The following is a 72,089-nucleotide window of genomic DNA, read 5'->3' as shown; positions in this document are numbered from 1 at the left end:
ATGATATGATATGATATGATATGATATGATATGATATGAATCCTGTACAGTAATCAGTCGATAGCCGGGGCTAGTTTAGCACGCTCGTAGCGCGGGCTAGCGAAATGTCTATGAATAGCACCCTAAGAGTCAAACTAATTGGTTTCTGAACGAGCTAATTGTAGTCTTCCTTCATTCAATCTAGGTAGGGGCTCTCAACCTTTGGCTAGAATTAGAATTAGAATTGAAGGTCTCCCTGCAAAAACGAAGAGCTCCACTTTTATAAAGTTGCATTCTAAAAATTTCAAATGTTAACTGAGCTTCTTTTCTTTTTCAGAGTATGTCCTAGGTAGGCTACTTAGAAGTTTAATTTTATCAATCAATCATTTATTATAATGAGCAATTTAGGGAAGGTAAAATGTAAACAAATAATGGAGCTACCCCCTTTTTGAATAAAATTGGATATAATTAGCCACTATTTGTACTGAACACACAATTACTGTGTCAATATCATAAACTACAACACAAGACATAGCACACACACACACACATATATATACATATATACATACATACATACATACATACATACATACATACATACATACATACATACATACATACATATATATGAGCCATTCAGAGCAAAATTGGCGTAAGTCAAAAATGGGTAATGAGAGCTAAAGTAGGCCTAAACATTCTGTAAAATACAGCGCAAAGTAACAATTAATATTCAGTTTATTTTAACTGTTAGTAGTCAGTGGATAGCACGAAGGACTTATTAACTCCACACCCAAATATATTTGCAATTGCAGATGCTCTGAAGGAGGTTCAGTGCGATACTTACATTAAGCTTACGAGTAAAAGTAAATGTAGGCCTAAGATAATGCAACAAAAGGAAACTTTTGTGAAAGATTGGATGGAAAAGCTTTCTGATGGCAGTGTAAGTAGATATGCATTCCTGCGACACGTTTGTTTCAAATTTTTATCAGTACAGACATAAAATTGTGAAGTTATTCGACGCAGCGTGTCCGCCAAGCACAAAACATTTTTAACCTACCTACTACTGTAGACAGTAGTTGACAGTCCTAAGTCTGTATAAAATGGGAAGGGATATGTTTTCTGTCTTGATCTAGCGCGGGAACCAATTGCAGTACACAGAAGAAATCAACCTGGAACCAACTCGAGTATAGCTCTGGGACGAACTGGGAACTAATTCACAGATTTGGGAACCAATTCCAGTACAGCCGTAAAATAATAATAATCCGTGGCGCTACAGCCCGTGAAGGGCCAAGACCGACCAGCCGGCTGCTCGCCTCACGTCCACATGCCGAAGCAGAGGTGTACGATCATCCAACCGGAATGGAGGTGTCGTGTGGTTAGCACGATGATCCCCCCAGCCGTTATAGCTGGCATTCGCAACCGGATTTCGCTACCTATCGTAGCTCCCCAAGTGCATCACGATGCTGGGTGGGCACCGGTCCCATACACTGGCCAAAATTTCATGAGAAAATTTCTTCCTCCATGAGGACTCGAACCAGCATGCATTCCGTAACGCGAGTCCTAGGCAGGATGCCTTAGACCACGATGCCACGGCGCGGGACAAACAAAAGGAAAGTGTATTGTCTTATTTATTTTTGCATTAGTAATCAGATACTATAATAATTCCAGTAATTATATGTATTAGAACCTTATTATGTTTCCATCATTATCATCAACTTCATTAGCAAATGGATTATTAGGCACTAATGCATTCGTTATTGTCCCCAGCTATCGTTTCACCAGTCGTCTCAAGTTCTTGCGATCTTGTGCAGCATAATATGAGAGAATCTGTTCAGATATTTTGGTGGAGGGCAACCTTTCAACGTATGATTTCGTATTTTGACAATAGTGTTGAATATAGGCGACAATAACTAAACCAATGCGAAAGTATTCATGATATCAAAATTTCGAGGATGTTCAAGAAGCGAACAACCGCAATTATCCTCATTTTGTTTTTATAACGTGAAATAACAAATAAGTATAATTATTGTTTACGTTCTCTATAACATTTAATTGAAATTGGAGAGTGGAAATACGTCTTAATCTTTTTAATTTAGTTTCAAATAAAAGTAGGTTATCTTAATATCTACGTTTTCTGAACATTTAATTAAAATTAAGTTGTAGAGTTTATTTTAAACATTCCAAAATATTATTTAACCTGAAACGGGCAGTGTTCATTCTCCGCTTTCTAATACAGAGTAAACAAAAATGAAAATAGGCCTATATCATCTGCATTTTCTCTTACTAGTTTAAAAACAATGTACGTGACAATGACCTTCAACTTCCCTATTCATAACAATCCAGGTAAAGGGGTTGTTCAGAGCAACACAGCCTTATGATATAATCTCTGCTGATTACACTGCGTTGCACTATCTCGTAATTAATGTATTTTAAAACGCACATTTTCTGGAAAACTATTAAAAATACAAACAAAAAATGGTATTTGACTTTTTTTGTTTCTCTTTACTGAAGGAATCATCCACCAGAATTAATTACATTACTTACGGTTGACTATATATGTACATGTATGTATGTATATATATATATATATGTATATGTGTGTAATAATATAGTTTTCAGTTATAAACATCAGGTACATTGCCTTCGTTAAAATGCCTATAATTTTACATCTATTTACTTTATCAAAAGCCTTTATGAAATCTATGAAGAGTAGGTGTGTCTCAATGTTAAATTCTATGTCCGTCTCAACGAGAAGCTTCACAGTAAAATAGCGATTGCCTTATCGTGAGTTTCAAAATGTTCTATTTTCTACATCTCGCGAACTTCTTTCAATGCCTAGATTGCCATTAAATGCGACGACATTGTCAGAAATAATTTTGAAGTCAATGAAAGTTAATTCTCTATATGGATGCACGGTGGCGTTACGTGCTCAGGAAGGAGGGTAACACGTCTTCATAGAAGTCGAGCACACCTCACATTACTTGGCTGTTCACCAAAATTACTTGACCTACTAGCAATGTGTTAAGTTAGACGTGGAATTCCTAGAGAAGTGTCGATAATAAGTATTGTTTACTGGCATTATCCGGTGAAAAGATAATATGAATATTGCCTGAAATTCTGAGTGTTCATGTTTTGTTTCACTGATATTATAGAAAGATAGTAGTAGTATGTAGTAGTTTTTTTAGTTGGTTATTTAACGACGCTGCATCAACTACGAGGTTATTTAGCGTCGATGAGATTAGTGATAGCGAGATGAGAGTTGGCGAGATGAGGCCTAGGATTCGCCATAGATTACGTAGCATTCACCTTACCGTTTGGAAAACCAGGTAATCAGCCCAAACGGGGATCGAACCCGCTCCCGAGCGAAACTTCAGATCGGCAGGTAAGCGCCTTAACCGACTGAGCCACGCCGGTGACTAGGTAACAGTAGTAGTAGTAGTAGTAGTAGTAGTAACAATAATAAAAATATTATCTTCTTTTATATAGTAGGCTGACATCCTGTTACAACTTCACAGATTCATCCATCTTTTCCTTGATCATTTTTAATTAGTATGAAATCAATATTATTTCTTAAAATAAACAATTCATTCTACAGTACATTAGTATGTTCTTCAAATGGGACAACTCATGTAAAGTTTCATTAAAACATCTCAAGTACTTTTTGAGTTAGTGTCAACTAAACGCTGCCCAGCTGAACAAAATACTTCACAAATGTTCCTAATTAAAATAAAATAACTATTAGGTTTCCAAAAACATAAAAATGTCTTAGTGATTTGCAGATAGTGTATATTAATCATGTGACACAGTGCATGAGAGTTGGCCACTAAAGGGAAACTAAGAGGTGGAACTTAAACTGAGAGGATTCAATCCGGCATCGGAACTGGAATCCGGTGTGGCTTAGTGGATAAAGCGTCAGCACGTAATGTTGAAAACCCGGGTTCGAATCCCGGTGCCGGAGAGAATTTTTCTGCGCTCCACCCATCCTTCATCATATGGCACCGCAGAATTCCTGCACTGAAATATCATACGTACTTCTGTACGTCACAATAATGCAAATTTTTGTTTCTAAAGGATCTATAGAGTCTGAAAAAAGTGAAATACCAGTAAAATAATTATAACTAGCGAAATGTGTACTTCCCCTCTCAATATTTATCAATATTCTCAATTTCATTTCAACGTGATGTCGAAAATTCAACATACCGAATTTAATTTTATTTCATTTTTTTAACCGAATATTGTACGGGAATAAACTTAACGTTGATCTTACAACCATTAATTTCTTCATTTTTGGATGTGACAAAAATTTTTTACTCGGAGAAAACTGTAACCTTCATCACCTGAAAAATAAAATAACCAACGCGATAGCAACCATCACAAATAACAAGATACAATGTAATTGGAGGAAAATCGATTATTGCCGTGATGTCTGTAAGGCTACTACGTACGATGTCTATAATTCAAACTTACTGAAAATGGAAACGAAAATTGGTGAATTTCTACATGTTGTAAAAGTAAGATAACATTATTTCACTCCATCATTTTTAAAGTTATTTGAGGATGAAATCTCGGACAACTTATTCCATGATCCTATTGTCATAAATGTGTGTTAAATATTTAAGACCATGAAATTATATACACTAATAATGATGATGATGATAATGATGATAATAATAATAATAATAATAATAATAATAATAATAATAATAACAATAATAATAATAATAATAATAATAATAATAATAATAGTAACTAGATAATTAGATTCATTTACTCATGATTACAATATTTCCGTGAAATCTCATTCTAGAAAGTAGTCGTGGGCAGCTGATAAGGGATGGTCTTCCAGCTTGGGGCTTGGGCGAAGGGCTAACAACCCATCATTGTAAAAAACAGCTTGTTACGGATCCATAAAATAAGCCTCGGAGTGGGCAGGATAGGGACCGATGGTGGGCTTTTGTGAGGGCGGCAATGAACCTGCGGGTTCCTTAAAAGTAATTTGTAAGTAAGTAAGTAATCTCATTCTAGAGGTGTCTGAAGATTATCATGTTAACCATGTGTGAAATGTTAACAAACCGTTATAATTTCGGAGGTGGTAAAGTTCAGGTCAACGAAGTCAAGCTGAACAGACCTTCATGACGACACATGACTACAACGCACTAACTTCAACATATATTTACCTCTATTAATGGGCACATCATTTACTGACCACTGACCTCTGACCCAAACATATCCTCCACATCTGTCACGGCTATATCAGCAGGAGCTTTTCTTGTGCATTCGTACCCCATATTATGCGTACTGTGACACACATTCACACTGCCATTCATTATGACTATAATGCGATTTCATGTTGTTCTTTAATTCGTTGTACCTATGTTCTGTAAATGGATAACTTTTGAAGTATAATTTTGAAAGAAAAATTTTTGTGTAATAGCTACATTTACAGTAACATGTAGCATAATAATAATAATAATAATAATAATAATAATAATAATAATAATAATTCTTTTTTTAGACTGGCAGAGTTGAGGCCATAGGGCCTTCTCTTACACTCTACCAGGTCACAAAGTATACAAGCAGTTAAAATTTAAGAAAAAGTTAAAGAAGAGAATACTAATATATTACAAAAAAAAAAAAAAAGAAAAAGAAAGTAATAATAATAATAATTCTTTACTTAGAATGGCAGAGTTGAGGCCATAGGGCCTTCTCTTACACTCTACCAGGTCACAAATTATACAAGCAGTTAAAATTTAACAAAAAGTTAAAGAACAGAATACTAACATATTACAAAAAAAAAGAAAAAAGGAAAAGAAAGTAATAATAATAATAATAATAATAGTAATAATAATAATAATAATAATAATAATAATAATTCTTTATTTAGACTGGCAGAGTTAAGGTCATAGGGCCTTCTCTTACACTCTACCAAGTCACAAAGTATACAAGCAGTTAAAATTTAAGAAAAAGTTAAAGAACAGAATACTAACATATTACAAAAAAAAGAAAAAAGAAAGTAATAATAATAATAATAATAATAATAGTAACAATAATAATAATAATAATTCTTTATTTAGACTGGCAGAGTTAAGGCCATAAGGCCTTCTCTTACACTCTACCAGGTCACAAAGTATACAAGCAGTTAAAATTTAACAAAAAGTAGAACAGAATACTAACATATTACAAAAAAAAGAAAAAGAAAGTAATAATAATAATAATAATAATAATAATAATAATAATAATAGTAATAATAATAATAATAATAATAATAATAGTAATAATAATAGCATAAATAAAATCGACACTAAACAATATGAAAATAATACCATAATAGAAAAAAAAAGAAAAGAAAGTAAAATACATTCAAATATAGTAAAAGCAAATCATTTAGTACAAATGGTTAATATGGAAAAAACGTAAGGAAGAATATATCAAAATGGAATGTAATAAAATAATAATAGAAAAGAAAATAAATACGAAAATTAAATAAAATTCACGATAAAAAGGCTATGATAATAAATTCATCGGCTGATAAAGAGAACAAAAAGGGGAAAGGAAAGAAAAAGAAATATATAGCCTATATTTTTACAAACTAGTGCAGAGAAGGGGCTTATAACTGAACGGAATCTAATTAAAAAAGCGCAATTTTAATTTATTTTTGAAACTAGACAACTAGCCTATACGCCAATATTAATTCGCCCGCGGTAGCGTAGTTGGTATAGCGCTGGCCTTCTGTGCTCGAGGTTGCGAGTTCGATCCCGGCTCAGGTCGATGGCATTTAAGTGTGTTTAAATGTGACAGGCTCATGTCAGTAGATTTACTGACATGTAGAAGAACACCTGCGGGAAAAATTTACGGCACACCGGCGATGCTGATATAACCTCTGCAGTTGCTAGCGTCGTTAAATAAACCATAATTTAATTTAATTTAATTTCAATTTGCTCAATTTGCGAGCCTCCCTGAATCGTCAGCAAGACGTAGGGTCACAGTGAAGACGTCACAGAACAAGTACGAGAGAAGAGGCAAATATTGAACTTATTGAAATTAAAACATACAAATAAATATTTAAATATACATTTTGCATCTTAAAAAGTAATCGCTCGTGTTTGGGGTAATTCCAGTTACATAATATAATAATAGAAGTCAGGTGATATAATTAAAATTTTAAGCAGAAATTTGGAAAATTAAACAGTAGTTGAAAAAAATAAAAGAAAGAAAAATCTACATATATGAAAAAGTTCAATAATGTACAGTTTCAACTGAAACAAATATTATATTTAGTCCTCTTACTGAAAAACCTTATTAAAGGTTACTCAATTCTGGATTTGTTTTAATAAAATGATTGTATAAAACTTCGTCCATAATATGAAGAACGAATTTGTCCAGATTTTGTATTGTGTTTAGGTTCAAGTGAAATATATAATACTTTTTATCTTTTACATTACTGATTTTACAGTAAGTTATACAACACTACTGGAATTATATTGAGTTTCAAAGACCATGTAGATTATAGATGCATATCTTAAGTCGGAGTTCTATGTAGACTGTTGAATGTAGACGGTAGATTGTTCGGAATTCCATATTATCGTTTTCATTATTTTATTTACTGCATTCATTGGAGAGATTGTGGATGGCGAGTGCTGTGTGACAGGTATTGCATGTTAGTTACGATTATTTCTCCTCTTCCATCTTCTCTTCCTCTTCGACTATCTTCTCCTCTTCCTTCCTCCTTTACCACCTCCTTCTATCCCCTCTTCTCTTCCTCCTCGACCATCTTCGCCTCCCCTTCTCTTCTTCCTCGACCATCTTCACCTCTCCTTCTCTTCCTCTTCGACCATCTTCTCTCGTTTCTCTTCCTCCTCGACTATCTCCTCCTCTCCCTTCTCGAATATCTTCTCTTTCTCCTCGACCATCTTCTCCTCTCCCTTCTTCTCTTCCCTCTGTAATATCTTCTCCTGACAGTTCTTCTCTTTCTCCTCGATCATCTTCTCCTTCCATTCCTCCTCTACCATCTTCTCTTCTCCCTTCTTCTCTTCCCTCTGTAATATATTCTCTTTCTCCTCTACTATCTTCTCCTCTCCCTTCTTCTCTTCCCTCTGTAATGTCTTCTCCTGACAGTTCTTCTCTTCCTTCTCGACCATTTTTTCCTTTCGCTTCTTCTCTCGACTATATTCTCCACTCCCTTTTTCTCTTCCTCCTCGATTATATTCTCCTCTCACTTCTTCTCTTTCTCCTCTCAATTCTCTTCTTCCTTCTGGACCACATTCTCCTATTCTTGCTCTCTTTTTCCTCGAGCATGTTCTCCTCTTCCTTCTTCTGTTCCTCCTAGATCAACATCTCCTCTCTCTCCTCGACCATTTTCTTCTGTCATTTTTCCTACTGTTCCTCCACCATCTCCTCCTGTTCCTTCTTCTCTTCTTTATCGATGACCTTATCTTTCAATTCGCCTGATTCTCTCCCCCTTTTCTTCTTTCTCGAACCAACTCTTCTTTCTTCTTTTCTCTCTCATCTTCTAACAATTGTCTATATTCTTTCTCTATCCACTTATTTTCTACGTCGCCATTCCTTGTTATCTTTCGGGCTGTATCTAGCTATTCTACTAAAAAATCTCATATCCTCTATTTGTAGGCATATTGTTTGCGTTCTTCTCTTAGAACCAAGCTTCCACTCACAGAGTATCAATAGAGGAGTCGTCGTTTAGAATCCTTCGTATTAGTTTTTAAGGCACTTTAGTTAATGTTTTACACTTTTAATCCACTACAAGATATAGGATAATAAAGAGTGTTATTCTTATTACCTAGTTTTCCCAAGACATTTACGGAAACTATGTGCCTAAATGTTCTTAATACAAGGAACGGTAGTAATTAATAAGACTGTTATATTTTTAATTTATAAGGGAATATTAAAGAGAAGCTTAAAAATAGGGTCGAATAAACTGAACTCACGCAACGACAGTTACGTACGTGGGGCACTGGGTCGAACACTTCAAACACATCCGTCTGTACGCGTACACACACACACACACGATGTCGACAAGCATCGCCACCTGGTGTCCGTCCGTTTTCATGAGCAAACACAGACGGCTGAGTTTGTTGAAGCTAGGACAAAGCCGCTTATTGTGAATAAAATATCTTCCCGTACATCGAAGACCATACGATTTGGTTTCGTTCTCACGTTACATCATATACTGACTGCACTGGACGCCAGTGATGTCAAAGCAAGCGCATTTTTCTGACCTTCACGTCGTGTGCTGGCATTAAGCGCTAGGTATGCTAGGAGGAATAAGCAGCCTGTTGGATTAAGAAAACAGTGGTGCACAAACTTCAAACTCAACGTGAAATTTTATGTCGTTATTTTTATATGGCTCCTTTCTGTTTATTATTTTCTATATTGTCTGTAAAACAAAAGTACTAACACCTATTTCTTAGCCTAATATTGCAGTTGTGTTTTAAATGTTAATAACATAATAAAGAGTGAAGAAGGAATATTCATACAAATTCCATAATAACTACAACTATACTGTAGTAAGTGAATTAAACACATCATTCATAAAGAAAGTGTTATCCCAAAGAAAGGCACTGAATATGACATGATAAGTTCAAATTGATATTGATGGTATCTTTAGCCTTATAAAAGTAATCAAAACAATATTATAGTACAAAGCAAAGTTGTCTAGTTATATGTTTTAACTGCAACTAACATTAAGTTACATAATAAAACTATTATCGCATTATGCTTTTAGGTGATATTGGTGCGCAACTTTCTGTTATCAGAATATTAAATTATCTCTAAATCTGCTGAAGCTATAGAGCTGACGTTTTACCAACACATAGGCACATATCTTTTGTTTGTGATGTAACAGTATTTGCTTTGTTAATTCATTTGCTTGCAAACATTTTCCATGCGAATATTTTCAAACATTTTAATACACTATCTTCAGTAATACGTATTTACGATATATCAGATTTACCAAAACATTGTTTCAATATCTGTAAGGGTACTAAACAAACATATCTGAAAATGTCACTTTTCTGTAAAAAAGTTGAGAAAATATTCATTTTGAATTAAAAAGCAAACTTGTGAAAAATGAGCATTAAAATTAAAACTTACATTCTTATAATGCACTTATACTTCTCAGACAAATCTAAAAATTAACATGGATACAGTTTTAAAAAGTTCTTTTCCCTTTATCCATTGAATCAGTTCCGGCCATTCCTGAATATAGCAAGACCAAGCGGCATATACCACCTCTTTCGTCTGTCTCTTTCCTTTCCGCTGTAAAGCGCTCAGGTTCTCCTGTGCTTTAAAGTGCGCGCTTGCTCCTACGGGCGTCAGTTGACATCACTGCTGTACTCGATAGTAAAGGTGGACAAATAACGCAAAACAGAGGAGAGGGGCTGACGTCTTGTTTGAATCTTATGTCTGAAATTGATGTTACTTACTTTTTCAATGTTTCATTAACCGAAGGCCCGTACTACGTCACATAATGAGAAATCTACCATGTGTCTGTCTTATGCGGTTCGTACTCAGTACTGTATTGGTTGCCATGATAGTTGTTCGCGGATTCAGACCGACGAAAGACGATGGATTTTAAAGGGCGGTCAAAACCTTAGTATGGCTCTCCCCAGAAGGCAATTAAAATGTGTGTCCCGTGACGTAGATTTATAGCAAGTAGAAAACCCTGTTATAAGGTACAGGTCTCCAGGAAGAATGTGTAGGTCATGATGAGGAACATGTACTCACTGAGTACTTTCCCCTCTTTTTCTTCTTCAACCCAGTCCAATGTTAAGCGCGTGGTCTTGACTCCCCTCTGCAGTAATCACTGGCGTTGACCCATTACTCTCTACGAATCTTGAGTTTTCTTATCGAGTGAATAAAGAAGATGGCTTCGAAACGAAGGTTTAATTTCTACGATCAATTGGAAGAAAAGTATTTTTTCTCCCTTCAAGATGGAAAAGCGAAAGGTTTACTTAGAATCATACATAAGAAACTTCCGTCATATTCAATGCTAAGTACACGCCATTGCAATATTGACGTTGAGTCAATGTTCCGCGACGCTGCTTCAATAAACAAACGGTGTTAAACCTTGGAAGGGGTTGAAATGGACTTTTTTTACCCATGATTCTCACTTCCCTATCGCTGGTGTAGGTCGTTCTCACTTTCATTGAATTTCCACGTTGACTAATATTTGCCGTAAAAATCGTCGATAAATAAACTACTATTATTACTACTACTAATACCTATTACTCTACTTCACTGAATGAATTAAGATTTACGTGAAAGGAGGCAAATCCCAATAAAAATTAATTTACTTTACGTGGAATCATCCCATGCCTTTTAAAATTTATTTTCAGGGTTTAATGGGAAGGGCATGTAGCACGTATGGGCGAATCCAGAAATGCATATAGAGAGTTAGTTGGGAGACCGGAGGGAAAAATACCTTTGGGGAGGCCGAGACGTAGATGGGAGGATAATATTAAAATGGATTTGAGGGAGGTGGGATATGATAATAGAGACTGGATTAATCTTGCACAGGATAGGGACCGATGGCGGGCTTATGTGAGGGCGGCAATGAACCTTCGGGTTCCTTAAAAGCCATTTGTAAGTAAGTAAGTGCACAAATGTTTTAAAGTAATGCCCAATTTAAAATTTGATCTAAAGTACTTCCGAAAAATGTTGAAGACAGTGAATCTCAAGACGTTTATTTTTTTAATTGGTTATTTAACGACGCTGTATCAACTACGAGGTTATTTAGCGTCGATGAGATTGGTGATAGTGAGATAGTATTGTCGAGATGAAGCCAAGGATTCGCCATAGATTACCAGGCATATACCTTACGTTTGGGGAAAACTTCGGAAAAAACCAAACCAGGTAATCAGCCCAAGCGGGGATCGAACCCGCGCCCGGGCGCAACTTCAGACCGACAGACAAGCGCCTTAACCGACTGAGACATTTATAATTCAAAATTATTTTAATAAAAACGTAAACATTGTAAGAAAATGAAACGCCTAATGGCGATGTGCATCAACCTCGGTTAAAAACATAGTAACTAAGAGTTACGAAAACGTGGTTAAAAGTAACTTTGATTAAAATGTAATGTCTATACACCATTCATAATCACCAGTGCCTTACATACGGCTAGCTCATGCCTTATTTAATCAGATTAAAGTCTGCGATGGTACATTGTTTCTATGTACAAGTGACAAAGGGAAAGCATCCATACCTCTGCAAAGATGATAATGAATGTCTGGAAACGATTGCACTTACTCTGTTTTACATCAAACGAGCGTATTCTTTATTTTCGTGTTATATTTGTTTGCCTTTGGGGGCTGTTATGCTTCCGGGTTGCATTAGTTTGTTCTTCAGTGATTTTTGTTAAAATCTTACAAAATGGAAAATAATAAACTTAAATAATTCCTGGGTGCGCGGGCTAAAGGGGATAAGTCACCTTAACAACCAAAACTGAAAATCTTCATCCTATAGTGGAGAAATAAAAATAATGTGTTAATCATCAAGTTCAAACGATTTTGAGTCATGAGTCACTATCTATTGTGGAAAGACATGGACGAATGGCAGCAGTTGACCACAGCACGTCTCTTCATGGTCTGCTGACATTTAAGAAGATTTGTTAAGTACAATGGATGAGTCTCTCCATAATAGCTGAAAAAGTGTCGGTTTTGCTAAATTCAAAGGCGCATTGGAATGAATAGCGAGAAACAGTTCTAACATAACTTACAAAAAATGTATTACTTCCAGCAATATTAAAGTCGAAATTGTCGTTGTAGCTGTCGTTGTCTTTCCTCTCCTTCTGTCTCCTGTCTTGTTCTCTTAATCACCGGTCATCGACGTAACTGTTATCATCATTGAAGACATTGCCACCCCTTTCATCTTCTGCTCTTTATTATTTCCTTCAATGCTCATAATAAAATGACATCGCTATAGTAGATGTAATTGTTACAGTGGCCATTAAAATCAATTTCAATTATCATTTTTTGCCATGGTCACTGTAGTCGACATTAAAGTCATCGCAGTCGTCGTATTTGTGATTGAAAATATCAAGAGAATTTTAATTAAGATTTTAATCGTCATGTCTTTGTAATTTTATTGTAATTTAAATTGTTATGGTACTGTGATTTACATCGTGGCAGTAGTTGTAATTGTCATTTAAATCATCATGATCGTTGTAATAGGCCTAGATATTTGAACCATAGTCGTCATTGTAACTGTCATTTAAATGGTTGTTGCAATTGTCATTTAAATCTTCATGACTGTTGTAATAGGCCTAGAAATTTGAACCATAGTCGTCATTGTAACTGTCACTTAAATGGTCGTTGTAATTGTCATTTAAATCGTCATGACTGTTGTAATATACCTAGAAATTTGAACCATAAGTGTCATTGTAACTGTCACTTAAATGGTTGTTGCAATTGTCATTTAAATCTTCATGACTATTGTAATAGGCCTAGAAATTTGAACCATAGTCGTCATTGTAACTGTCACTTAAATGGTTGTTGCAATTGTCATTTAAATCTTCATGACTGTTGTAATAGGCCTAGAAATTTGAACCATAGTCGTCATTGTAACTGTCACTTAAATGGTTGTTGCAATTGTAATTTAAATCTTCATGACTGTTGTAATAGGCCTAGAAATTTGAACCATAGTCGTCATTGTAACTGTCACTTAAATGGTTGTTGCAATTGTCATTTAAATCTTCATTACTCTTGTAATAGGCCTAGGTATTTGAACCATAATCGTCTTGTAACTGCCACTTAAATGGTTGTTGCAATTGTCATTTAAATCTTCATTACTCTTGTAATAGGCCTAGGTATTTGAACCATAATCGTCTTGTAACTGTCACTTAAATGGTTGTTGCAATTGTCATTTAAATCTTCATTACTCTTGTAATAGGCCTAGGTATTTGAACCATAATCGTCTTGTAACTGTCACTTAAATGGTTGTTGCAATTGTCATTTAAATCTTCATGACTGTTGTAATAGGCCTAGAAATTTGAACCATAGTCGTCATTGTAACTGTCACTTAAATGGTTGTTGCAATTGTCATTTAAATCTTCATGACTGTTGTAATAGGCCTAGAAATTTGAACCATAGTCGTCATTGTAATTGCCACTTATATAGTTATTGCAATTGCCATTTAAATCTTCATGACTGTTGTAATGGGCCTAAAAATTTGAACCATAGTCATCATTGTAACTGTTACAATGTTACTTTAACCATCGTTGTAATTGTCATTTAAATCATGATCGTTATAAGAGACATTTGCATCATAGTTGCAAATGTCACTTAAATAGTCATGTTCGTCATAAATGTCATTTAAATCACCGCACTCGTAATTGTCATTTAAATTAACATAGGAATTGTAGCTGCCATTTAAATTGCAATAGTTGTTGTAATTCTCATTCAAGATGTCGTAGACATTCCAATTGTCATTTAATTATCTTTGTAATAGTTACTTAAATTGACATGATAGTTGTAATTGTCATTTAAGTTGTTGTGGTTATAATTGTTATTTAAGTTGGCGTGGTGTTTGTAATTGTCATTTAAACAGACATGTTCATTGTAATTGTCATTTAAACCTGAATGGTCGTTGTAATTGACATTTAAATTGTGGTCGTTTAAATGGCATTTACAACTATCACTTAAATTACTATGGTCGCTCGTCATTTTAATTGTCATTTAAATCTTAAAGATAATTTCAATTGTCATTTAAGTTGTAGTGTCGTTATAATTGTTATTTAAATTGTCACAGCCGTTGTAACTGTCATTTAAATCGATACGTTCGTTATAATTGCCATTTAGATCTGAAAGATCTTTGTAATTTTCATCTACGTTGTCATCGTTGTAACTTCCATTGAAATTGATATAGTCGTTGAATTTGTCATTTTAATCGCCATGTCGTTGTAATTGTCAATGTCAAGACCTTCATAGTATGACCAGTCATTAATCGCTGATTGTGAACTGTTAAAAATAGTGGTACATTTTTATTTAAATGAATATAAGTAAAAGAAATAGCCAGCTTGTAATTTACTTAGTTGTAAATTAACTGGTTATTGAGATAGGTTGTCAACTAATTACAGCAACTGACATTTTCTGTGAAATGACACCAAATTTAATACTATAAAATACAATACATAAAACATGATTAACTGGATTAAAAGTATTTTAGAAAAAAAAACTGAATGTCGAATTCTATACGTATTTTTTGTACATGATTTTGAACGTTTAAGTCGTTATACTGTACACAAATTCTTGGCTATTAATAAAAATTGGTACATTCAGCCTTTTCAGTATGATTAATAAATTCATAGATTTCTGCCCAATGACACGTCTTTCACTGCAAACCCAGCATTCTCCAATCTTTCCAATTTTCTGCCTTCCTCTTTGTCTCTGCATATGAACCATATTATATCTTAATGTCATCCGATATCTTCTTCTGCTACGAACTCTTCTTCCGTTCACCATTCCTTTCAGTTCATCCTTCAGTAAGCAGTTTCTTCTCCGCCAGTGACGCAACCAATTCTTTTTTCTCTTCTTGATCAGTTTCAGCATCATTCTTTCTTCATCCATTCTTTTCAACACAGATTCATTTCCTATTCTGTCTGTTCATTTCACATGCTCTATTCTTCTCTTCATATCCACATTTCAAATGCTTGAATTCGCTTCTCTTCACCTCGCCGTAATATCCATGTTTCTGATCCATGCAATGCCACACTTCACACAAAGTAATTCACTAATCTCTTCCTTAGTTCTTTTTTCAGAGGTCCGCAGAAGATGCTCCTTTTTCTATTAAAAACTTTCTTTGCTATGGTTTGCTCCTTTTTTACTTCCTGGCAGCAGCTCATGTTACTGCTTAAAATCACATTATTATTATTTGTAATTACAAAAGAAACATAGTCATAATAAAGTATATTAATTAAGCCTAAGTGTTATGTAATGAAGTTCATTCATAAGTAAAGAAATAAATACCTTTATGTACTATTTAATTTTTTGACCTTATTTACAATTGTTAGGTAGATCTGGGTCTTTTTAACTTGTAGTTGATATAGAAAAATCTAACGTTTTTTTATATGCTACATGTATGATACACTGTAAAGACCAAAACTTCGTACAATAATGTATTTAAAACTAGTTTACTTACTTACAAATGGCTTTTAAGGAACCCAAAGGTTCATTGCCACCCTCACATAAGCCCGCCATCGGTCCCTATCCTGTGCAAGAGTAATCCAGTCTCCATCATCATATCCCACCTCCCTCAAATCCATTTTAATATTATCCTCCCATCTACGTCTCGGCCTCCCCAAAGGTCTTTTCCCTCCGGTCTCCCAACTAACACTTAACAACTAGTTAACGTTAATAAATTATCAAAGCATAATAATTACCATCGTAATAAATACTTTGGGAATTATAACAATTAAAGACAACGTTTCATACTTAATGAAATAAAAATGTGCATGCACATGCACGCATAAATACACAAACACGGATCTAATTTCTTCAAGTTACTTTCTTTCAAAATGAAAAATAAAATTAGCCACTTTCTTCAAAAGTAATTAAAATCTTTTCTAACTCTACAATTCTGCTACTTTTTTCTGTAGCCTATGCTTTTGCCATTAAAGTTCTCCTAATACAGTTCAAGACAACATAGCCTGAAATTCCGTTAGAAACGCATATCCTCTCGTATACATCTTCACTGTTTTAATACCGTGCATAATTTTACAGTGAAAGGCGCAGACAATGGAAGGTTATACAACAGGATATAAAAGAAAACGCCTAACACAGAAGAACAGCAGTGTGCTAGAAGCGAAGAGCGGATGATTATAGATTTCTGTACCTTGTACGAAGCTTATTCGCAGGAAAGACATTAAAGTAACTTTCTCTTGATTTAAACTAATTGCCTTCTCATTGAGAGTTGTCCTCAATGTCGGAATATATTCTCGAATGATTACTGAACCTAGAAGCATTCGTAAATGATAATTTTTTATGAATGCAAGAATATGTGTTGAGAGATTCTGCTTTCGCCTATAAAATTATTGTACAGTAACAGCGAAAATGATTATGTGAAGACTTAAATAATTCCAGTAAGTGAGGAAAGGAAGATATTACGTGGACATGAAGAACATCAAACACTTTCCTACGTTGGGAATAAATTCTTATGAAAATAAGGCTCTTGCTATTTCGGTAGGAGTTGGTGTTTAATTAAGTTTAGAAAAAACCACAAATATAAACAAACCACGAGAAAGTGAAAAATATTTAAAATGAGAATGGAAACACTACAGTCATTTACGAGTATTATTATAAATTTAAATGGTGGATAAGCTATATATCTATAACTTACGTAGGTTTGTATTCACAAAAAATCAAGAAACGAAAACCATCAAGAAATATTAAATAAATAACGCCATGTAATAATAAGAAAAACTTAGTATTATGTTTCGATTTCTGGAGCAAATGGTAGCACTGACTATGACGAGCTTTGACTCGCTGAGTGAGTGGTAGCGGTAATAGTGAAAATACTGCTATAGTAGTGGTAATAGCAGTAGATTTTAAACGAAACTTTCTACTGTAGAAGTTATTCAGCGTCGAAATTCAACGTCTTCGGCGAGAAATAATCGACAAATTTTCTGAGTCTTCTATCAAAAACAGACTTCTTTCACCTGGCGAAAATCAGTGAAATGGAACCTATATCTTTACTTGTCTTCTGAAGAAAGTCATTCCAAGAATTTTAATCTCTAACGGTCTTATTAATAAACCGTGTATAATTTTTATACCAGACATAAATAGAGTTCGGACAGAAAAAGTTACTAATAAACCATGCATAATCAATGGAAGTACAAACAGTAGGTAACTACACATGGGAATTGCTTTGCAGTAGTTATAAACACAAAACTCCTTGATCGACTCTCTAACAGCTGTTCGTGTCGATTGTCATTTTATGATTATGGCTGTCTTGTAACCACAAAACAATAAATCAAAGAGCACAGAATAATTGAGGACCGTTTTTGCAAAACTTCCTAACTTGCAAAATTTGCAAAATTAAGATTTTGATGGATTCGTTAACATAAGGCAGGCCTCTACATGATGTTTAAAGCTTCTTAGTAAAATTGGGTTATTTCTCTTCATTATAGTGTGTCAAAGTGTGATCGTTTTTTCAAAACTTGCTTTCTGCTATAAGTGAGAGATACAGCAAAACTTGCTTACTATAGTGTTTTGTCTCTCTCGTAAAATTGAGTTTTTTCAGTTAGCAAGTTTTGCAAACACAGTCCTTAATTATAATAATATTGCTGTATCAGTACTCTTTGATCAAAATATAACATGGTAATCGATCAGGCCCTGTTGTACTATCGATACTTAGCACGGTACACTAGCGCACACTATCGGCTGCAATAAAATATCAGTTATTCTGTTATCTTTCGTAATAAAATAATGTCGAATTTATGATGTAGATATATAATATTCTTATACATGACGTATACAGTGATTAGTAAGGAATTTACAAATGACTTATAAAACGAGCTATTTACTGTATAAGTATGAAATAGTTAAGTGTCTGTAGAAGAGCTTTTATTAGTAACACAATAATTCTTGAAAGCAATATATTTACATGTTTACGTGGCGAAATTAAAAAAAAAATAGGACTGAAGCCACTCCTGCTTATTAGTTAGGGGTTGTGTTTATTAAGGGTTGAAAGGAAAAACTGGTTTTGTCCTTAAATAAACTTTAACGTAGCGGTAATAGCTCTTCGATACGCTTACTGCTAGTTTAAACTGTCTGTACCTCACTTACTTCAGGTGCGTTACGTCATGCTATGTCCGTATCGCTGTTAACATCAATCTCGGTGATAAGCAACCGCTACAGAAAGAGTACTTACAGTAAAACCCCGATTATCCGTCACCCTATTAACCGATTGGTGGATTATCCGTCTGTCTTTCTGGCTCGCAGAAAAAAATATGAAGTACTGTACATTATATTAGTACGAATTTTTTCTACAGAGTGTTTTTTATAAACCTTTACCCTTACGCATTATGGCCTACTCTTCGAGTGGCCGTACTGTTTATCTTCTAGGCAAAATGTCTTCTATAAGTGTCAAAAGAAAATATGTTGTACTACAGAAAAGAAGTGCAAGTAATTGAGTGGTTTGGGAAAAGAAAAGATGTGGTTCATCTCACATCACAATATGAGATATGAATTACAACTCTAAGCGATTTAGGCTAATGAAAATTAAAATATAAACTGTATAAAATTTGTAAATCTACAACATGAGACTTCTACTACTCCTATCTTTCCACAGACAGTCGTCATAAGTTTTCTTGGCCATCTTGGCCGTTGAAAACTAGACATAAGTACAATAAATAATGTTTTAATAAGTGACTTATCGGAAAATCAAACATGAATTGTAAAAAAAAACAGACTTAAATTAGTGAACTTCTGATCCGCTACCTAGCGTATTAAAAGAAAATACCATGGAGGAAATTACGAAAATATTATGTACTTAGTTTCTGAAAACTTTTTATCGTATGGATTATCCGATTTTTCGATTAACCGTTCACTCCACCCCATTCATTACGACGGATAATAGAGGTTCTAGTGTATCAATTTATCATGTACTCATCTGAGAATGGGACCTGGCTCTGTCAGGGCTGAGGCAGGATGGTCCACCTGTTAGCGTCGGATTCACGAATGCCACCAGGCCACCTATCTGACTTATAGAATAATCAATTATACATGTAGGACGAACAATGGGCCAAAGCAAACAGAAGTGTAATAATCCGGTTCTCGGGTCCAGCAGTCAATAATGAAGAAAGGAGATAACTTGAATTAAATACTGCTGTGTCACAATGTGCATCCCTTTGCAGGCGTTCGCTTCCGATTACGAGAAATATTTTGTTCACCTTCGCTATTAGAACAAGCAAGCTAACCTACCCCGCAAGATCTACAGACTAGCGAACCTGCAAATTTTCTGGAAATCGCTAACTACCATAATTCAGACACAACTGTCAGGCAGGAGCTGTATTAAAATTCCATTTCTAGCGATTAACTCCTGGAGGCCGAATGTATATTAATGAGTCCAGTCATATGTATTTTATGGTCGTTGAGAATTCTGAAGAAGGTCGATTCAGCAAATGCCTTCGAGGGGAAAGGAGAAAAGGAGTTAACACGAAGACACGTTAATTTTAATAAGAAAAAATACTGATCTACTTCTGGAATCTCGTTTTGCGAAGCTGCTTTAAGCATGCAAGACACGAATCGGCTAAGAGGACTCCTGGAATCGAATACTGTACACTTCACTAATTTCCACATTTCAACATTATCTATTACCTTTTTACTCCTGTAGGCCTACCTACTACTCTTTCTCCTCCATATTTATTTTTAAATTTAATCATTTATTAATGTACATAGAATCTGAGAATCACTACTGAAGTTATGCTAAAAAAACAGAATGGAAAAACTATTAAATACATTAAACAATACTGAACACATTAACAGTCTTACTAATAAACAGTGTATAGTTCTTATACGAGACTTATGCAGAGCTGAGACAGAAAACTTGACTAATAAACCATGCATAAGCGTTGGATGTATAAACAGGCTACAGGCCTACTATAAATGGGAATTGCTTTGCAGTAGTTATATACACGAAACCCCTTGTTTAAGCGTTGTATATAGAGAAAAAATGGCCGCCCCTCTAACAGCTGTTCGTATCGATTGTCATTTTATGATGATGTTTGCCTTGTAACCACAGAAGAACAAGCCAAAGAGCACAGAATAATAAGAGAACCGTTTTTGCAAAACTTGCTAACTGCAAAATTTGCAAAATTGAGATTTTGATGGATTCGTTAATATAAGGCAGGCCTCTACATGATGTTCAAGGCATCTTAGTAAAATTGGGTTATTTCTCTTCATTGTAATGTGTCACAGTGTGATCTTTTTTTCAAAACTTGCTTTCTGCTAGAGGTGAGAGTTACAGCAAAATTTTCTTACTATAGTGTTTTGTCTCTCCTGCAAAATTTAATTTTTTTCAGTTAGCAAGTTTTGCAAAAACGGTCCTCAATTAGAATAATATTGCTGTAGCTTGTACTCTTCGACCAAAATATAGTGTGGTAATCGATTAGAGCCAGTTGCACTATCGATACTTAACACGCCAAACTAGAGAGCTCTACCGGATGCAATAGAGAACCTCAGATATTCTATTACCTTTCGTAACGAAGTAATTTATATGTATGTATCAAAACTAGGAACTTATAACCCTCAGTACTACGCAAGACATCATACACCTTTGTTCCTCTTCTCATAGTTATCTGTCAAATTTGTTTTCACGCTGTTCATCCTGGTTATGACGGGAGTGCAGCATCATAAATGAACTACCTCTCAGCAATAAGTAAAAGTAATTAGGAACAGTCGGGAGATCACCCAAGATTTCGATACTGTATCCAAAAGTTGACGAATTAAAAAAAAAAAAAGTAATGATGAAGCTATGACCCTAGATCATTCAACGCTATGTTAAAATCGGCAGCACTTTGAAAAGAACAACCGCCAGGATCGCCACCCGTTCGCCGTAAACGAACACGAGATGGCAGCACAGTCGCTAATGCAATTCAAATGGGAATTATGACGTGACTCCTTATGTAACGGCTAGATGGAAGCGTAGTAAACATGACAAAAGTTGTTAACGCCAAAGCCTATAAGGCCGACCTATCTGTTACATATATGATCTAGGCTATGACGTAGCTGTGTAACAGTTATACTGTTTTATACTGTTATACACAACGTATGTAGTGACTATTAGTAAGCAATTTACACACGACGTATAAACGGGCTACTCGTTGTGTAAGTACAGGGCCTAAGACAGTCAAAGGTCTGTATATAGAGTTTTTATTAGTAAGACCGTAAATATTTAAACATAAAATTAAGTTAAATGAAATCACCGCCATATGAGCAATTCTAGTGTTCTGGGGTTCAATATAGCGCTATAGATAGGCAGAAAGAAGAAAAATAAACAAATTTAAGTAAAAGAAAGAAAATAATGTTGATTACAAATAATATAATATGATAAAATACGTAGTTACAATTGAGTTTTTTAAATAAAATTAATATTTAGCAATTTTATGTACCCATATGTTAATTTTTCACTACAATTTCCCTAATTTTAAGTTTAAATTTCACTGTACTTATATTTTCAAAGTCAATGTACTGGGAAAGGAAATTATATAAAGTCATAGTTATAGCCATGTTTCATATTAGCAGGCATTAACATTAGTCCAACAGTAGTCTGCCAGAATATTTGGTCTCCATTTTTCCTCGCAGCGCCTTTCCATTTCAGAAAAATCCTGATAAAAACGCTCCCCATGTTCGTCGCTCACTATTCGAAGGTTTTGAGGAAAGAAAAAATATATGACAATCCAAGAAGTTATTTTGATAGAATATTATACCCCATCACGTTGTTGTGAATATACTCGCTGACAAGTTCTCTGTAATCTTCTGATCTGTGGTTCATAGAAAGTAACAGTCTACTGAATGATCCTTAGGTTCTCGGAATATCATTGAATCTGGAAAACGCATTTGACGGGATTACAGATTTTATTAGGGTCTGAATATTTGAACACCGGAGAAAATTGTACTATTAATATTTTTGTTCATTTGCATCGAACTCTGGAACTTTGGATAGCAAACTGTGTAGATAAATGAATTTAATACTTTCTGAAAGAATTAGTAGAATCGGATCCTTTTAGTCAACTAGTTAATAAAATTACATGAACTACAACAAATTCCAGAGGCTCAATTCCTGTCATCTATTTTGCAATCAAAACACTCGTAAACTCTTTTAACTAGTGTAGTAAAAATTCGTCTGTATGCTTTCAAAGTTAACTAACCACAACTTACTTACTTAATTACAAATGGCTTTTAAGGAACCCGTAGGTTCATTGCCGCCCTAACACAAGCCCGCCATCGGTCTCTATCCTGTGCAAGATTAATCCAGTCTCTATCATCATATCCTACCTCCCTTAAAATCCATTTTAATATTATCTTCCCATCTAACTCTCGGCCTTCCCAAAGGTCTTCTTCCCTCCGGTCTCCCAACTAAGACTCTATATGCATTTCTGGATTTGCCCATACGTGCTACACGTCCTGCCCATCTCAAACGTCTGGATTTAATGTTCCTAATTATATCAAGTGAAGAAAACAATGCGTTGAGTTCTGCGTTTTGTAACTTTCTCCATTCTCCTGTAACTTCATCCCTCTTAGCTCCAAATATTTTCCTAAGAACCTTATTCTCAAATACCCTTAATCTCTGTTCCTCTCTCAAAGTGAGAGTCCAAGTTTCACAACCATACAGAACAACCGGTAATATAACTGTTTTATAAATTTTAACTTTCAGATTTTTTGACAGCAGACTAGATGACAAAAGCTTATCAACTGAATAATAACAGGTATTTCCCATATTTATTCTGCGTTTAATTTTCTCCCGAGTGTCATTTATATTTGTTACTGTTGCTCCAAAATATTTGAATTTTTCAGTAACAAAATTTGTTTATATGATGTAAACAATATTTCGAAGTATGTTTCACTTTATAAGATATTTTTACCACACTTAAAATTATGACAAAGAAAACACAGGTTATGAAACTTGTTTCATGAATGTAAGTTTCAACTCAACTGAGAATTAATGTTAACTCTTATGAAGAATAAAATGTATTTGTGCGAGATCGTGCGTATTTGCTTGTTTCCGCACAAAACCAATCCGCGAAAAGTCTAAAATTCCACATTCAGTATTCCCAACCTAACACACATAACAATTTCCACATATTGATTTTACTGCTTTAGGCTAAAAGCATATTATTTTTAGAGACGTTCAATATAGTAATAATTATAAATTGGAAACTTACCACTGCAATTTCACCTAAATTGCACTGTTAATTATTGTTTTTAAATATTCGCAAAAATTAAGTAAACTCTACAACTCCACTAAAGTTACTGCATTCGTGATGCAAGTAACATTAAGGAAGCCGTGAAAAAATCAACAAGATTCCAGACTCATCATAGGCTGGGCGGAAAAAAAAGACAGACTTATATTTTAAAGCAACAATGTTGAAGATAGATATTTTTGTTTTGCAAATTTGCCGTCATTGAACAGAAACCAAGATGGAGATTTCATTGCAACTAATTAGAAATTCCTCTTTCAGGTACGTATGTAATAAACGCTCTTCGCACAAAATAATGTACGATACACGAGCGGTATGTTTTCTTTCAATTCTCGGAAATTAAATAAGCTCAACTACGTTTCGCTTTTTCAAACTTTTCCTGGAACATGAAAACTTCAACATACCGCTCTTGTATCGCATATTACTATTTTATACATTTTGACTTCACATGCAAGAATGATCTAAAGCTATGGGTCAACTGTTAGAGCAATAAAATGAAATATATGAAATATTTTCTTTCCATTAGCATGTAAAGAACTGTATATAGCAATAAAAATAAATCAATTTTTCTAAATTTACAAAAAATGATGGGGGTAAAAAAATTCTGACTTCATTTTTTAAATCAGTAGATGAAATTACATAAAACACAGCAGAAATTATTCATTTATCAAAATCATTCTTGACCAGTATAATTAATAAGAGGAAAGCCTCTCTTTCGTTATTCTTTACAATAGGCCTACATAACTGTTGGAAATGTATTCAACCCTACATAAATTAGTCCGAGGCTACGTCGGGCAGCTGTTCCATCAGTACAAACACATTCCTGTTCGTAATTACTTTGACACAAAAGCTCGTACCTCCACACTTTCGAAAGAAACAACGGTACTTTCTTTATCGGAAAATAATAATAGACGTTGTAGTTAAAATTCTTATGGTACTGAATAAAGTCTCGGGAGTAATAAAATATTTATGAAAGATGTTTACCATACCATCAAAGCGCTAGAGAAGAAAAGGCTTCTTCAGGCAACGATGTTTCCTTTCATTAGGCTAAAGTCTAAGCACAAAAGAGGCAAGGTGGTTTACATGCATAGACTTGTCGGAGACAGTTCATCACTCTCAAGACTGAATTCACTGCTGTACACAGCAACAAAAAAAAAGGAACAGAAATATGCCATTTCTGGTGAGTGTCAAATGATGCACAAGGCTAGATATGTTAGAGGTACTTACATGGACATAGAGTCGCGGGCGGGCAGTGACCTTCCAAGTTAGTTTTGGTATTTCTTTAATCGAATCGTGAATTGCAGAAATTTCACATGTCCAACATAACAAATATAAGACTTCTTAATTGAGGTTTGTTTTATACTATTGTAGTGTGGGAAAAATATGTTTTTGAAGTAGAAAATCAATCAACGATAACTTTTTTCCTTGAAAATATAAGTGGTAGTTGCAGTGTATGAAATCGTCCAAATACATTATACTTTATGTTGAAAAAAACCAATGTACGACTTCTTAACTATGGTTTGTTTTATACTATTGTAGTGTGGGAAAAATATGTTTTTGAAGTAGAAAATCAATCAATGATAACTTTTTCCCTTGAAAATATAAGTGGATAGTTACAGTGTATGAAATCGTCCAAAAAGAAACCAATGTACGACTTCTTAATTGAGGTTTATTTTATACATTGTAGTGTGGGAAAAAATATGTTTTTGAAGTATAAAATCAATCAACGATATCTTTTTTCATTGAAAATATAAGTGGGTAGTTGCACTGTATAAAATCGTCTAAATGCATTATATTTTATGTTGAAAAAACCCATGTCAATAGAATGAGTCAACAAGATATTATCACTTGTTAAAGGTTTATGTCTGACTGCTCGCGGTCCGTCACGTAGCGCGCGCGTACTTAAACATTATTTATCTTCAAAAGCCAACAGTGCTTTAAAAATAAACATTTATTGTTTCGATTGGTTTAATTTACTTAAATGGCAGACTAAAATGTTTAATCAGTTGTCTCCAGTCTTTTCAATTGGATTTATGTAACAAAAATCCCACTTAACGTAAAGGAACGATTCTGTCGCCGCCTTTTCGCAGAATATGGAAAATACAAGTGGAACAAATGTGTTGATCACGTTAAAAATAACTAAGAACAATATTTTTGTAGTGCTTATATATTAGACAGTAAAACTGACAGAATAATTTCATTAGAAGTTTAAGTGATAGCAGTGATGCATCAGATGACTTATCAATCAGTGCGACAATGGTTCAGATTAATGGAAGAAAACTCCGCCTCCCCAGCGCAGCGGTAAAGTTTAGTAACCTCCTACAGTGGAGTTTTGGCAGTTGTTAACCTATAGTATTTTATTTTATTGTAACTGTTACATCAGAAGAAAGAGGAATTAATAGTTTCTTGTCAGGAAATCTCAAATATGTCATAGCGTATATACTTTTTGGACGAAAGAAATGAAGAAATTGATTCTATATTAGCATTCAATCTTCACACCGATTATATTGCTCAAGGGCAGTGAGACTATTGGAATGGAATATAATGGGGTTTTCGAAAGCGGGGCATTAGGACCCAGCACTGTGACCTTTTAGGTCTATTGTGCTAACCTTTAACCTAGTCACATTTCCAAACCCACACCGGCTGACTACACTAAGGTTCGCTGCGTACCCAGGTTTCGTTTTTAGGCCAGCCTCCTCCGTGCGTCGCCAGCCGGCAATCGGGGGAATGCATTGGAATGATGACGGAATGATGTAGATGCCTAATATGGGAAAACGGGAGAATTTCGAGAAAAACCCCAACTGCGACCTTGTCCGTGCAATGAAAAATCCCAGGGCTGATCGGGACTCGAACTCGGACCGCCTGCGTGACAGACGGAAGGTCTGACCACCCATCCACCTCAGAGGAACTTAAAACTGTTGCTTGCGCGCTGTCTGCGTTCTTGACGTTGGCATACGACCACATATTTGAGTATTAAGGGTACTTATTAAGTAGAGAGATGAAATTTACGGGTCTGGGTGGGACTGGTATCAATTCAGATGGGGCTGACTGGCGCCAGGGCGGAACCAAGCGCGAACAGGGTTTATTAATACATGAATAATAATTAAATAATGAAGTCAGGTTACTCCTTACACGTTCATGTAATAAACTTCAGACAGTGAGGATCCGTTCAAAACATCTTCAGAATCAGTCAATGTATGTATGTATTTATTCACACTGCAATGGGTATATACCCGGTGGCAGTGGTAACTAATTACACTCAATAATGGCAATAATAAACTTATTAATTAAACATACAATTAATAATAAAACTAATAATTAATACTAATAATAATAATAATAATAATAATAATAACAACAACAGGGAATATACTAAATTAAATGAAACGATCACTTAAAATAACATTTGAATATTCTAATTTGTATCTTAAAACTAAGATCTAACTAAAACCCACGAGTATATGTTCATATCTGCACAAGTACCTTTCAACATTACACTCATTTCGCTGTCAACTCACTCACTGCACTGGAAGTACGACACATTTCACTGATTCTATCCTGATTTCACTAACACTTGAAAAACTTTTCACTGTTCAAATTCTTTGCACTGCCACTATAAACTATAAAGGTTCACTGACAGGAACACGTTTCACTTACACAGCACACTTCACTGACACGACATACTTCTTCACTGATACAACACACTTCACTGACACAACATAATTCTTCACTGATACAACACTTCAATAACAACATATCATTTACACCCTTTAAATACTGTGTATAATTACCGTCTATTAGTAAGGTCCTTAAGCCTATTTTTAAATGCATTTTTGGTTGTTGGTAAAGCCTTTAGTAAGTCTGCAGGTAAAGCATTCCAGTCCCTGATAATACGATTGAGAAAAGAAAACTTTCCAGTGTCCGTCCTCTGCCTTCTTTCCCTCAATTTATATGAGTGGTCGTTCCTTGAAGAGTAATTTGGCGGTTGCAACCTATTTTTTATTTCTCTCCAGGCAGGCTCACCTCTGTATGTTTTGAACAGTGCGCATAATCGAATTCGCGTTCTCCTGTCCGTGAGTGTGTCCCATTTTAATGGTGAATTTTTCCGAGAGCACTTAAGAGCCCGTAGACTCTTGCCATCAGAAATAATTGACTATTTTTTATAATTGGCTAAAAGATGAACAGTACAGCACACAAGATGTGAATTGCTGCACAGTAGAGTTGGGTAAAGGTGTTCTTCACAATCTACAGAATTATTATGGTACACAAAGCATGTCGCTTCACTGGAAATAATTGGATGGAGTTACGCAATAATATTCTAACTGACAATTTGAAAAAATGAGATATTCGCACAAATCTGTTGATGGCAGACTAATTTAACTCGGAAAAAAATCAAGAATGCGATATCTGAATTTTGCTGCTATTTATAAGCAAAAATTTGTTTATAGCATAAAATTCATTTATTTATTTTGCTTTTAGCCCCTTCAGGCCTGGTGTACATTATAGCTAATGTACATTGCTTTTTTTTTTCTTTTTTGGAATGTCTTCATTCATATTTTGAAAAATTCAATGTGATAGAAATGGAGAATATTATTTTTGAAACATTTCTATATCTGAATTAAAAATAAAATTTAAAATTTTGGGGCCCTAGAGGTCAAAATTGTCCTCAAATATTGATTTTCTGTGAATAATTTTTAAAATATAAATTCAAAATTGAAGAGGTTAAATATTAATTCAACTGTTGGTCTCTTATAAAAAATTGGTTAGCCATTTTTGGTATTATTTGTGCTATTTTTTGAAATAGTATGAATGTTATACTATACTATTGCATACAATTAAAAAAAAAAAAGGATTTATTTCAATGGCCAATATCTTGAAACAGGTTTTTTGGCGCTTGGTCTCTTATTGCGTAACTCCATCCAATTAAATAATTAAAAAGGCTATTTGAGGATCATTTAATTACGAGTAAACAACAATGGATTCCCTCGCAAGTGAAAATTTCCGGGAATTAAAAGAAAGATTAAATATCTCAACGTGGTTGTAATAAGAAAAAACGGTCTGAAAAACGTTAACATTATATAATGGAGCATGGTTCCTAATTGTTTTAATTGGTTATTTTACGACGCTTTAACAACTGCTGTCGTTGTTTAGTATCTAAGTGAGATGAAGATGATAATGCCAGCGAAATGAGTCCAGAGTCCAACGCCGAAAGTTGTCCAATATGTATTTGCTCTCAATGGGTTGAAGGAAAACCCCAGAAAAAAATCCACGAAGTAACTTGTACCAATCAGATTCTGAACTCGTACCCGCTCGTTTACCGGTCAGGCATGCTAACCAGTACTCCTCAACGCAGAACCTAGTCCCTAATAAAATAGGTTACTTAAAGAAATTCAGAACTTATCCGAAACATCAATTTCATATCAGTCGTTGGCCTGAAGATTACTTGAACTACCAAGGAAACGTCTGATTTTTATCTCTTGATTGCGAAAATCTTCTTTACTACTGTTTTGATTGCATGGAATATTTGTTGTAAAATACTGTTTCTGATATCTGTAGAGTGAGTCGGCGCATTTGGGTGGGGCCGATGACAAAGCGAATGGGCGGAAGATAACAGTGCGGGGGTGTGTTGCTGGTTGCATTGGCTCACGGCTGCTAAGGGGTAAGAACACGTGGCAGAAGGTGATAGATAGGGTTGCCTTTTATACGCTCAAGCAATGCTTTCCCCCAGAACGGTCATTGGACTGGACCCCACCACTCAACACTTGCGCAAAGGATTTGTTTCGTCTTCTATACTCTACAGCATCGGGTCATCAGCACAGTTCACCCTCGGGCTAGCGTCCCTTACCCGCGGATAAGACATTATACTGGCGTGCATCCGTGGCTCCTGGCAGATATGCTTTCTCCCGCTAGTTTCTGCACGACAGTGCATTTTGCGATACACTTCTCACTCGTTACCCATTTCAGCGAGTGTTGACGATCAATGCTCTACAGATTCTAGAAACAGAGTATAGTCCTCTTTTCGGCTAGAACATTAGCATGCTCATTTCATATAAATTACCGCAATGCTAAGAATCCACTGAGAAACTACAATTTATTTTTTTCTTTAGACCGCAGTATTTGGTACATATTTCTACAATCTTGGACTTAAAGGGCCGTATTCACACACATTTTTAGCGCGGGCTTCCGGTGGATGATCAGCGAACTAACGTTTTTCGTATTCATAAACTGGTGTTAGCGATATGATATAATATGATATGATATGATATGATATGATATGATATGATATGATATGATATGATATGATATGATATGATATGATATGATATGATATGATATGATATGATATGATATGATATGATATGATGTGATATGATATGGAATCCTGTACAAATAACCAGTCGATAGCCGGAGCTAGTTTAGCACGCTCGTAGCGCGGGCTAGCGAATTGTCTATGAATAGCATCCTAAGTGTCTTGGAAGGTTTCTCGTTGACTATAGCTTGTATTGCAGATTTTGTGTCTGTTAATATGACTGCATTTGTGAACTTCGTACGGTGAAAAAGAAAATCCAGAAATTTGGAGAAATCGAACTTCTACCACTGGTACTGTCGGGGGTAACAAACTCACTAAAAGGTGATTCAAGATTAGATTCATTTCTTGTTATAACAGACTTAAACTAAAATTTTCCTCCAAAACCAACATTTCTTAGCCTACATATAGACTAATATATTATACTGTACGTATTAAGTATTTCAAGTGCAGCTGGATTTGGGCCACATCATTCTTCAGTACAGGTTTTCAGATGTAGGCCTATGCAGCTGACTTCATATGTTATCTCAATGCATTTCTAACTAAAACTTCTTTGTTGCTGTTTAAATGTATGTCCCACTTTTAGGAACATTAAATATTTTCTTATGTAACTGTAATTATAAATATTTTATGCTCAACCATGCCGAAATGTAGTAATTATACACCTGGTAGCAGTCCTTTAATGCATGTCATTAAAGTACACCTACTCATTAAAGTACAGGTGTTCAGCCAATAATAACTCAGCTTACAGGTGTTCAGCCAATGACAAGTCAGCTTTGTACCGTTATAAAACCGCAAGTATCGATTATTCTCGGATATGCAATCGAAAGAGAATTAGCGAAAAGACACGGAGGCTGGAAATCCAATACTGTCGCAGAAGGTTATGTTCTGTTACTAAAATAATTAGCGTTAATTGTAAATAGTATTCAAATAAATTCAATTTGTCATCTCGTTTTTCAATGTCGAATTCAATAATCAAGGTTATATCAAGTTTAACGGGATTACATCAAGGTCAATTACATTATTATTCCTCGGAAAAAATCAATACTTTCGCGTCTGCGCACATCTCACAATTCACGATCTAGAACAAGGTCACTTCCGATCTTGTCAGATACAAATAAAATGTATACATCTGAATAATTTCAAGTTAGAAATATGGTCGAGCATAAAAAGTCGTATGAAACTTGCCTATAATGGTAATTAAGACGCTCGTATGAATATTATGAAACTCGCTTGCGCTCGTTTCATAAATATCCATACTTGCGTCTTAATTACTATCATTATAGGCTCGTTGCATAATGTACTATTATACCACTTTTAAACTGCAAGCTACCCTTAAATCGATTATTGGAAGTATTAATCCGCAATTTAAATCAACGCTTCATATCTATGACAGTCTTAAATCAAATCTTGGAAGGGAAACTGACCAACGTGCTTCGAGATCAGTGTCGTTTCCGTCTATTCTAGAGGCACATTCCGAGATTGTTTCTTCAACGAGGTCTCATCCTAGCATCAACATCCTTTACAAATTCTCGTAACCACTTTGTCATTTCCTACTCGACGCTATCTGACCACTGCAGTCAACACAGCAGCGTTAAAACAACAAACAGAGAAGTAAACGATATATGCGAGAAGAAGAGGTCACGGCCTGTATGCACCCTGCTTTCTCCTTGAGGAACAAAGAAAATATAGGCTACTAAAGCTTCTTTCTCATTCAACTTCAATAGAATTTGAACCAACTCTCTATTAGAAATTATCAGGACAAGGAAATACCCTTTGAGAATTATTGCACTGCAGTTCAATCAGTAGCTGATTCAAGCCCTTCATAATCGTTCTAGGCATCACGCACATTACTAATTCTTAGGTGTACAAAGTTCAACAAAGAGAGGGTTGGGAAAAAGGGTGAGTTTATAAACTGCAGAGAGGGCTGCATCATAGGCCTATAGGAATGGGATGAGTGTGGGATAGAAATGATAATAACAGGAGGAATATATGTCGTAATGTGAAGATGCGATTAATTGATATCGAGAGGCAAGAGATTGAGCTCCAACGTTCGGAAAAGTCCTCACTATATTTACAATCAGATCTCATGCTTAACTGGGGGAGATGTGACTACATAAATTCTTGTAACAAAGACAGTAGAGCAGGTTTAGCGTGGCTAAGATTGGGGACATGGAAGGGTAATAAAATTGTCAACGAGGAAGGAGAGCGCCTTTGTTCACTTTGCAGAGAAAAGGGCTCCTATAGACATATTTTATTACAGTGTGTCGAATTGGAAAAAAGTACGGAGAATATATCTACCACCCTCGATGCTAAGTCAGAACAGGAGTTCGGTTGCATGTCTTGACCTCATGGGGAATAGAGAACACGAACAAAAGACTGGATTGTTTCTCTTGAAGGCGAGATAGATTAGAAGTGCAACTGTGGAAGTTTGTGATATGAACTGACGAAGGGATAATGGTATCTACCCAATTATACACTTTTAGGTCTGTTTTAGATTAGGACATATTATATGTGATTTGTTGTGTAATTTTAATTTTAATATGTATGTTCTTTTAGAGAGTGGTTGGATATAATCATAGGTGAGGGGAGTGAAACCTACAAAGTAGAACTTGTTTTAGGTACAAAGCACGTACGATCAGAAGACCCGTGCACTGGATTTTATAGAAAATTAGGATAATGTAACATCTGTATGTATAATATTACTCAATAAGTCTACCCATCCATCCATCCATCCATCCATCCATCCATCCATCCATCCATCCATCCATCTACTTAGATGTGGGTATAATAGTTTTCGTCGTCGTAATTCTCTAACTCGTAGCCCTTGTTTTTCAGTTTTATAACGATTGAAAACGACGAAAATAGTAAGTGGACAAAGACGAGTGGACTTATTTATACATGCAGTAGGTCATAAGCGGAGATACGGGGTTGCAGATAAAAGTGATATAGGCTACTGTCTCTCTCTCTCTACCATTAGGTATGAAGAAAGCGTAATTATTCTGAGGAGTTATAGTAAGTTTATTTACAAATTAATATAGATCACAAATCAACCCTTACTAAAATTTATGTTTCTAAATATAATAATAATAATAATAATAATAATAATAATAATAATAATAATAATAATAATAATAATAAATTTGCTAAGCATTCTATAGGTTTCAGAGGGCATAATGTATGTTTATTTTTTCAGTGTGTATGTATTTATGTAATTGTCGTTTTTATGCTTGTGGCAGTATTCGCAAGCTAATGATAAGAATACGTATTTGTGAATTAGATTATTATCCAATTGTGCCCCCACAAAGGGAATCGTTCCAACTTCGCCCATGCAGTAGATCATTAGAAAATTAGTGGTAACACTGCTAGTATTCAGCTCCCCTAGCCATGACTAATGTAAGCTGGTAGAGTTGTCGCCATGTAATTTGTCCGCGACGCAGAAACCAATTTCTGATCAGTCACTCCTACCTTCCGATCACGTGACGGAAGTCTTCCCCTTTCTACACACCCCTCCCCAGCCGCTCAGACACGTTCAGCTGTTCACATGCGGTTGTAAGCTCCGCCCTCTCTCCCGCCCGCCCGACCGCCCTCCGCCACCATCAGTACACCTTGCGGCCAAATTGCATGACATCTCTAGCATGAGACGGAGTGGTGTCTGTTTATATGTAAGTTATGAGGTGATATCTTTTATACTCTATATATAGCGAATGTAATAATAAGACTGCTTGATATCAGCACTGGCCTAAGGCTAAATGTTTTATAAAAAAGCAGGACTCAGTGATAGTGTTATGTTTATTATGATTAAGAAGGTGTATTATTCACTAATTTAGTTCCAATCGGAATATGCGTGCATGTTACACACATTACTGCACGTACGGGACTCCAAACTCTTGAACTTAGAACAACGACAGAAAGAAAAAAATGATCTACATTTTAGCCCTCATGTAATTTGTAACGCTCGATGGACGGGATATTTACAGTCAAGCAAATTGGCAAAAAATTATCGGAAGCAGAACGATAAAGTTTCGAAGTTTATCACAGCACAATTCGAATGCCTGGAGCTAGACATAAAAAAATTGAACCTATTGAGATAGCGGATTACCCATGATATAGCCTATATTCAAGCACGGCACAGCTGTGGCCAGATTTGTTTCTTATGAAGTTAGGCGTGTTTAAGATTTCCCCGTATGACGCAATATTTGCATCATGCCATAAAAGGATACAACTTTCAGTGGTAAAGCGCTAAACGCTGTATCTGGTTCACACCAACTCCGTTGTATGAAATGCTTATATCGCAGCGTGTCATAGTTATTACAGTCTAGTTGTTATTGACGGCAATGACGATGGGGAAGGATGCACAGACACAATGACAACTGAGAAAGCAACGAAAAGTCGAGATATAAGACGGATATGAGACGACGACAACGAAGGTAATAAGAAAATGAAAATGAAGATGATAAGAGGACGAAAACAAAGACACTGATACGGCAGATATAATTACGATAAAAAGACGACAAAGAAGAAGATGAAACGACAAGAACAAAGATGATGAGACGACGAAAAGACGAGAATGAAACGACGGAAACAAAGAAGATGAGATGACGAAACAAAAAAAACCATGACACGACGAAGAAAAAAAGATGATAAGATAACGAAGACAAAGACGATAGGATAATGAAGACAAAGACAATGAGACAAAGGAAATCAAATACGATAAGACAGAGAAGACAAAGACGATAAGACAACGAAGATAGAGGCCTAGATAATGGACAACTAAGACAAATATGATGAGAAAACATAAATAAACACTCGACAAAATAAAGACAATCAGACTAACAGAATAAAAGCAATCAGAGAACTAGAATAAAAACTATTGTCGTCTTACGGTTTTCACTCTCGTCGTCTGATTGTCTTTATTCTAGTTATCTTATTGCCTTCTTGTGGTCGTCTGATTGCCTTCATTCTGGTCGTGCGATTGCCTTTATTAGTATCGTCTGATAGTCTTTATTCTCGTCTTATTGCCTTCATACTGATCGTATGATTGTCTTTATTATCGTCGTCTGCTAGTCTTTATTCTCGTCGTCTTATTGCCTTCATACTGATCGTATGATTGCCTTTATTATCGTCGTCTGATAACCTTTATTATCGTCGTCTGATAGTCTTTATTCTCGTCTTATTGCCTTCATACTGATCGTATGATTGTCTTTATTATCGTCGTCTGCTAGTCTTTATTCTCGTCGTCTTATTGCCTTCATACTGATCGTATGATTGCCTTTATTATCGTCGTCTGATAACCTTTATTATCGTCGTCTGATAGTCTTTATTCTCGTCGTCTTATTGCCTTCATACTGATCGTATGATTGCCTTTATTATCGTCGTCTGATAACCTTTATTATCGTCGTCTGATAGTCTTTATTCTCGTCGTCTTATTGCCTTCATACTGATCGTATGATTGCCTTTATTATCGTCGTCTGATAATTTTTATTATCGTCGTCTGATAGTCTTTATTCTCGTCTTCTTATTGCCTTCATACTGATCGTATGATTGCCTTTATTATCGTCGTCTGATAACCTTTATTATCGTCGTTTGATAGTCTTTATTCTCGTCGTCTTATTGCCTTCATACTGATCGTATGATTACCTTTATTATCGTCGTCTGATAACTTTTATTATCGTCGTATGATTGCCTTTACTATCGTCGACTGAAAGTCTTTATTCTCGTCGTATGATTGCCTTCATACTGATCGTATGATTGCCTTTATTATCGTCGTCTGATAATTTTTATTATCGTCGTCTGATAGTCTTTATTCTCGTCTTCTTATTGCCTTCATACTGATCGTATGATTACCTTTATTATCGTCGTCTGATAACTTTTATTATCGTCGTATGATTGCCTTTACTATCGTCGACTGAAAGTCTTTATTCTCGTCTTCTTATTGCCTTCATACTGATCGTATGATTGCCTTTATTATCGTCGTCTGATAACCTTTATTATCGTCGTCTGATAGTCTTTATTCTCGTCGTCTTATTGCCTTCATACTGATCGTATGATTGCCTTTATTATCGTCGTCTGATAATTTTTATTATCGTCGTCTGATAGTCTTTATTCTCGTCTTCTTATTGCCTTCATACTGATCGTATGATTGCCTTTATTATCGTCGTCTGATAACCTTTATTATCGTCGTCTGATAGTCTTTATTCTCGTCTTCTTATTGCCTTCATACTGATCGTATGATTGCCTTTATTATCGTCGTCTGATAACCTTTATTATCGTCGTCTGATAGTCTTTATTCTCGTCTTCTTATTGCCTTCATACTGATCGTATGATTGCCTTTATTATCGTCGTCTGATAACCTTTATTATCGTCGTCTGATAGTCTTTATTCTCGTCGTCTTATTGCCTTCATACTGATCGTATGATTGCCTTTATTATCGTCGTCTGATAACCTTTATTATCGTCGTCTGATAGTCTTTATTCTCGTCGTCTTATTGCCTTCATACTGATCGTATGATTGCCTTTATTATCGTCGTCTGATAACCTTTATTATCGTCGTCTGATAGTCTTTATTCTCGTCGTCTTATTGCCTTCATACTGATCGTATGATTGCCTTTATTATCGTCATCTGAGAACCTTTATTATCGTCGTCTGATAGTCTTTATTCTCGTCGTCTTATTGCCTTCATACTGATCGTATGATTGCCCTTATTATCGTCGTCTGAAAGTCTTTATTCTCGTCGTATGATTGCCTTTATTATCGTCGTCTGAAAGTCTTTATTCTCGTCGTATGATTGCCTTTATTATCGTCGTCTGAAAGTCTTTATTCTCGTCGTATGATTGCCTTTATTATCGTCGTCTGAAAGTCTTTATTCTCGTCGTATGATTGCCTTTATTATCGTCGTCTGAAAGTCTTTATTCTCGTCGTATGATTGCCTTTATTATCGTCGTCTGAAAGTCTTTATTCTCGTCGTATGATTGCCTTTATTATCGTCGTCTGATAGTCTTCATTCTCGTCGTCTTATTGCCTTCATACTGATCGTACGATTGTCTTTATTATCGTCGTCTGAAAGTCTTTATTCTCGTCGTATGATTGCCTTTATTATCGTCGTCTGATAGTCTTCATTCTCGTCGTCTTATTGCCTTCATACTGATCGTACGATTGCCTTTATTATCGTCGTCTGAAAGTCTTTATTCTCGTCGTATGATTGTCTTTATTATCGTCGTCTGAAAGTCTTTATTCTCGTCGTATGATTGCCTTTATTATCGTCGTCTGATAGTCTTCATTCTCGTCGTCTTATTGCCTTCATACTGATCGTACGATTGCCTTTATTATCGTCGTCTGAAAGTCTTTATTCTCGTCGTATGATTGCCTTTATTATCGTCGTCTGATAGTCTTCATTCTCGTCGTCTTATTGCCTTCATACTGATCGTACGATTGCCTTTATTATCGTCGTCTGAAAGTCTTTATTCTCGTCGTATGATTGCCTTTATTATCGTCGTCTGAAAGTCTTTATTCTCGTCGTATGATTGCCTTTATTATCGTCGTCTGAAAGTCTTTATTCTCGTCGTATGATTGCCTTTATTATCGTCGTCTGAAAGTCTTTATTCTCGTCGTATGATTGCCTTTATTATCGTCGTCTGATAGTCTTTATTCTCGTCGTCTTATTGCCTTCATACTGATCGTACGATTGTCTTTATTATCGTCGTCTGAAAGTCATTATTCTCGTCTTCTTATTGCCTTCATACTGATCGTATGATTGCCTTTATTATCGTCGTCTGATAGTCTTTATTCTCCTTTATTCTCGTCGTCTTATTGCCTTCATACTGATCGTATGATTGCCTTTATTATTGTTATCTGATAATCTTTATTCTCGTTGTCTGATTGCCTTTATTGTAATAGTCTGATTGCCTCTTATTCTGGTCGTCTGATTGTTTTTATTCTAGTCGTTTGATTGCCTTTATTATCGAGAATAAAAGCGATCAGATGAAGAGAATAAAACGATAAGGCGACAAAAATTAAGTCGACTAGGCGATGAGGAAAAACAGACGACGAGAAAGAGATGATAAAACGATAAGAAAAAAACGTTTGTATGACAAAAAAAACGTTTGGATGAGTATAGGAGAAAGACGATTGATTATATGAGAATGAGAGACTAGAAAGAAAATGGAGAGACAACGAAAATAAGACAAAAAAATATCAACGTAGGCATACGAAAATGATAATACGAAGACGGTGATGAGAAGTACGAAGACGATGATGACGATGATGATGATGATGATGATGATGATGATGATGATGATGATGATGATGATGATGATGATGCAATGCCAGAGTATTACGATTTTTAGAGTATAATAGCTATATTGTTATTATTTTAGAACGTTGCACAACTTTTCTTGGCATATTGTAATCAGGGAAAAAATTACAATGAACTTTCTTAGTGCGTGTCCGCATTCATTTACGAGACATTCCAACTTGTATGTTATCCACCATCATCCGAGCGTTTCAATTGACAAGCTAGCAACACGTATGGGTCGTTAAACCACCGCGCGAGTCATGCAATGACGTAGAAACATATTCATGAAAATGAAACCACCGGGCTCGGAGAAGGAGGGGCAAGGTTGGAGACGGATGAGCTTTGCTGAGGTTTGAGGACAAATCAGCAGCAGGTGGGGGGCGGAGGAACACGCCGTGAACGGAATATGAAATAAAGCCGCGGAGAAGACACTGACGAGCTATCGGAAGCGAAAATCAATATCGGAAGAACAAAGAGTCACAAGTTTTATGTATCGAGGGGCACAACCGCAAGAAAGAGACGTTGAATCGAGCGGCCCACTAAGGAAATCGCTGTACAAGCCTTTTTACTACGAACACGTGGAGAAGAGGACGGCAGACGTAGACACTCACGTACCAACACGAACTAGTACTTCAAAAAGAGGAGAAGAACCAGTTCAAGTTTGACCAGCCCATATTTAAGCTATATACTGCAGCGATTCCGTTCTGAAACCTGACCAACTTCCATCTTCTCCTCCTCTTCTTCTTCTTCGTTGTCGTCATTTGAGTGCCCCTCAGTGAGCACAGCTTTAATCTTCTCCTTTTTTAAGAAACGAGGTTTGTTCTCAACCTCCTGTACAAACCCGAAGGAGTAAAAATCATTACTATATTGTACACACGGAGTCTATCCCTCCCACCGAGGCGCCGATCGACCTTCCCTCCTTCCTCCTGGCTCTCGTCCACGCGTCCCCTTTCCTTCTTCTGCTAGCTCCAGACATGGCCGCTTCTCTCTCTCTCTCTTTTCTCTTCATCATTTGACACATTTTTTTAATCGTAGATGCCTCATCACCTCCACCACAGCTACCACCACCATCGCTGCATCGCTGCGGCGTTTCTACGTACCGGCTTCAATGAAAACTTTTGCCAAGACAAATCGGAGGTTTGGGTTGGGTTTTTAATGTGGGGGGGAAACAAATAAAAGAGAGCAACAAGTTACTTGCCCATCACAGTCCAAGTTTCGAGAAGCCAGCGACACGCTCGCGCTGGAACTTTATTCTTTCTCGAGTGGCGTGTGCGGAACCAGCATGGTGGCTGTCACCAAGTGGGTGTTGTTATTCGCGGGCATAGCCCTAGCTTCCGCCTTCCCGGCGGCAGAGGACTTCGAGGCGAGGAGTTCGCAGAATGTGGTCGCTACCGAAGACTCGGCGTCTCTGCTGGAGGAAGGCGTCGAACGCGCGTATAGGTTCCTGCAGAGCTGCGGCGACAAAGACATGTCGCTGTGCGTCAAGATGAGGGCGCTCACGTTCGTGGACCGCGCGCTGAGGCGTCCCGGCGACGTGGACATCGTGGACGGCGTGTCCCTGGTCCGAACCCAGGACGGCATGGACGTCTCCAGAGAGCTGAACGGAAGGGCGCTGTCAGAAGCGGAGCTCGACGCCAGCCTACCTAAGAACGCAGACGAGAGGGACGCCCAGGTGGAGACGCTGCTGGTTGACAGGGTTGCCAAGTTCTTGCAGAGCCATACGCTTCAGTTGAAAGTCCCGGACTACGCCATCACAGAAGTTAGGAAGACTCTGGATGAAGGTGCGTATTTAGTACACAGAGTATTAAGGGCGCCCACCACAGGGTTAAGAAAGATTCAAAGTTTATTTATTTGTATATAGTTACTCTATTCTATGATTCGATGTAAACATTCCGGATATTCAGATATTTTTTAACTTTCTCGTAATTCTTAATTTTTTAATTAACCTCACTTTTAAACTACTTAAAGGGTACTTAGCTACCCTATACCGCCAGTGTTGAATTTGATTTTTATTATTTACCCATTTTCTCAGGAACTATAAACATTATAAGGATGAAATTCTAAACACATGTTGACAACAATACAGTAAGTTAATGAAATGCACGCACATAAATGATGTAAGTTTATATCTATTACTTCGAGCAAAAAATACTTTACATAAAAATAACAAAATATAATCAACATTATTTTAAAAAAATCAAATAATGTCTACAGTCTGTATTTCTGATAAATGTGCGTCTGTCTGCTTATAAACTGTGCACCTTTATCCTGTAAAAATTCAGTACGTTATCTTCAGTAGTTCCTGGGATAATAGGCCAAGTAATCAAATTTAACACTCGCAGTATAGGGTAGTTAATCTCTCCTTAAGCTATTAACAGGCGTTAAGATGATAACTGTGACTTCAATTCTTGACTTACTTCCCATTTATTCTATAAATACGACGAAATGACAAAAGTATTTTGAATTATTTATTTAATATCCCTTTGAATTGCATTCGCTGTTCTGATAAACAAGATAATAATGCAATAATTCCAGTTCTCAATTTTACGTTCCTTTCAATTATAAGACTTGCACATAACCCTGTGATATGAGTTCTTTCTTTAATTTTTTTTCTAAAAATCTTAATTTTTGAAACTTCAGTTATACATTTATCACAAACTATTTCATATATATAGTTTTTTTCTACAATGATAATCAGTTTATCAGAAACGAAATTAATGATAAACTAAATTAATGGATCATAATAATATTAATTTCATCATATTATGTAACATAAAACAAAATACTAAGTTTTAAAATTTGAAATATAACCGCGTAAAAAATTGTATTTCATAACTAACTATGGCAATATTATTACACATTTGCTGAAATGTTAATTCCTTCAAAGGTGTCTATGTTTAACTTGCATAGTTTGTAATTTAAATATTACTGTACCTATATTTTACTAGTTCTGTTTGAGTCATACTCTCAAATTCTTTGATGCTTTGTAAATCTTTGTCCCAACTTTAGTTATAATAGACATACTTATATTAATATCCTTTTTCAGGTACAATTTAATGTAGGTATTACAAGTTTGCAAATTACTTTTTTAACATAGCCTTCCGCTTAAATTAACATTAAAATGTGAAGTAAAGAAAGCTTTGAAAGCTCATGAGGGATATGAATATAATATATGCTTTGGTGATCTCGTCATTGGAATGGGGTGGTGTGGTCAGCACCACGCTCCGATCGCCTTTTACCCCCTGTAAAAACTCGGTACTCTTTAAGACAGGAGTGAACCCAGATGCCGTTGTAGAAGTTTCGGTAATGATAAGAATTCAGCCACCATCCGGGATTGAACCCAGGACCTTGTAACTTGTTGCCAGTTGCTCTACAGCTGAGCTACCCGGCCTCTAATATTATAATAATGTGGAATAAAATGTCTCAGAAAATCAGCAGAAACAAAATTTTTCACATTGTTAGATTACAAGGGAATTATTAAATGATAAATAAACCAATACTTACTCTATATAATGCAGTTAGTGTAATGAAAGATAAAATTAACGTGCAGATGAGGTAGAGCTGCCATTTGATAAAAGGAAGTTTGGTTAACTCCACGATAGGGTTGTTCCACTACTCCGGACCCGTTCTGATGAAAGATTAAAAAAACGAATAAAATTGTACAAGATAAATACAAAAAATTAAAAAGGATATCTGCTTTTACTACTTACACTACAATCTGGATTCTTCACTTTTCCGATAAGGCTATCTCGATTCTTCATTTTTATGTTTTAGATGGTAATAATAGTCTAATTATTTCGTTTAAAAATTGTATGCAAATTTTTAGTCTCTAATTTCTTTGTCATCATAAGTTGCATTTAATATAATTTTATAAAAATATAATTCTGTCTCAGCGGCCCTATGGCATACTGACCACACTACCAGGGAGACCAGTAATGTGTGCCTATCTAATATTGATCAAAAGAAAATTTACTCTTTCCTACACCACGAAAAGAGGCGAAACATAAAGTAAGAAAGAAAGAAATGAAGAAGGAAAGAAAAAAAAGAAAGATAGGAAGAAAGAAAATAATTTCAATTACAACTACGAGTATTATTATTATTATTATTATTATTATTATTATTATTATTATTATTATTATTATTATTATTATTATTATTAGTATTATTATTATTAAACATTATACTTCATTTCATATCCTTTTCGTCGTAAATAATTTTATTTTCACTTTTTCTTATTTTTATTCTCGTTACGGCAAAAGAAGTTTTTAATAGAAAAAGGAGCATCTTGTGCGGGCCTCTGAAAATTAAACTAAGGAAGAGACTTGCGAACTACTTGTGTGGAGTGTGGCATTGAATGAGGCAGAAACATGGTTATTACGACATATGGACAAGGAGAAGAATGGAGCGTATGAAATGGACAAACAGAATAGGAAATTAAGTTGTGTTGGAAAAAGTGGGAGAAGAAAGAATGATGCTAAAACTGATCAGGAAGAGAAAAAGGAATAGGCTGGCTCACTGTGTGAGAGAAAATTCCTTACTGAAGGATGTACTTGAAGGAATGGTGAATGGGAGAAGAGTTCGGGGCAGAAGAAGATACCAGATATATGGATCATATGTGGAGACCAAGAGAAAGACAGAAAATAGGAAAGACTGGAGAATGCTAGATTTGCAGTGAAAGACCTGCCACTATAATAATACTGTAATAATAATATAATAATAATAATAATAATAATAATAATAATAATAATAATAATAATAATGCATATAGAGTGTTAGTTGGGAGGCCGGAGGGAAAAAGATCTTTGGGGAGGCCGAGACGTAGATGGGAAGATAATATTAAAATGGATTTGAGGGAGGTAGGATATGATGGTAGAGACTGGATTAATCTTGCTCAGGATAGGGACCAATGGCGGGCTTATGTGAGGGCGGCAATGAACCTACGGGTTCCTTAAAAGCCAGTAAGTAAGTAAGTAAGTAAGTAATAATAATAATACTAATTTATAAAGATAATGTATAAAATTAATACACCCGAAGGGACAAAGCTCGTGGTCAGGTGCAGTTTAGTTTAAATGAATATCAATCACTATAATCTTCAATACCTCCATCACCATTACTTATCATCTCACCATACCATGTTTAATATATGATTTTCGTAACTTCGTAATCAGAAATGTAAGCCAATTAAAGTCATAGTCATCTGGGACAACTCGTTAGGCCTAAAGAAGTGCATTCCATGCCGTTTCATTAAACACATTAATGACAAAGGAAAAAATAAATCTAAGTCGCTGACCTGCTGTAAGAGAAACAGGATATGCAGTACTTGACATGTCGAGGTGATTCATCACCGCCATATCATCTCGCACTGCCAGCATGCTCACTCAAGTATGAAACCGGAATAATAAAGGATTTTGTATGAGCAGTCTTTGCCACTTTATAAAGACTTGAATGTATTGTTTCAGGTCAGGCGGTATGGCGAACTGAACTGGGTGGGGAGGTAGTACTTGAAACCGCGAACCAAGGCGTGAGAACTGAAGCACCTACCATTGAAAAACACAGAACCAGAGGCGATGCAATAAGAAATGATAATTATACTAGTATTTTCAAGGTTAGGAGGAAGAGAGACTGGCGCAGGATGCAATACGATAGGAGTTGTAACAACAGTTTCAACTACTGTAGTTTCCGATACGTAGAATGTAGAAAAATTCAAGTACCTTGGAGCAACAGTAACAAACATAAAATGACACTGGAAAGGAAATTAAATACAGAACAAATGTGAGACATGTCTGCTATTTTTCGGTTGAGAAGCTTTTGTCATCCAGTCAGCTTTCAAAAGTATTGAAAGTTAGAATTTATAATCACCCTATCCATTATCTCATGGCCTAGTTGCCTCATAAGTGTTGCCTTCTTGGTATCACTTGTGAGATTCAGGCCTGTATTCGGATAGCTAACTAAACGAACAAAAAGAATTTATAAAAAAGAATATATTAGCCTACCATTTGTTCTGTATGGTTGTGAAACTTGGACTCTCACTTTGAGAGAGGAAGAGAGGTTAAGGGAGTTCGAGAATAAGGTGCTTAGAAAATATATAGGGCTAACAAGCAAACATTCTGATGGGGGCAGATAAAAAAAATGTTTTTCTTCCTCTATGTTAATAATGTCATAAGAAGTTCTTATACAAATTTTGACCACTCGACCGCAATTACGAGGCCGTCCAGAAAGTGATTTTCCCTGAGGCCGTTTACAGAAAAAAATCACAATTGCATGGAAATTATTGCACTATTTTCCAACATATTCACCACTGGAATGGAGACATTTATCATATCATGGGATAAATGTTTGTATTCTTGTGTTGTAAACGTCGGCCGCCTGGGTTCGGAACCAGCGTTTGACAGCCGTCTACACCTCTCTGTCGATCCCATGATATGACGAATGTCTCAATTCTGGTGAGGAATATGTTAAAAAAAATAGCTAAAAAGAATTGCTGTGTCTGTTATTTTTTTACGGCTCTCGTAATTGCGATCGAGTGGCCAAAATTTGTATAAGCACTTCTTTTGACATTATTAACACGTTGAAAGAAAAAATTTAACTTTTTTATCTGCCCCCATCAGAATGTTTGCTAAAGAGGGATGACGTTACAGGAGAATTGAGAAAGTTACACAACACAGAACTACACGTACGAGTATTGTATTCTTCACGTGACATAATTAGTAACATTTAATCCAATCGTTTGAGATGGGTAGGGGATGTAGCACGTAGGCTATAGGCGAATCCAGAAATGTATATACAGTGAAACCTCTCATTTACGGACATCAAAGGGAAGTAACAATCTGTCCGCAACTGGGAGGTGTCCTTTATTGGGGAGGGGGCTCCCCAATCCAACAGTAAATTTATAATATGCATTATGTATCCCTTCACGCTTTAAATTAAATGTATTACTGTAGTTTAATTCTAAATACAGTACTGTACTGTGCCATGCAATTTTATTCTAGGTCTACAGTTATGCAGTACTGTAATTTACAGTTTTCAACTTAACCTTTACGTTCAGGTGCCATGTCTCTCGAAACAGAACAACTGATTGAAGTGAAGAGAATAATCCTACTAACCCTATTATGTGTCGAATACAATTTCACGATCGCGGAAACCTTGGACCCATCAGACAGGTTAAATTTTATGACTTTGTTTATCCACCGCTTCGAGCTAACAAGGGGTAGATGGCTGATCTAGTTTTAGCCTATGAGAACCTTATTTTCTTCTTTCATGATAAGGAATTTCTGTACAGTTCTCAAAACTAAATTTTCCATTTTTGTAACACATTAGGTCTTGAAATCCAAGTTCTGTCCGCAGTCAGGAGGTAAAGCAAGCTTTAGGACTGTGAAACAGCTGTCCGTGTCCGTGTCTAAGAGTGTCCGTAAACGATAGTTAAATTTATCGTTATTTCTATATTATTTCAATTGGGACATAAAAATCTGTCCGTATATGAGGAGTGTCCGTATCTTAGGGGTGTCCGTAAGGAGAGGTTTCACTGTAGAGTATTAGTTGGAAGACTTGAGGGAAAAATACCATTGGGGAGACCGAGACGTAGATGAGGGGTAATATTAGAATGGGTTTGAGGAAGGTGGGATATGGTGATAGATACTGGATTAATCTTGCTCAGGAAAAGGGACCAATGGAAGGCTTATGTGGGAACGACAATGTACCTCCGGTTTCTTTAAAACCCATTTGTAAGTAGGTAAAATGTAGAATAGATAGGTAAAGGAATTCCATCTATAAAATGTCATGTTTTGTTCGTGACATCCGCACTAGAAGGAGTTTATGTAGTCAGCACCACGCTCGGACCGTCATTTTATCCCCGATGCCCAATTTTATGGGAAACTGAGTGGACCCCGGGGAAATTTTGCCAACAGTACAAAAATTTTATAACTAAAAATGCAGGCAAAATAACTAAAATAATACCATAAACAACTAAAATTATTTTTTTCCTTTAATTAACCTCTTATTAACATTACATACGTAATTTAGAATAAATAATTATTGTAATTAATGAAATTTTATTAGTTCACATAAAAATAAAAAAAAATGTTTAGTATGTCACCACCTATATTCAATATCATCAGTGATTTCCATAAGTTGAGCTGGTAGAGCTGTAGAAGTTGAAGCTACAGTGGAAGATGGATTTAGTTTTAAATTGTATGCCTCACTTCTTCCTATTTTTTAAAAGAATCAATGCAGGAATTTCATAATTGTGGCAAAACTATTAAATTTCTTTACGGCGTAGACCACCAAGGATTCCCAAAATTGCATTAACTATGGGTGTACTCATTTTGTTTCTATATTTTATTTAATATGATTTCACTGACTAAAATAATTCTTTCCACTTCTGAATTCGACCAAGGAAGAACAAACCTTAAAAATTCTTATATTTCTTTAAATGGATTTGTGTAGCTGGTATCACGATAAGTAAATACCTCACATGCCTCCCTGGATGTGGGATTGGCACAACATAGACCCACCGCAGAGGCGTCACAGAACAACCACAAGAAACGGACAATCATCCAGTACCATTGCCAGAAGATACATTTCTTTCATTGCCTATGCAGAAATCAAACCATAGACCGTTTGAATGAGCAGAGTGTACGTTACCTCAGAGCCAGAGATGAATTCAAGAAAAAAAAAGTAATTAGCCTACTTAAGATCTTTAAAGTGAAACTGATATAGCGTCGTTAAATGATATATTTAAAATTAACTCTAAACATGGTTTTAATATTATACTCTTACATGGTGTATTGTAACTTGTTAGATACATTATGAGGGACGACTTTAAGCCATAAAATTAATAAAGTTCTTTAAAACAATTGTTATAGCACCGTTAAATAATCTATTTGAAATAACTCTGCAATATTTTGGTATATCTATCAGATGCATTATAATTCACTTCAGGGATAGATTCGAGACTTAAAATTGGAGAACATCTAAGCAAATTAGATTTATAAAACAGTTACATTACCAGTTGCTCTGCATGGTTGTAAAACTTGGACTTTCACTGTGAGAGATGAACAGAGATTAAGGGTATTTGAGAATAAGATGCTTAGGAAAACATTTGGGGCTACGAAGAATGAAGTTACAGGGGACTGGAGAAAGTTACATAACGCAGAACTGCACGCATTGTATTCTTCACGTAACATAATTAGGAACATCAAATCTAGACGTTTGAAATGGGTATGGGTGAATCTAGAAATGCGTATAGAGTGTTAGCTGGGAAATCTGAGGGAAAACCGGGGAGACCGAGACTTAGATGGAAGGATAATATTAAAATTGATTTGAGGGAGCTAGGATATGATGGTAGCGACTGGATTAATCTTGCTCAAGGATAGGGATCGATGGCGGGCTTATGTGAGGGCGGCAATAAACCTCCGGATTCTGTAAAAGCCGTAAGTAAGTAAGAACATCTAAGCGCAATGAAGTATCTTTTAAAAAGGCAGTTAAAAGAAAGTGAATTCTAATACTTCAGGATTTTAGGTATAGATGGTCTCCCAATTAAAATGAACCGAACTCCTAAAGATTAGGTCTACTCCGACATAGTGTTTCGTGTCTATATATATTTTTTTACATTGTTATTATATTTAAATTCATTCATTGAATCACACATATTATAACACATTTCTTATACTGTCGTAAGACTACTTGTCACTATGCACGATATCACTTTATGGATATCTGAGTGAATAACAGAATGTTAATGTAATGGTAAGATGCAATATTTGTATCAAGGAGTGATTCTTAACAAAGAGTTCCCCCCAGCAAACAGCTGGATAAGAAATCACAAAGGTCTAACCCTCTTGGAATGGATAGACGCCCTTAAAATGGTAGGCTATGTCGCTCCGGTCCGAGCTGTACCGGGTAGAAGTCGGGATGGTACCCGCTGTAGGCGCTGTCTCAGCGAGATTCAAACTCTTCCCCATATCCTTGGCTTCTGCCCCTATAGTGAGGCCCTTCGAAACATCCGTCACCATGCCGTCCGTTCTATACTCGCCGAGACGCTGAAGGAAGTAGGGTTTACGGTCCATCAAGAGGTGCAGGGACTAGCCACACAAGGAAGTGTTCGGCGAATTGATATCGTTGCCATTAAGAACAACGCGGCATACATTCTCCATCTCACCATCAGATTTGAGACACATGCAGATCAACCGCATGAGGTGGACAGTGAAAAGAAACGGATCTATGAACCAACAATCACGTTCTATAAAGATAAATATAGCCTGTCCCACATTGATGTGATAGGTCTGATGGTGGGAGCACGAGGTACCATACCCTCCTTCTTTGCCAACAAATGTAAAAACCTGAGCCTAACACACAGCATTGTGAAGGAAATAGCCATTAGTGCCCTCAAAGGATCGGTTCAGATATTGAGAAATCATTTGTATGGGAGTGATAATGGAAATTTCAAGTTATCTTAACCGATGGCTGTTGATTGGTTTAGATATCAATGCCAATCAATCCGTACTATTATTTTTCTCGCGGTATATGACATTCAAATCATTCTAACCTATCTGATGATATCCCCCCCCCTTTCTTAACTGTAAATGAGCACAAACGCTACTTGGGTGTAAATTTTTCTGACATTTTGCATAGCCTATTCGATTCCCTAACCGATTCAAATGTATATCATTTTACCTTTTAGGTGTGTTTCCAAATTATATGTAATATGCTTTGTCAAATCTGGCAACCTTATCATAAGGGAAGCTAAATTTATTTTTATTTATTATACAAAAGTTAAAGTAGAAATATTCGATTCCAGGACCACATGCATATTATTCTGTGATGTTAGACGCTCGACTAAGACAAACAGCAATAACGCAAAGTCAAAAAACCTAAAGGTGAAGTCACTTCGAACAATAAATAAATAATGGCTAATCACACTTCTGTAGCTGTGTTGAAATCCCCTATTCAGCTCACACAATTTCATACTAATTATGTATTCCGTGAAAATATAGCATTTCCCTATCGCGATCTTCCTTTGTGAGTTGTATTTCATTATCTTGGAAACAATTTCATGAGAAAATTGAGAATATAATGTATTTTAGTCTTATTAGAACAACTTTTGTTCCCTTCTCTAATTGTTAAACGTCCTAAGAGGCTAATTAGGGAGCTATTATGAACAATAAGGATGTTGTGCTAAGTTGTTGAACTTAGTCTGAAAGCCTGCTTAATAATGATGGGCTTCTTCCAGTGCTTCCCATACTGTAGCTAAATCTCTGAACGCTGCAATTTACGTCATATATTACATTCAAAACCTTTAACTAAATTTATGCTTAAATTGAAGAAATCATGTAAAGTACCAAAGATTATAGAAACTGTGAATTTATGTCATTTCTTTTCTGTTCCGAACGCACCGCAACCTGAAGCCTTATTGTGCTTGTCGGTGGAATTGGTGACAGAGAGATAGTATTTGGCGATATGATTCCGAGAGTTTGCTTTGGGACTACCTGGCATTCACCTTACAAAATGGGAACACTTCGGATAAATCCAAACAGGTAATATAACTAAGCAAGATTCCATTCCGTGCTTGAGAGAAACCTCAAGTTTCTAGTCCAACCCGCTGTCATCCGAGCAGAGTCAGTAGCTGAATTTATGTGATATATACAGTATTACAACCACTAAGAATCATTAAGTCACTATCAAAGCAAAGTCCCTTCTAGCTATTTATATAACAGTTTGTAATCTTACTATGAGATTTTAAAAGTCTGTACGACAAACAAGAAACAGGAATTATAATTATTAATATAATAATAATAATAATAATAATAATAATAATAATAATAGTAAACATTATCATCATCATCATCATCATCATCATCATCATCATCATCAGTATTTGAGTAGAGGAAACGTTGCTCAAACACTTAAGAGTAACCAAGTACGATATAGGCCTACTGCATGAATAAAATATCTCAATGGCTTGGTGGACTTTTTACCAGTGCTAAAGTTCTAAATATTTCTCTGGCGTAAAGTGGGTACAACTCTGCATTGTACTCTGAGAGTCTGGTGTTCGATTCCAAGGGTCGACTTGAAGTTTACGTGGTTTCTCAAGTTTTTCCAGGTGAATTCCGGAATAGTATCTATTACAAAGAACCACGGCCAGCTTGCATCTGAATCTTCTAACCTCTCTGTGTCATCCACCCATAGTAACTGACTGATCTGTGCTAGGCAAGAAAAACAGCATGAGTGGCAACCGCTGATAAATGGAAACGTCGTCCAAACCAGTGAGAAAGTTGTATTTTGTTGACTAGATATAAAGGACAAGCTCTCCAAATTTCGTGTGTTTTAATAGGTGAAAATATATTTTACAATTTCTCTTTACTCTTCAAAATTTTAAGCCTCTTCAGTGGGGCAGCATAATCCAGAAGATGACCAATAAGCTTCGACTAACAAACATGCTCCTGCTACCGAAATCCAATGGAAAAATGCGAGATTGAGAATAACGTAACAATTTTGTTATTATACGGAGTATAAAGCCAAGAGCGAAGGATTTGATTAAATCATCAGCCCTCCAATGATGGTGACCACAATGATCCTGAATGCAGAACAGTTACGTTTTTTAAGTCGATTAACTAAAAAAACTATGTTCCAAATTATAATTGTAATTTACAGATTTTGAAGAAAATACACATTATCAGCGTCTGTCTGTCTGTCTGTCTGTCTGTCTGTCTGTCTGTCTGTCTGTCTGCGTACAGTGATCTCTCTTTAACAATTCGAGGATTTGTTCATATTCAGTTCCTAAGAATAAATTCATCTGAAAATGATCCACGTGACATATAATCATTCTTACTAAAATTTATGAATATTTATTTGATCCAAAATGACTATTAACTCAAGATTATGTAGATGAAATGAAATGATGAAATGATTAGCCTAAAAATGTCCCGTTAAGGGCAAAGGCCTCCTCCTATAGAGGAGAGCTCTATTTGTCTCACGCGGTGAGCTACTCCGCGTAAGAGTGGAATTGTTCACTTGGTTCACATTCTGCACACTTTGGTATTGTTCGCTTGTTTCTGTCGCACTGGTTTTAGTCGCTGTTCACTTGTCTTCTTATGTTTTTCCAGTCTTCCCTATGTCTTGCTCTGCTTGACCAATGGCTTCCTACTCGTTCACTGAAGAGGTCAGCCCATCTTCGTCTTGGTCTTCCGGGTGATCTCTTGCCAATGCGGGGATCACATAGTGTGACTTTCTGCGTCCATCTTTCGTCTCTAAGTCGTGCAACATGGCCTCCCCACTTCCATTTGGTGTTGGTGGCTTGCATTGCTGGATCTTTAATTGCTGCCATCTTTTGTAGCACTTCGTTTGGAACTCTGTCCCTCAGTGATAACCCTAGTATCCTTCTCAGCATCTTCCTTTGGCAGACTGTTACGAAGTTTGGCAGTAAGAGACCACGTCTGGCACCCATATAACAGTACAGGAGTTACGCAGGTCTCCAATATTTCTACTCTGAGTTTCTTGCTGAGTGTTCCCTCCAGTACGATGAACTTGAGACTCCAGAATGCCTTCCACGCGAGAGAAATCCTTCGTTTTATTTCCTTCTCTGTCTTCTATTATGTAGATATCTATCAATATTTATTTCATATGTAACATCATGTTATACAGGGCTTCTATTATATGTACCGACTGCTGAGCTGTGATTTGCTTCTCGGCGGCTGGACATGTCGCAGCCAGCCGCTACTTAAAACGTAAAATCACACTTAAGTTACAGAAGATGCTGGGAAATGTCGTCCTCCTTCGGCTAAACAGGTGTTCTATCGGAAAAACACACTCTGATTTGCACGATTAAGTTCGGCCACTGTAATACTTCTGTTTTAATTTTCTCTACCGGTATATACGAAATTTAACCTCACAATAATGAAAATGCACAATTTAAAAACAACGAAGAGTAGTGGGCTGATTACGTGGTTTGGTTTTTCCGAGGTTTTCTCCAACCGTAAGGCGAATATCAGGTAATGCCTTTATCTCGCCAAATACCATCTCGATATCTCCAATTCCATCGATACTAAATAACCCAGTATTTGCCACAGCGTCGTTAAATAATAAGTATAAAAATTCTTTCTCTGGACTGAAACACAGTAAATATTGGTTTTGTCCTTCGAAAAACATGTACCATTTGTCATCCATTTTCAATGTTTTATTTAACGACACCGCATAAACTGCATGGTTATCTAGCGTCGCTATAATTGGTGATAGCGAGATGATATTTGGCGAGGTAAGTACAAGATTCGTCTTTGGATTACCCGATATTTGGCTTACAAGTTTGGAGAAACTAAAAATAAATTAAAAAATAAACTTTATAATCAGTCCAAGCTATATTCGAACCCAATGCCAAGCGAGCTTTAGAGCACGAGTCCAGTTCGCGAAACTGTCTTCGCGTCTTTTTTTACTGAGTGCGTGCACGTCATCCAATACGTTCTTCTCTTACGTTGCAAAATTTTTCCTCGTTTTTACTGCTTATCGGTGACATGCTGCGAGCGATGATTTTGTGTGTAGCTGTCGCATATGATGGAACAACACACTTTACCTCTATCTTGAGCTACTATAAGCAAACTTGACTCATACACCTCCTGGAAAGTACAGTACTTTCTTTCAAATTGATTCCTTGTACGTCTTGCGTTCATCTTAAACCTTGAGGGCAACATAAAATGAAACATCTGTACAGTAGAATCAATACGTGTGTCACAGTAAATAAGTAAAATCGTGCGGTTAATGGTAGTTTAAATGCCCGAATTCATCCTGTTGAATATTCTGTCCTTTTGAGGTTAATGCTTGAGTAGATTTACAGTTGCCTTTGGCTTCCTATTCTCTACAGGTGTAATAAAATTTCAATCTGGAACGAACGAACGAGCCAAAGAACTGGTTAGCTGGATCTGTTTTTTTTAAGGGAACTTATAAACTACTGACCCAGTTACTGAAAGTAATGATATGACATCCAAGTACATCTTCACGGTCACAATATATTACTTTAATAGCTTTGATCTAATAGAGCCAAATTTTAATACAAATGCGTATTCGTGTTGAAATACAGTTATTTTAATTCTATAAGAAAACCATTTGAAGAGTATAATATAAATTTGATTTAATATACAATTTGAACTATCACACGATTTTAGTCGATGTAGGCTAATACTAAAAGATTTCTTCTTTGTAATAAATTATAAAATAATTTATTTGTTAATAGTATAGGGTGTTCCGTTTGTGGAAATATTAATAAAAACCTTTCAAATAAAGACATTTTAAAACGAACTGTTTTGCACTCTTTACCCACATTATGTCTCAACATTGCATACATGGTACTAATTAGAATATTAGCTTAATTTCTCTTTGTGTGATGTAACATCTCAATTGAAATATCTACAAAATATAAATCAGATTTGCACTGAAATTAACAACATCCCTCGTCTGTTGGAATAGCTACGCAGTTTTCTTCTCAAAATCCCCTCCTGGAGTCTGGTGCGGTGAAATTGTAGGCCATGGAATCAGTCCACCACAACCGCAACAATTTGGTATCAAATATTGTGTATGTGATAGCCATGTAAGCTGGCAATCATATCCGATTTTTATTAGACTTTGTTACTATTAGAAGTGTTTATTAAATTTCTTTATTTCAGGTACACACCTGTAGCCACTAGCGTTTTGTGCAAACGTGCGTTGCCAAATTGATTTCAAATACCGTCTTGCCGAAAGCCACACCCATGATGAAACCAATGTTGCCTTCTGTTAATACTTCGAAATTGATTAAACCGCAAGACACATTTCGCTCCTTGCTGTGCAGAAATTGCTATTTTGTTTATTGCTAAGTTCTATATAAATTAATGTTTTTATGTTCGTCACTCACGCGTGTGCTATATTGAGCAGTGCGACGATAGAAAACCATAAAGGTAAAGGTACCTATTCACATGCCATGAAGACACTTAGGGGCATGGAGGTAGAGGCTCATGCTTTCTTAACCTCGACACTAGAATGAGGTGGTGTGGTCGGCACCACGCTCCGACCGTTTTTTACCCTCAGGAGAGACCTGGTACTCAATTTGGTACTGTAGTAGGATAAATGAACCTCGGGGCCGTTCTGGAAGTTGAGGATTCAAAAACCTACTACTTTAAAATTCGGTTGCCACTAATTGACTTGTGTTTCGCTTCAGATAGATTTTAAAGCAATTTTATTTTACCTGTACATGGTAAAGGCATTCCTATTATAAGCCGTGGGAACCTATAGGATAACGGAAGGTTAAGATAAAAGCAAATACAGTATAACATTAAAGAGGAGTAAGCATAATATTGATAAGGATGCTAGAATTAAAAACCGTTGTAATATTGCATAAGAGAAAAGAATGAATCTGAATAATTATGGGGTAAAGGGGAAGCTGTTTTGTTTTTCCTGATCTTTTAACAAAACAAACATATCATCACATAGCAGCCACCGGTGTAGCTCAGTCGGCTGAGGCGCTTGCCTGCTGATCTGGAGTTTCATTTGGGAGTGGGTTCGATTCACGCTTGGGTTAATTACTTGGTTGGGTTTTTTCGAGGTTTTGCCAATCGTAAGGCGAACGTCAGGTATTCTAATGCGAATCTTCGGCCTCATCTCGCTAAATACCATCTCGCTATCACTAGTTTCATCGGTGCTAAATAAGCTGTTTTGAATAGATAGGCCTATGTCCAATATCAACAGTATCTTGACTGTAGGTGTTATTTACTTTAATAGTTTCCTGCTGATCCGGTGTTGCGCTCGGGCATGGGTTCGATTCCCATTTGGGCTGATTAGCGGGTTGGGGTTTTTCCGAGGTTTTCTCCAATATTAAGGCGAATATCAGGTAATCTATACTGAATTCTCGGCCAAATACCATCTCAATATCACCAATTCCATCGACGCTAAATAGGTCAGTAGTTGATACAGCGTCGTTAAGTAACCAAGTGCAATAGTTTGTCGACATTAAGTTATGATCAAGAGTCGCATTCATAGCTGGTTTATTCCTTGTCGTTGTTACATACTTTTAGGGGTGATAAAGCTGATCAATATGAACAATTTTCACATAGGAATCCATGTCCGGAAACGTTCCACTTGGTAGTTACAAGCCAGTGTAGTATTGAATCCAAGGTTATCTTTCTGAAGTTTGGTTACAGACCCCTCCTGTTCCTGCAAACGTAAGTGCATTCTTGTAAACATGTGATGGAATAGCTAATATCGTTAATGATATTTTGATTGTAAAGCCGTGCAGCATTTCTTTCATTTCCATTTGCTCCTACATAAATGAAAAGCATGTCAGCAAGTTCTTTTAATGTGCAACTAAAGAAATCAAAATTATTGGCTTAAGTAATGCTTAACCGAAATAAGTCTAAAGTTGTACAAGGACAGCTATATACGAACTGAGGTAAAGTTTCAGTTTTAGTACATTCGTCATGAGTTCGATGCCAAATGGCTATTTTAATATATGCAGTAAACAAAGTCCTGCACCTGTTTGCATTATCTTTGTAATGTTTACAAAAATTACCAGGGCAACATCATGGCATATATCGAAAAAAACAAGAATAAAATATAACGATTTATTTTACCATGGCTCCCAATGTTACTTAGACCGGTTAGCACACACATCACGTTCTGTACTTACTACCAAACGAAACCTTTCCAGACACGTGTTCCTATATAAAAGTCATTCGTAATTATCTTCTCTATCATCCCTAAATGTTTATAACAAAATGATACAATCACCCTGTATATTGTATAAATTAAGCATCCTTTCTAGCCATGTGCCATATTTATCTGGAAATATTAACAGGGATTAAATACTTTGGCAAATTCCTTCCCCAGTCATATTAAGACTACAGATCAAATTAAAACTCACAAATAGTCGCACTCCTTGGTCACGTGGTCAGCAAAATTTAAAGCCACATCCAGAGACAATATAGAATAATCACAAGACATGGGACAGACCCAACAAAAATTTCAATTTTCCTGCCGGGGACAGAATCTGAGATAATTGAAATTAAGTTAAAACTATGAATAGTGAAATTGAAATTGTAAGGCTTGCTTACTTACTTACAAATGGCTTTTGGAGAACCCGTAGGTTCATTCTCGCCCTCACATAAGCCCGTCATCGGTCCCTATTATGAGTTAAGCCACTTTACTTAAAATAAAATTTGACGTGAGTGTATTAATACAGTATATCGACAACAAAAATTCAAGGGCAATCTTATTTCGATAAATCTCAAGAAGCCTCATTCAAATTCAATACTAATGTGTAGCTCAATATTGAAATAGGCTGCAATATGGAAGAGAACACGTTTGATTCCATAGTTTATAAAGGAATTTTAGAAAAGCCTGAGTTTTACTCAGCTTTAGTCAAATGAGTAAAATTCTTTTCATTCTTACAAACAAAGAAAAGGCTGTATCTAAATAATAATAATAATAATAATAATAATAATAATAATAATAATAATAATAATAATAATAATAATAATGATAACAATCAACGTTTTTGAAGCAGCATAAATTCAGGAATTCGGCTCCCTTTAATCGCCATAATTTCTTTTATTTAATTACAATTTATTCGTTTATAATTTTCAAAAAAATTTATTTTTTTTTATAATTTTTTTCCTTGTCTTTATTTTCTTAGTGGTTTTGAAGAGATAACGTGCAACAGATATAACATATTATTTCCATTACTTACAGACTTATCTTGTCATATTCACTCAGAAATCGAGTTCTACAGCCATAAGTTAAAAATGGTAGTGGCTCTGGTGATGTGAAATATTTTAGTATTTGCATCGTACCACTTATTCAGAAACATCTCGAGTTAAGTACCGGCTTTAACAGAGGAACCAAGGAAAGAGGTCCATCTCCTAGGACTAAAGCATGGCTCTTGGTAACTGAACCAACAACCAGATTATTACCTACAACGGTTAAAAAAAGCTATTGGTATTGATTCAGCAGAAATATTTCTTATCTAAGAGGAGTGAAGTTCAGTTCTTGGTCATGTATACAACCGAGAGGTTTCTTAACTCAAAAGATTAAAGAATAACTTCTGATTATGGATCCAACAGAGAGATTTCGTATCTCCAAGGATTGAAGAATAACTCTTAGTAATGGATCCAACATACATGTTCTTATCTCCAAGCGTTGAAGAATAGCTCTTGTTAATGGATCCAACAAATAGGTTGTTATCATCAAGTACTGAAAAATAGCTCTTAGCAACGGATTCAACAGAGAGGTTTCTTATCCCCAAAGACTGAAAAATAGCTCTTAATAATAGATTCAACAGACATGTTCTTATCTCCAAAGCTGAAGAATAGCTCTTGTTAATGGATCAAACAAATATGTTGCCTTCTTCAAGTAGGTCTACTGAAGAAGAGCTCTTGGCAACGGATTCAACAGAGAGGTTCCTTATACCCAAAGACTGAAGAATAGCTCTTAATAATAGATTCAACAGACATGTTCTCATCTCCAAGGGCTGAAGAATAGTTCTTGTTAATGGATGCAACAAATAGGTTGCTGTCTTCAAGTACTGAAGAATAGCTGTTTGCAACGGATTCAACGGAATGTTTTTCTTTTTTTCTTCTTTTCTGATGCAGAACTATGCTATTTTGGCTCTCTTTATGCCTGTAGTACTGTAGAAAAATTTAAAATTCTCGAATCACTTCGTAGGCAATCTTGACAATCTTAAATGATATAAGACAGACATTGTTTCAAAATATTTTATATAATTTACTTCGGTTCCTATATCTACATTTTAAACACCTCAATGTAATGAATGGAAGACACAGTTAAGGTACAGCGTCATTTTGGTCCCAAATCACAGAAGTCCCATTATATGTGTCTGAGGAAGCTCCATTTTGCTACGCCCTACTAGATTAATTCTTGGTTTCTACTAGGCGATCCAGTTTCTATTTCGTAAAAAAAGTATCTTTCACATCTGGCATCATATTCCCATTCCAAAAATTATAAGCCTACTATTGTGTTTTTTTAAGTTAAATTTTCTGATATTTTCATAAGCTATGGATTAATGTCTCATAAAAAAATCCTGTTATTCAGAATATAAAAGCAGTTCGTAATGTATTCCAGTCTGAAGATACTGTGGACTATATCCAACCTTCATAGTTCAGAGCTTTGTTCTAACCTCTAGTCAAGCGGTACAGAAAAAAAAACGAAATGTATAGCAATGCCTGTGTTTGTTTTGGAACTTTCCTTCTGCAGGACAACTTGCATCTTCTCTAACCAAAAGTGATTTGCTTTAATGCAATATTGTGACGGATAATACCATACAATAGATCCAACAAAAACAAATGGGGTCAAAAAAACACTCTCCGTGACATTGAATAGTGAAAACATCCATTACTTTCATCAATGCCGTCACTATAGAATAGAATCCACGCGAAAGAAAATAAAAAGTAACGTCAAAGATTTAATGGAATGACTAGAGAAGTGTTACGTGAGCGTTACGTCATCACAACATTATGCACACCGGAACGTTGGCACGCTGCTCGAGCGAGGCAATGGTTTTGCCTCCTTTCTCCCAAGCATTCGGTTTTTTTATACTTCATTCATTCTTCTGTAACCTGCACGGGATAAACAGAAATAAATGTGGAAAGGGGAGACAGGAATGTTAGTGCTCCCAGCTCTTTCCATATAGTAAACAAATAAATAAATACATAAATTAGAGCTACAAAATTAATTTTTAGGATATTTAACAAAAAAATTCAGTTCAATTAATTACTTATATTACACAGATTTACGTGCAATAACATGTACGAGTACAAAAACACGAAAACACAGACACAGGCTAATGTTGTTGAAAATTACTTGTGTGTACGAGTATAAATACATACATACATACATACATACATACATACATACATACATACATACATACATACATACATACATACATACATACATACATACATACATACATACATACATACATACATACATACATACATACATACATACATACATACACACATACTGTACATTGTAAATTGTATATACGTAGAAGCATAGAAAGAAATCTCTGAAAAATTTTGATATGTAAAGGGCATGTAGTATTTATATTTATTGTAATTGGGCATGTTGCAAATAAGCTAAAAAAATAAATACATACGTATAAATTCACATATTATTTGCCATGAAAGAGGCAAAAAGGAAGCTTTTGGATATCCAGGAATGATAATTTCGTTGATTTTCATGCTTTATTAATTATGTTCATGTGTGTAAGTTTCAAGATGAGTTGATTTTTTTTTTTTTTCATTTTTAAGTCATTATCGGTATTTCAAAATTATTCCAAACATCAATTATTATACTTGTAACATTTAACGAGGTTGACTGTAAATGAATGTTCATTTCTTCGTTAACAGAGTTTACGCTCTGTCTTTACAAACCGAATTTATTAAGTGTTTTGAATTAACTTTGAAAATTCATATAGTCAGAGGCTAAATATCTCTGTTGTTGTTGTTGTTATTATTATTATTATTATTATTATTATTATTATTATTATTATTATTATTATTATACTGTGTAGCTCTATTTGTTACACGTTTTATCATATGATGGATTTATATTCTGATAATCACATTTACGAGCAATTATATTACGTTTATTCAGTAGGAATAATGGAACAGACGACTGGGTCCAGACTGAAAACACGGCGAAAATAGTTATGATTTTTTTTGTGATAATAATGACATAAATTATTAAATTGTTTGTGCATTCACCTATGCCCAATGTTAGTTTAAACCCAAGTATACCAATTTCTTGGATTTTATATTCTCAGAGACCCCTGTTCTACTTAGCCTGTAACAGAAATAAGTAACAGAGGCATTTTATAGGAGTCAAATAAAGCCAGCATATAGACTGGCATCCCTACTGCTATTCAGTGCTTATTGTCTCATGTGGTGTAACAGGATGGCTTTGCTTACTTTAGTTGTGGGTAATAAATAAATTTGGAGCAATCAAAAGCTTAATTACTTAAAAAACTTCATCATCATCATGATCATCATCATCAAATACATCATGGTTGGGGTCCTTAGGCCTATTCCATTTCCAGGAAATCAGAACTGTTCTCTCCATCTCTTTCTGGACGTGCCAAGATCCCTTCTACTTTCATTATTTCTCTACTGATCTTTCAATCTGTAACCGGCAAGTGGTAAAAAAATTTATAGAAGTCAATATTTGTTATTTTCTTCACTTTAATTTACTTACATTTTCTGTATAGAATCCATAAGAACACTCAACATAAATCCATACATCGTAATGTCTTTCAGTTTAACATTATTAATCTATGAGGAATAGCCTAGTAGTTGATACAGCGTTGTTAAATAACTAAAAAAATTACCATTATTGAGGATTCCGCATAGAAGTGCCTGAAAATTAGTTACTTTGATAACAATGATCAAATAATTATGCAATATTATATTAGTGACAATCTTCCATTTATTCATTTAGTTTCCCCACACGTATCGCACTCATCAGCTGTTCGCAGACGAGATGACTCTTATATTACGAACCCGATTGCTTATCGTATAAAATCTGGAAATATTTCGTATCTTTCTGTAGTATATTTCTTTTAAGATTTGTGTGGAGACTTCGATGAGCTTCAGACGTTAATAAACTTGACCTCAAAGAATTTAATTAGAGGTCGGGCCTCAAATATCCGGTGGCACACTTCCAGTTCAAACAAGATATCAAACAAGGACAAATCAAGTCCGTGTACAGGCCGACCTAAAGAAGGTTGGTTTCCGTAAACAGACATGCTCTATTTCCTATACCTGCTTCATGTTAAACTAGTTTTTTAATTAGTAACATTTTCTTTGAAGAAAGCGAACTTGGTCACAATTCCAGTGTGTAAAATGTTATAAGCTTACACCCTATGTCTTGTCTTGTTACCAGAGGATGCTGCTTATAATTTAAGTCATCTTTATAGACTATAGAATTCATTCATTCCAACGTTATTTCTTTAATGATGAAGGATGGATAGAATAGGAAATAATTCTCTCCGGCACCGGGACTCGAACCCGGGCTTTCAGCTCTACGTGCTGACCTTTATCTACTAAGCCAGACAGGATTCCAGTTCCGATGCCGGATCGAATCTCCTCAGTTTAAGTTCTATCTCTCAGTTTTCCCTTTGGTGGCCTGCCCTCATTACTGTATCACAGAATATGTGACAGTGGCACAATGTCCAACGCACTATGTACAGAGGTGCACTCATTACGAGTGACTAAGTGGCCGGGATCCGACGGGATGAACGTCGTCTTGAATCACTAAGTGATTACTTACGCTTGTCATATTATTATGATGTATATTCTGCGTTATCATATGATGAAAGATGGATAGAACAGAGAAAAATTCTCTCCGGCACCGGGAACCGAACCCGGGTTTTCAGCTCTACATGCTGACGCTTTATCCACTAAGCCACACCGGATTCCAGTTCCGTTGCCGGATCGAATACCCTCAGTTTAAGTTCTACCTCTCAATTTTCCCTTTGTGGCCTATCCTCATGTACTGTGTCATAGAATGTGTGACAGTGGCACAATGTCCAACGCACTATGTACAGAGGTGTACTCATTACGAGTAACTAAGTGGCCGGGATCCGGCGGGATAAACGTCGTCTTGAATCACTAAGTGATTACTTACGCTTGTCATATTATTATGATGTATATTCTGCGTTATCATATGATGAAAGATGGATAGAACAGAGAAAAATTCTCTCCGGCACCGGGAACCGAACCCGGGTTTTCAACTCTACGTGCTGACGCTTTATCCACTAAGCCACATCGGATTCCAGTTCCGATGCCGGATCGAATCCCCTCAGTTTAAGTTTTTCCTCTCAGTTTTCCCTTTGGTGGCCTACCCTCATGTACTGTGTCGCAGTGGCACAATGTCCAACGCACTATGTACAGAGGTGCACTCATTATGAATGACTAAGAATTCCTGCACGCAAATATCATATGTACTTTGGTATATCAATAATTATTTCTTTAGTTCTTTCGGTAGTTCATTAATTTAGTAATTCGTGTATCGTTCATACTGATTCAAGATGAATAGTTTCTTGCGTCTTTGTCCATTCTGCTTTTTTACTATCCCTCCCATTTATATTTCTCATAGTTTCAGTACCGCACATTTTGTTTCGATACATCTATGACCATGAAGACAGATGGCTGTGCTTTGTAAAACTCATGCTGCAGATCAGTTTGGTAAACATTCTGTCGCGTTTGCAATTCGTACAGTTACAGATTGCGGTGCTTCAGCCAGTAACTCAGGAGTGAAGTTCAATATACTGTGGTTTTCCAGAATACAATGCAGAACATTCACTAAAAGGAGGGGCTTAGTATGACCTTAATTTTCCAAAGGCATCTGATAACTCTGATGCTGGTGACAGGAAAGGCAAAAGAAAATTTCAACCACTTTCGAATTTCAGATGTTTTTATTTTTTGAAACTCTTGCTTAAAGTACTATTTTCTCAATTTTCCTAAGCCAACTCTGTTCTAAATTAAATTTATACCCTTTAATTTGAACATTGGGAAAAAAGTAATTTTGGCAGCATTGTGTAATGGTGTTTGAAAATCTAGCTTTGAAATGATTAATTTCTTCAGGAATATCACATGTTGTTATATGTTTGGGTAGTAGTATTTGAAAAAAGCAAAACAACCGTAGAAACATTGAAAGCATAAATAACAATGTAAAATCTAATGATGTTAAATCCCTACAATGATGCAATATAGAAGTAAACGAAATTACTCCTTATCTCACGTACAGTACAATATTTTTAAAGACTAGTAAACAGACCAGTACAAAATACACGAGAACGGGCAACACTGGTATTTAAAGAATATACACGAGACGCTGCATTAAGATTTGTTATTGTAAGCGATAGGACAATTGATTAAGCAACAGACAGGAAGAAGAAGTTTATAACAAACAAAGGCTGCCTTTAGCGCATTTCTACCCTGATAAGTTGATAACAAGTGTCATATTCCTTGTTGGGACAAGTTAAGGCTGGTCCACAATAAACCGGAAACAGAAATGAGAACGAGGACGAAAAAACTGTTAAAATAAATATAATTAAATGTGAGCATTCACAATTGACGAGAAGCTTGTAGGAGCCCAGGAACGAGAACGTGGAATTTAGTGAACTTTCAACTTTGCCATTTTCGTTCCCTATTATAGCTTACTAGATTCTTTCTGTTTTCATCATAGAGCTATTTGGTGATATATTTTGCTGCAAATAGGCCGAACATAATTTCTTCTTCACGTATCGTTTCTAAATGATTCAGAAATTCAGTAGAATCACTTTCAATATATGCTATGTGTATATGTGATCAGACTACCACTTGAATTGAATTCTTAAATATTCTGTGTCATAAATTTCGAAGTTGGTTAACATGTGTTTACGTTGGCTAGCTCGTACTCATGAGAGAACGCCATTGGTCAATTATACACAAAGCATAATAGTACGCGTAGGCCTAATATCGACTTTACATATCGTTACTGATATTCATATCGATATGCATAGTCGTTTCCTTTCTCGTTTTATTGTGAACTAGCTGTACCGTGCGCTCCGCTGCACCTGTTTGAAATAAATATAAAGTAATTACATAATTAAAATAGGACGTTTTATCTAGGGAACATTCGTGTTTGATAGAAGGATAAATCGTCTAATATGTTCCTTAATTTAAATTGTATTTAAATAATTAAAATGCAATCATTTGGTCCAGAGAGCACTCAGAAGTTACTGTAATAACATTATAGCATTATGTCCATCTAGAGAAACTTTACTACATTTTCCAATGGTGAAATAAACAAATCGGTTAATTTAACTTTCGATATTACTTCATACAAACACAGAAACATTCTCTGTAGGCTATGTTTCATAGCTTTCGATTGTTGTTGTCCAAGGCCCTTATAGACGCAGTCATTTGTTTTCATTTCATTACACCGCCTTAGATGGCATTGTATTTTAATTTTAAAACTCATTTATCTCATTAAATAACAGTCCTATCAAAATTTTGCAAAGAATAAAACTTATCGTAAATCATTTTTAAAGAAACTTTTGTTACGCAACATATTTCACAAAAATCAATAATAAGCGAGATATTTCGATTTATTTAATTCAGGCCCTCTTATAAACCCGCCTTTAAATAATGTATTTTGAATGTCATATAGCCTAAAATCTAAGTTACAACGAACTTAATTTATATTCCAATTTTCATATAAATCGGTTCAGCCATTATCGCGTGAAAATATAACAAACATCCAGACAGACAGACAGACAGGCAGACAGACAAACAAAAATTTCAAAAAAGCGATTTTCGATTTCAGGATGGTTAATTATATGTTAGGACCAATTATTTTTGAAAAATCGAAAATTACCAGAAAAATTTCGGCTACAGATTTATTATTAGTATAGATAAAAAATAATTACTTTCTCGTCCTCCGCTTATCGTTCTCGTCCTGGTTTATTATGGACCAGCCTTTACCCGGTTGAGGTTTTCCCGTGGTTTCCCTCAACCCATTAGGAGCAAATGTTGCGTAACTTTTGGTGCTAGACTCTGAACTCATTTCGCTGGCATTATCACCATCTCACTCAGACGCTAGATAAACATAGCAATAGATAAAGCGTCGTAAAATAACCAATCAAAGAAATTAGTGTCAGATGACTAAATCTTATGCTACTCGTGGGGAGATGGACGAAGGAAGGAGAGACAGACCTTAAACACAACAAGAATCAATGTAAATGAAGAGTTCCTATTTAGTAGCGTTTTGCCGGATTGTTGTGAACAGCTCTTGATTTATTAAGAGTATTGACGAGAGAGGTTTGCTATCTTATAGTCTACCGATCTTTCGAGTAGACTGTATTAATGACCTCACACTAAATACATTAAAATTATCTCTCCATTATTCTGCGAAATTTAACAACGCTTTACTCACAGAATGATCATAACGGATATGTACAGTATCAGAAAAAAGTGTTGTCGCATTTGAAGGGGACAGAGCCATAGTGGGCCAAGCGCCATAGGCTACATTAAAAACGGAGAAAACAAGGGTTAAAATTAAGTGCTTACCATAATTCAATGACACATATAGCAAATAATATAAAGTGTGCACATTAAAACTAAAGTATATGTTAATCTTCATTAAATTATGGTATTCACTTAACTTTAACACTTCCTTTCTCCGTTTTTAATTAATGGCGCTTGGCCCACTATTGCTCTGAACCCTTCATTTATAAAGACTGGTTCACAATAAACCGGGAACGGAAATTACAACGAGAAGGGAAATGTTGTTAAAATAAATGTATTTAAATGTGAGCATTCACAATTAACTGTTGTGAATTTTCACATTTAAATACATATATTTTAACATTATTTCCGTTCTCGTTCTCGTTGTCGTTTCCGTTCCCCATTTATTGTGAACCAGCCTTAAGTCCCAGAAAGGAGACAGTGCTCATGATCAGACATATAACGAAACAAAACTAATTTTATTACCTCAACTACCGTCGAGCGGGGTGACTTTGTGCCATTCGTGCATTTCATAAAAAAACGTAAGGAAGTAGTCTTTAAAACTGTCACAAGGTTTTAAAGACTACTAAACGTAAGGAAGTAGACTTTAAAACCTTGTCACGGTCTTAAAGAATACTTCTATACGTTTTTCGCGAATGGCACAAAGTCACCCCTTGCGACGGTAGTACTTCTCTTATGAATCAGAAAGTTCGTCCTCTGATCACGCGCACTGCCTCCTTTCTGGGACTTGTAAAGTAGGCTATCTGTGCGACAAAACTTTTTTCTTGGACTGTACAAAGTGGTATGAAGTATTTGAAAAGAAATAAGGCAAAATTATATTTTTAGAATGGAATAACAAAACAAAGAATCGCGTGGATGACAGCTGTGGTATAGGGGAAACGAACCAGTCTCGAGTTTCCAGAGTCTGAGAACCAGTGTGATTTAGAATCTTGCTTGGGCTGGTTATATGGCTGAAATTTTAAATTTTTCTTCCAAATATCTTCTGGCAAGTCCTGCGACTTACATTGCAGAAATGTCACCTTGCTATCACCAATTCCATTTATGCATTTGATACAGCAGTAAAAGTCTTACATTCACTCAGAAGAGAACTATTTAAAATATCAATTCCTATTCCAAATTTGCATTACTAATTACTTTAGTAGCTATCTAACTTATCTACAAAAAAAATTCAAGACAAAAAGTATTTAAAATAGCGCAAAATGGTCATTATTACTAGTACATGCTAGTAAAGACAAGCCAGATACGTCACCTTTACGTTACAATAGAGACAAATTGTTGCATCTTGTTAGAATTTAACTATAACTTATTAATTCCTGCTATGAATTGTGTGTTGGATTATCATTAAATATATTTTGAAACTATTTTTGTGCCTTAGTTTATGTTGGCTGCTCAACTATTCCATTAAATTGCCTACCCATATGGGGCTCTCCGCTTATTACTTTCGTTACTTTATTTTGACATTGGAAATTAAGAAAACAGCGAGGTAACGTTTGCAGGGTGATCCATTCCGACATAACTTAGTGACAAATAACACGACTGAAATAGATGTGAAATCGTTCTATGGGGTATACGAATACGATGCGAGCATGACCTTGAGTTGGCGCTGCGCATGCGCTAGACGCGGTGGGACCCGCGGCGACTGGCGGCCACTTTGGACGTGAGCGAAAATTTCCGGCCAGTATATCTCGCAACTTCGATGTGTTAACGCACTAATTTTGGTGCCAAACGAAAGATCTTGTCTAGATCTGTCGATTTAAGTCAGACGTATTAACGTAAAGTCCACGGCTATGTCCCCAACACAGTCACAGCACGATTTTTGTAATAGACCCTAAGTTTCTTAGTATCACTTGCATTTTGAGCTTGTTAGTTAGCAATAAAGTAGCGTAACTCTGAAACTAAGCCTTTTCAGGACCATGGTTATACGAAAGTTTTTCAATGTTTTTACAAGGAATAAATAATAATCCGTGGCGCTACAACCCGTGAAGGGCCTAGACCGACCAGCCGGCTGCTGGATTCACGCCCACATGCCGAAGCAGAGGTGGACGATCATCCAACCAGAATGGAGGTATCATGTGGTTAGCACGATGATCTCCCCAGCCGTTATAGCTGGCATTCGCAACCGGATTTCCCTACCTATCGTAGCTCCCCGAGTGCATCACGATGCTGGGTGGGCACCGGTCCCATACACTGGCCGAAATTTCATGAGAAAATTTCTTCCCCCATGAGGAATCGAACCAGCGCGCATTCCGTAACACGAGTCCTAGGCGGGATGCCTTAGACCGCGACGCCACGGCACGGGACTCTTTACAAGGAATACGTTCCTGAAATATGACATCAATTTGCACACACCCTGTACTTGTGATTTATCATACACTTCCGTCATTGATGACTATGCAATTTTCATTGTGTTTTGAAGGGTATTTAAGATATGTGTGTGAAAGAGGTACATTACACATTATGGCATTTTCTATATTCGTCTTTCTTCGAAATACATCTTCTCTACATACCTAATCATTACTACACGAATGTCGCCTTCTGTTAATAAACCAACATTAAATATTTACCAACAGGCCCCTTTTGTATGTGATGGTTCATGTCCCACCTGAAAGCTTCCCAAACGTAAATAAAGACTTGAAATCATATAAGAATTTAATGTTGTTACAGCCCGAGGCAAGAAGAAGAAGTTGAAGATGCTGCTGCCCCTTCTCCTGCTGTTCAAGCTGAAGGCTGCTGCACTCATCCCTCTGGCCCTGGGAGGCTTGGCCCTTCTCGCCCTGAAGGCCCTTCTCGTGGGAAAACTGGCCTTGTTGCTCGCTGGACTCATCGGCCTGCAGAAGCTGCTGGGCAACAAGCACAACACCCAGACGTACGAAGTGGTGGCACACCCGCACTACACCCACAGTTCCTACGGCGACGAGCATGGACACGGCCACTACGGCAGGTCGCTCCCCGAGACGGACAGCAACGACCCCCACGAGCTCGCCTACAGAGCGTATTCTTCGGACGCCAAGCAAGAGTAGTTGCGTTTATCGCGAGATAAAAGTTCAACGACTCAACTGTATTCGAACGCCGATTCAATTCTGTGAACACGGCTTCAGGAGTGACTCACTCCGTTGTCAACAGACTGAAGTCTTCTATTTTCTGTCTGGTACGTAGCTGTCGTACAACTACAGACAAAGAAATGCGTTTCAGACAGAAACAGTCATACACAAGACAAATGTCTCCGTACGGAAACAACTTTATTACTGACAAAATTAGAGTAGTAGAATAAGACAAGACAGTGAAGCGAGAAAACCTTCTTCCCATATCTGCTACCTCCAGAGCACCAAATAGTGACACCCAGAACTGCTTCACAACGCAAGACGTGACTTTTACGTTGAAACAAAACTAGAGTAGACAATGAAGACTTTAATATTTCCATTACAGAGGGAAAGAGACACCTGCGTTTATATTTATTCATGTAAAAGACCAAAGAACAAAGCCAGCGTGAATTTTTAACTAACTATACTCTACAGAATTTACACGCACTAAAACTGACAATAACTATGATGTTATAATCAACTGTGCAACAATATTTAACTCTTTACTAACAAAAATAAGCTGGACTTGACTTTCACATTAAATACCAACAAAAGCTTTAAGACGTAGCTACAATTAGAACATATACCTGTTAAGTTTGAAACTGGACAAAACTGTTATTCTCAATGTTCAAACCTGTAAACCAAAATACAAATAGACATTACGACTAACTGAACGTAAGACAAAGTTAACGAAGACTGGCGTAAACATTAATAATAACTTGTAGTCATTATTACAATTGTAATTCTTTGTTCTTACATTTGATAATTATTTAATTACATTTCATGTTATTTATAATACTTGGTGTGACCAAAGATAGCGACCGACATAAAAAAAGGACTGGGTAACAAGTACTTATCAGTTATAGAGGACATAATAGCTTTATTACATAAGATTGGACCTGTTCCAACAGAGTTATATTACAATTCCTTTAACCTGGATGTGTGAGATAGGATGGACACTTGACATCACGTGATCGTGCGCCGACTTGACTGGTTCGAGTTAGACCTGAGTAACGGGACACGACCGCACATGCTACTGACGATAATACTTCGAACTGGGTCAACAACGAACACCAACTTCCAAGTTAAAAGTGAATAAATTATTATAAAACTTCACCAAACAAAATATTTATAACAAATAGAACTTAAGTGTTTGTAATTTTATTGTTTCTGGAATGTGTCTGTACTTTCCACTTAAATTAATTATTTAATAATTTAAATTTTGAATAAAACAGATTCATTACATTTTTTTGTATTTGGTTTTCTTTACACTACATTTCAGGAGCATAGTTGTGTTGTACGACCGTCACTTAGGTCGCACTGTTTGCTAGCCGGATAGCTACTGCGTTCGATTTCTGCTCATACTTATCAGGATTTCTGATACCACCATTTTACTCAACAATGGAGACGATTTCACTGGAAGAGCTGGAGCTCTCAGGATACTATAGGAAAACTACATGGTTACTAAACTTAGTCTGAATTGATTACAATGAAAACTCTACTTGATTTATTATGAATTTACAAATGTACATGAAAGTTACTTACAAGATATTTCTTGGAATGACGCTGACGCCATGCCGCTACCGTCTTTAACTTCCAAGTCTCTCGATTAACACTCCGTCAGCCTTCACTAATTCTCGAATCTCCTCACCAACACTTTTTATGTTTCGTTATCGGTTTCTCGCCCGGGGTACCGACCACTCCATCCACCAGGTGAGATGGGCTTAAAACCCCTTTTGATTTCACGTGCTTACAAATTTCGTCTTAATCAAACATCTCTTACATTTAATTCGATTCAATGTAATTAGTGATAAGCCGCTTTGATGAGACTACGCGTAAGAAAAGAGTTCGAACAATGCGTGATATAATTTAACCAATTAAAATGCATGCTTTCTTCTACTGGACCAATGCGATTAGTCCAGCAATGTTCTGTGGCGTAAGAATACTTTTATCGTAGGCAGTGATTTACCAGACGCGCAACAAACTCTATAACGCTGGCTAAGCATATATTTAGTTCGCAAGCTGGGATTGCATTGCGCGTGTTAACCATGTATTCCGCTGACACTTTTCCTGTTTCAAATTTAATACTCCACAGGAAATCATACTACAGGGCGCTCTTTAGCCCTGGGGCATAACAGTATCAAAGTTGGGCAACTCCATTTTTTGCCATTTCGAGATATTGATTGTTTCTCATAGAATTTTGTGTGCTGAATGCGATTCTGGAACTGTTTAGGTTCAAAAACGGACAGAACAGAGCGACAGTAACACTTAATCGTGCGCTTTAGAATCAAAATGTAGACAACTCCACTGTGGCTTGCTTTCAAATTAGGACAATTCCTTCAATAGCCAATGAGAAGCCCACATTCGTACCATCTTCTCCCAACACGCATCGCGAATCCAACATGGCTGATTGTTTATATAATCGGTTTGTGGATGAATAAGTATATTTTTACGTAAATTTGTTTTGAATCCGAGTTAGAAGAGACTTTGATTCAAAAGTAGACAATTTTACTTTAAATATGGCTTCGTTTGGTTTCAAAAACAGACAACTTCATGACTTAATTTCAGACATGGACAACTCCACTTTTAAACTTAAATTTCGACCTCTATATTAATTTTAATCACATTTTGAGATTGAAAAATTATTTCTATGACCCATAAGAATGTTTAAAAAATGTACGTATAATGGTGACATTGGTTTCCAAGGATCTGGATTTTCGCCTCTCCTGTAAAAAAAAAAAAAAAAAAAAAAAAAAAAAAAAAAAAAGCAAAAGTGGAGCTGTCCAACTTTGATACCAAGCTCCTCATTTACTGTATATGTCTACCTGAAGAACACTTCAAGCTACTGTGTATGTCTACCTGAAGAACACTTCAAACTACTGTATGTATTACCTGAAGAACACTTCTAGCTACTGTACATGTAATCTTTAAGGCTTTTAAGAATAGAGAGTTCAATATATTTTAAATTGTATCAGAGTCAAATAGAAGGAATACGATTTTAATTAACTATATGTGAGGTAGAGGTGTACGCCTGAAAACAGGTTTCGCTTAGTGCGAGAAGTGCAGTTCGAGAAGTGACTTGGGCAAGTAACAGCCCGCTTAGCTGTGATTCAGCACGTTAGCTTTCGATATTAAAATCTCGCACACATGTAATTTATTGACTTACTTTATAGTAAGTGCTGAAACTGTCGCCCATCCTCTCTAATGAACATTTCACAAACTGTATTTTGAAAATATTTCTAGACGCACGCTGGATTTCGCCTCAATCGACAGAATTAATCCCCTATAGGTAGGCCTACACATGGTCGTTCCATTCAAATTTACAAACGACTATTGACTTATAAAGTTATAAGTAGGGGATGTGACATCGGTATATTTGTTATTAGTTTGAGGTGAACATAAGACGCCAGACAGAATGTAGTCGACGAATTTCAAGTACAGGCAGCGGAAGC

At 36.0% G+C, this 72,089-nt stretch overlaps 1 protein-coding gene across 1 annotated transcript; it reads left to right on the top strand.

Annotated features, from left to right (window-relative positions):
• The first annotated feature begins 39,704 nt into the window (after positions 1 to 39,704).
• Positions 39,705 to 68,711, top strand: Osi9 (DUF1676 domain-containing protein Osi9). Its single transcript, XM_069823203.1, has 2 exons — positions 39,705 to 40,294; positions 68,222 to 68,711. The coding sequence occupies exons 1-2, from the start codon at positions 39,796 to 39,798 to the stop codon at positions 68,575 to 68,577; spliced, it is 855 nt and encodes a 284-aa protein (XP_069679304.1). The 5' UTR covers positions 39,705 to 39,795; the 3' UTR covers positions 68,578 to 68,711.
• Positions 68,712 to 72,089: the final 3,378 nt, after the last annotated feature.

The sequence above is a fragment of the Periplaneta americana genome, chromosome 4, assembly GCF_040183065.1.
Source record: "Periplaneta americana isolate PAMFEO1 chromosome 4, P.americana_PAMFEO1_priV1, whole genome shotgun sequence".
In the NCBI taxonomy this organism is placed as follows: Eukaryota; Metazoa; Arthropoda; class Insecta; order Blattodea; family Blattidae; genus Periplaneta; species Periplaneta americana.
This window is presented reverse-complemented; position numbering and strand designations above follow the sequence as displayed.

Coding starts and splice junctions, on each gene's coding strand:
- Osi9 (XM_069823203.1), top strand. CDS start 39,796: ATGGTGGCTGTCACCAAGTGGGTGTTGTTATTCGCGGGCATAGCCCTA. Junction 40,295..68,221: donor TAGGAAGACTCTGGATGAAG/GTGCGTATTTAG, acceptor ATGTTGTTACAG/CCCGAGGCAAGAAGAAGAAG.